Here is a 70,692-nt window from a genome sequence, read left to right on the forward strand (position 1 = left end):
GAAGCTGACTATCCAGAACTTCATGCGGCCCCCATACAACCCATATGGAGGTCATATGGAGGCCATATGCAGTCTATATGCAGCCCGTATGCACACCCGCATTAAGTGAAAATCTAGGTTTTGAGTGCCATATGACCCCCATACGGCCCGTATGCTGTGAAGGGTATAAATGCAGATTTCTAGGGCATAAAAGGGGGAGACTTTTTGGACAAATTTTGAGAGTGCTTCTTGGAGACTTCTTGGGAGACTTCTTGGGAGACCTTGAGTGACCTTGGGAAGAAGAAGAAGGGCAAGGAAACGAGGAGATCATCTAAAGGCAAGGTCAAAGGTTCCCAAGGCAAGAGGATATCATCATTCAAGGGGGAGATCGACAACCATCTGAAGGAAGGAGACCCGTGGCTAGAGGAAGCGTCATTCGGCACATTTTCTACCTCCACCTTCACCATTTCATCTAGGGAGTATCATTTATGATTTTTTTTTGTGTTTTACTTGATTTTATTGCTTGTTGTAGTATGATGACACACTAGAACCCAAAGGCCACCGGATGTCGGTGAACCTTTGGGGGTTTTATCATGTATTTTGGATGATTGCTTGTTAATTCAATGCTTGAGTGATTTGAGATTTAATGCATTGTTTTCCATGCTAAGAGCTACACTAAGGAGAAATCTGTATTTCTTTTTATGAGTTATGCATGTAGATGTGACCTAGTCGCATGTATTAGATCGTGAATGGATTCGAAGGGGTTACATGTATCAACACATCGAGAAATTGGGTGTTGGTAGCCCTCCGTGTTCTAGGGGTGAACTTAGGATGAGATTATCCTTATTTTGAGATTTCCTTGTACTTAATGCAATCGTAGGAATGGGGATTTGGAAAGAAATTTCTATCAACATTCGTATGGGATTAGGGTTCAATCGCCGAGAAATTGGGGTTGTTCTAATCTTGAAATCTCTGTCCAAATTACCCTTGCAACTTTTGTTCTTCATCCATGTGTCATGATGACCCCTCAAGGGTATCCACATCCATAGGCCTTTGCATTACATTGTTAATCTTGCTTGCTCATTGCTTGTTCTCTCTAATTTGTTGGTAATCTTGTATTTAGTTTTAATTGCATCTAGTAGAGTAAATTCCATCACTTAAGATTGTAGGCTAGATAATAGGTCGAGAAGGAGTAATAGGAGAGCCTTAGCCCTGTGGAAATACGATCCTCGCGTCTTTACACAAGGTATTACTTGGCGATCACATACACTTACGGGGAAGCAATCAATTATCATAGTTGGAGTAAAATTTATCCTATAGAGTAGTTCTATTGAGAAACCCAAGTGAAAAGCTTAAGAAGCTAAGTATGAAAGTTTATAGAAGATTTTGGGTTCACAAATAATAAAAGGATTTGATATGAAATATTTCCAGAGACCAAGGACCGAGACGTAAGTTGGTAGCGGCCTTTTGAAATACTATTTTATAATTCAGGGATCATTGGTGACTTTTCAGGGACTTTTTTTTGTAAGAAATTTAATTTTTAGGGGCTGAAAGAGAATTTCAGTAAGTATAAATTAAGTTAAAGAGAAGGAGAAATGTTGGACTTAGTTGAAGCTTTCATCCTCCATTAATGGTCTTCCAAACCAAAAAAGAAAAAAGAAAAAAGAAAAGAAAATGAGAGCCTTGAAGAGTTGGGCTTGGATATCGTCGGAGGAAGCTCGCCGGAGGGATGACTTGGCTTGGTAAGAATTTTCTTGGTGTTGTATTTGTCATGGATGTGTGTATGTATGTGTGGGTGGCTTGTTGAAGAAGAAGATGAAATTTGAAGAAGTATTGATGAAGATGATGATGTAATGGTTATTAGATGATTGTTGCTTTTGGGAAAAACACATGTATTTGAGTTGGATCTCACAATGGCGGAGGATTCCTTGGATTTACTATGTCATTACTGTAGCAATCGTAATTAGGGTTTGTTTTGGTTAATTAAGTTGATGATGATGAAGATGATAATTAAGATGGTGATGATAATGATTGGAAATGTGTTAGTTGAGTTTAATTTATTTGGTTGCGATAGGCTTGATCAAATCAAGTGAAGTGGATTTGATTTGGTTTAGTCAAGTTCATTAAAATGGATTGGAGTTGGGTTTGGATAAGAGTTGATGTGGTTGGGTTCAATTGAATTGATTTGGTGTAGGTTTGACCAAATCAAGTTGAGTTGTGGTTGGGCTTGAATTGTTTTGACTATGTTAAGTTGGTTGAACCAATTCAAGGAGAATTGGGTTTAGTTGAACCAAGTTGGTTCAAGAGATTTTCTATAAGAATTAGAATTGGTTCAAGGCTGGTTGGTTAAATTGAACTTGGCTCAGTGAAATTGAGGTTGGTCCAGATTGGTTTAGGAGGGTTTAGCCCAAATTGAGTTAGATTTAAGTGCAAGTTGGATGCTAGTTTGATTATGCAAGGTCAGGGTTGAACCGGTTGGAGTGAGTGAGTCCAATTAGAGAGTCAATTAGTATTTCTTGTATTTTTTTAGTTCATTTTGGTCGGTAGTCTATTTTTATTGATTTATCCCATTCTCTTGTTAGGTGGGATTTAGATTTGAGAGGGAGTTCTAAGTCTAGCAAGAAACCCAAGAAAGACCAAGTGAGTTGGTAGTGGCTACTATTTTGAAAATAATTAATTAATGACTACTATTTGGAAATAATTGTTTAATTATTTCATTATATTATGTTTAATATTTTATATTGTTAAATGATATTTTTATTCATTTGTAGTTTGCTATGCCATAGAAATTATATTAGTTTACATTCGGTTTATATAATTATACATAGGTTCAACTATGGAAAAATATATGTATATATGATTTAATTATTCATTTCAAGTATTTATTTTAATGGATTACATATGCCTTGATTTTGAAAATGATTTGTGAAATCGTGTGTGTTTATTGATGTGCTTTTGCCATCAATACTTGTGGAATTGGTTTTCATTCCTGGTATAGGGATGGTGTCCTGAATATGGACTTTACGGGTATTATGCATATTTTGTATTATTGCGCTTCCAGAGGTTTTAATGGTGACTACTTACTTTAGTCTGACACTGAGTGGGAGTGTTCCACGGTCTGACTTGATGGGAGGTGGCGTGGTCAACCCTGAATTTAACCTTGGTTAAGAAGTGTGTAGAGCCATTGACAGGGTTTAGTTATGTTGAGAAACCTAGGGTCACCAAATGGGGATCTCAATGCCAACGTCAAGGTTATGAAGACCTTGACGGCTCTCAACCTTGTCATAATGGTGGCTAAATCGGAGAGTATTTTTAGGCCATTGATTTGAGATCGATTTTACATTTTAGTCGTGCAAAACATGTTATTTTGGATTATGATGAGGGGGGATGCTCAGCTGTCACTCTTAGAAGGGTAATGTCTAACAAAAATTATATTCCTTTGACAATTTGAATTGATGACGGCTCACGACGAGTTTTATGCTTTAATGCTTTTAAAACTTGTATTTTTCCGAATTCTTATATTTGTAAAAGTTGGAAAGTTTATTTGAGAAATTGATCTTTTTACATTGCATATATCTTATATTTAATTATTTAAAATTATTGAGCCACTATCAGCCAACTGAAGTGTGTCACGGTTATAAGAGCATGACCCTAATAGCGCCTGTGCGAGTATAAAGCCAGTTAGAGTTGAGTCCAAGATTGCAGTGGGTCCCCTCTCTTTTTATTTGTTGGTGTTGTGATCTTATAGCGGTTGTACCCGCATATTTGAATATTTAGGTTTCTTGTATACGTGTATTTGAACTTGTTGTTTGTGTAAAAGTTGTCAGTTGTGTATTGTAACTCAGATTTTGTCTTTCAGGAGGTGTCAATTTTTTTAGTTAAAACAGGTTTTTAACTAATGGGTGTCACATTTACCTCCGTATAAAGGGTTGGGTGTGACACATGAAATCTCCAAAGGTTCATTATTAGTAAGATAAACTTTTTAATATTTTCTTGCAGCATAATTATGTAACAATTCTTTACAGGGTGTTGAGTGAAACAATGCACTTGAGTCTAGAATACACAACTCAATGGGACTGTCAACGCAGCAAATAAGAGCATCCTCAACATCTTCACTAGCTGAATTTGCAGAATCATCATCTTTTGATTGATTGTTCTTATTCTTCTTTGGTGCCTTGCACTGATTACTTAAGTGACAATTCTTATCGCAGTTCCAGCAGACAATATCTTTGTAACCCTTTTTCTGACCCTTTCCCTTGGACTTGGATCTTCCATGATTTTGATTCTTACTCTTTTGTTGGCTTCTTTCTCTGCTTTGTGTGCTCAAAGTTGATCCCGATAATTCTCCTAATTCTTTTCAATGGATATTCTCACTCAAAATCAAATCTCGGATATCATCCATCTTTAATTTCATACTTCCTAACAAACTGCTCATCATAATTTCTGTCACAGACCAACTCTTCTATAGGGATGATAGCAAAATCAATGCCTTTACCTCATCCTCAAACATGATCTCCACTAAACTCAATTGAGTTGTGATCACATTAAATTAATTGATGTGATCTATAATAGATGCACCTTCTACCATCTTCAAATTAAATAAACAATGCATCAAATATACTTTGTTCGAGGCAGATGGTTTCTCATGCATATTTGATAGTGCCTTCATCAGATTCGTGGTTGTCTTCTCTTTGATGATGTTGAAAGCCACATTCCTCGTTAGTATTGGACAAACCACTCCAAGCACATGGTGATCAAGTAGATGCTAATCCATCTTCTCCACCTTCTCTGGCTTCTTCCCTGATAGTGGTTCGTGCAACTTCTTATGGTAGAAATAGTCCTCTATCTGCATCTTCCAGAATACGAAGTCCTTGCTATAGAATTTCTCAATTCAAACCTTGCCTTCTTCAGCCATTGCTCCCATTCTTCTTCTCGAGCCAGGCTCTGGTACCAATTGTTGGGAATCAGATTCAATCAGAAGAAGATAAGATATATGTGGTTCGGCTAGATTGCCTATATCCACGGCCGCACTAAGGTTTTCTTTTCAATATCATAATAATACATCTTACAAGAAACTGCCTATATATAGAAAGAATTCAGGGCACTATAATTACATGAATACCCCTACTCTCCTAATCAAGGTCTTAGGTGGTGTCATGCAATCAAGGGGTGTCAAGAAATTAGGGCTCCACATACCCAACAACCCCGTCCCACTTGCATCCCTATGTTGGATTCTTTGTTCATTTAACAATTGATGATTCATTTTAATTAATACAAACTATGTTTAACATCAATTAAATTGAAATAACATTATTAAAAATATTTCCACTATATCATCCATCAAATGAACACAAAGTTAAATTTCATTAATAACAACCAATAAATTTATAACAAACAATCTGGAAAGAAAAGTAAACTATAATAAAATGAAGTAACTAACTTCATGGATTTCTATACAAAATTGATCCAAAAAGTATGTACTAAAAAAATAAATTATGAAAGCACTTAAAATATCTGAACTCCTCCAAAATCTTGAGTTTTTGCATGAGATTGTGCTCCTGGCCTCTAGCTAGTACTTCGGAAGAGGTTTTCATCGGGGAAGAATATGAGGGATGGCTAGCGTTCTCTAGGGAAAAGTAAAAGGGAAAGAAGGGGAAGAAAGGGGTGACCCTAACTCCTGGGGCCTTCTCGACCAATCGACCTTTATGATGGAGTCCCTTAACAGGGGCAAGGGATGACTAGTATAGCCAGTGATCTTAACTTTGGGGGATGGTTGGTGTTCTCTAGGGCAAAGCAAAGGGGAAAGAAAGGGGAGAAAGGGGTGATTAGATGAGGGAGAGGGTTTAAGAAGGCAACCTGACATGGTATCCAACATGGCAAAGAGAGACGCTATGCCGATAAGTCATCCAACTAGCATAGCCACATGTGCAGCCGATGTGGAAAAATACCATCCACGCAAGCATTCCGGTTCACATATTAGCAATCTCTCACCGGAATTATCTCAGTGGCCTCTCATTGAAAAGAAATCAAAGCAAGGTGCTCAAATTGATACAAATCAAAATTAAGTGCTCAAAATGAAATAAATATATACTTAGGTACCCACAAAAGAAAATTACCCATGAGCTAGCACTAAATACAAGGGTATTAAAATATGAGACACTAGTGAATCCATTTTCTATTACAACGCAACCATGAGAATACGACAAACATACATTAAAACTTGGGATAAAAGGGTGAATAATGATTTGTCAAGCACCCCATTTTGTAGAGCCACAACTAAACACTAAAGCCTAGAAAGAGAGTAAATTGGTAAGTAACAAAAATTGATCAGTTAGTGAATTAGCATAATTCTAAGAGGACATAAAACCCCATTGTTAAGTTTAAATAAAATAAACCTTTACAAGCATAATATATATAGTAGGAATACATTTATAAATATATATAGGAAGGGATAGAAAAAATTGAATAGACCTGTAGTTTTAGACCTAATCCTCCCCGAACTAGGTGAGGCGGGGTGGTTTCAGTTTTGCCTTGCACCGCCCCACCACTCCCTGTTAAAAAAATTGTATATATGGCCCTATATGTTAATATACACATAATTTTAAAATTTCTCAATTTTAAATCAAAATAAATAAGATTATATTCACTTAATTTTGATAGTTGTGCATTTTGATTAAGCTTATGTATTAATGGTTTAATTACAAAAATACAATACTTCAAAAATATAATTTGCTATAACTTTGACTTATTAATAAATAGTATATATATTAAAAAGGGGGTTTATAAAAAATTCCCTTAGTTAAAACTACAACTTGACTACTGAAAAATGAAGCACTCTCTCAGCTATTGGATCATTTTCTCCAAAATCATTTCCATCGTCAATTCTCTTAGTCACTTGCCATTCATTCTTCTCTCTTTCTCCCAACCCTAATTATCGAAGATCCGAAGGATCCTTGCCATATCTCCACCGTTGTATCCTCTCTTCGTATCCTCACCGGGTAAGAAAGAATCCTTTGAATAAATATTTCTATTTGATAGGATGGCAGTTATCACGCCATACAATAAGCCCATTAATCAAACAATTGAGATCCCCATTCGACGTGCCCTCCTTCCCACTGCCATCCTCGCTAGCTCCGCCACCTCCTCGCCGAAACCCATCAACCTCTTCACATCCAACAATTCAAATCATGATCCAAGCATTTCATAGTATCCATATACATGGCGAAAATCCGTACTACATGAATGAAAACCTTTTTCATAGCCATAGAGTATCAAAAACATGGTTATATTAATAGGTATGTTTCACAACCATCAAAGTCTATGAGTACATGTATAATCATGGTTATACTCATTCATAAGTATATGAATCTCATATATAAGTTAATAGCATAGTAAGCCAAACCAACAAAACATCGATTTAAATATGATGAAGCCATAAAACAAATCCATCAAGTGATTACTATTAGAATTATGCAATATAACATAATCCACTCACAAACTTGGGAGACAAGTTTCCCCAATGGCACTACTTTTTTGCCGGTTTCTTACCTCGAGTTGAGTTTTCACCACCTAAAACCAACCACACACGCACCACAAGAACTAAACCATCAAGAAAATAAGCAACAAGAAAATATGGAAGAAATGCATAGAAGAAAACCATAAGTATATGCAATGAAATTCTATTAGAAGCTTAGGTTGACTCAAACTTGAGTCCAAAGGATCCTAAAGAATTCCCATGGAGATCAATTTCCATTCAAATCTAGGAAAAAAAGAGAAAGTGGGAGGATTTCTCTGTGCTAAGAAAGATGGAGGTGAGCCAAGGATGAGCTCTTCTCAATTAAGGGAAAACCATGAGGATGGGAGAAAGAAAGGAGAAAGAGAAGAGAAGGGCTTAGAGACATAAAAATTACAAAAACCCCTAAGCCCCTTGGCCTAAATGATACAAAAACCCAAGCAAACCACGTGCTCCTCTCCCTTGTGTGCTGGTGCATAGTTAGGCCACACACCTCTTTGGCTAGTCCATGCGGTCGGCTGTGGGAGTGCAAGATAAGCCACACAACTTGCTAGTTGTGCCGCATGGGCAAGTGTGCCGGTGCACGGTTGTCTACATGAGCCTAGAACAACAGTCACCTGACTCTTTTACTTTCAAAAGCATTCGGTAACCCTGCTAAGATGTTTATAAAGGGGACTTGATCAAAGCTTCTAGTCAGGGCACATGAAAAGGCCAAATATCACAGTAAACTTATCTTATACTTATATATATATGATATATACGTGATGGTACCCCCTACTTTTCTCTCCCTTTGTGATTCTTTTATTTGACGCTCAACTACCCTCTACTTTAAAAAAATGTCACTTAGTCCTCTGCTGAAAATGTCTAGTCCCCGATTTTTTTGAAAAGGGGTTAGTTGGGAAGAAACTAAGTAAAATGGGCTAAGTGCATTTTCAGAGTAAAACATTTTTTTTATAGAGGGGCTAAAGATAAGAGAAAAAAAAGTAGAGGGATCAATTAGGGTATTATACTTATATATGATACATGATATTTATAACATGATATATTAAAGTAATTAATTAATTTATGTTAATTTGTAAATAATTTATTTATTAGATTAATCTTTTTAGTACCTCTCTAAAATTTTCATCAATAAATGTATCTCCATTAATGTACATAATAAAATATTAAAATATTTATAACTTTAATATATTACAATAAGTTATCCCGTTGTAAAACTAGTTTAATTTCTGTCAACCCATTAGTGATTTATTGTTTCAATATTATTTTAATTTCTGAAATTAATATTTTTTTAAAAGTAAATTTGCATAATATGAAGATAAGTTCATTTTATAATATATTAAGGGGACATTGCGGTAATGATATATTATTGTGTAATGAAATTACTTAGGTAATAAAAATTAAGAATGTTGTGGTAATAAAAATTAAAAATATTGTAGTAATTTGATAGAACGTTTGGTTGGAATTTCATATTAGAATATTTCATTGCTAAATTTAGCTGATTGTAGTAATCAATTTGATAAAGTGCCAAAATTCTCAAAATACCCTCCAACTATTAAAAAAAAAAGTCAACTAATCTAAATCACACACCCATAGCACATTACAAAAATTCTCAAAATACCCTCCAACTATAAAAAAAAGTCAACTAATCTAAATCACACACCCATAGGACATTACACATGTACATATTTAAATGCATTGAACAAAACTCTTCTAATATATTTAAAATAAAAAAAATCAACCAAAATTGATTCAATGAAGTCACACATTTGATTCAATGAATTCAGTATTGACCACATCCGGTGGTGACCAACATTAGTATTTAATTAAAATAAAGAAATGGAAAATGAAAGAAGAAAAAATTACAAGCGATGTTTAAAGAGCTCTTGAGTGGCTGGCATTAATAATTTCTTTAAGCATTTTGCATTGATTTTCTATACATAGCCAACAAGAAAGTACTTCTATATAGGCTTTCCTGTTGGAATTTAAGGAAAAGAAAAGGACTGAATAACAATATAGGAAAAAACTTTTATTATCTGAATACCCCCATTGCATATATCAAAACATCACCCATTATACTAAAACAAACTTATAAGACTTCACTATTTGTTGAACTAAATAAAAAATAATGATAAGGTTATTTGATTGGGTGATTCTCCCACATGAGCATGTAGAAGACGTTACATCAGCTTTGAATTATTTCAACACCTGCCCTTAATTCAAAGTTGTAAAATTTTCAAAGAACTTCAAAAACTTCAAAGCTTTTATGGAGCACTTCTCATTTGAATTATATAAACCATTACAGTTTTATTTTTTATCTGATTTAGGACTATTATCTCACACAATCATTTCAACATTTCGAAAGGGTATATAGGTAAAATGTCTGCGGCGATTATGGTTGCTTTATTCTATCATATCAATCAAAAAATAATTTTGCAGGTCTTCAAGGGCATACATGTAAACTACAGTGTTTTTTAATTATTTTTTTCACTGTTTCATTATGGAAATGCTTCCACAGGTTTTAGGGGAATATGTGTAAAATGCAGTGCTACTTTTCATTGAATTTCTCTACTGTTTTAACGGAAAAATGCATATATAGGGTCTTTTTTAAGCATATAACCAAAATTAGTGGCATTGATTTTTCTAGTGATTTTAATAGTAAGTTGTTTTTAGATTTATTAGGGATAAATATGTAAAAAGTGGGGATATTCTCCATTAAACATTAGTCAAAACTGCAGAAGTAAATGAAATTCAAATTTATAACTGTATATAAGCCAACCCATAATAATCTTTCCCTCTTAAACTTTGGTGAGTCATCGTAAATCATAAATTAAATTTTGTAGGGGTATATAAATAAATTTAACAATAGTTTTTCTACTAAAACTCAGCTCACTAAATATATATTAAATATGATTTATAAGGATATATAACTAACTTACAATAAACTTTTCTCCATTCTCCAATTAAAAAGGAAAGAAGGGAATGTCAATGCAACATTCGCGTTGTCTCTGCTTATGTGGTCACCGCGTTGAGAAAGAGGAGGAAAGTTCCTTTTAACCTAGTAAAATCTAATCCCATTCAAATATATTAGTGTAATTTTTAATTTTAATCACGGGCAATATGATTTTTAAGTTATTCGGTATCTCGATAGGATTTTTGTACAAACAGTTTGGTGTAAAAAAAATTAGCCAATTGTACTGTAGTGTTGTTTCAAAGTCCCTTGTATCAAACAGACCCAAAAGTACATCAGCCAATGAGACCGTTTTATGGGTTATATTGGTAAATATGATTTTTATAATAATATTTAAGAAAATATCCACTATTTCAGGTCAGATATATATGCAAATTTTCCTTTTAAAAATTATGAGCTCGAATTTATTCTTTATATATTTTTAATTTTTAATTTTATTGTTTTTTTCTCCTCTGTGCCCATGAGAAGAAAAAGAAATTTCCACAGTAACTGAATTTTCAACTAAATCAACGCAGTGAATTATCGTTAACCCCACCCACCCCTTACCGAACTTTCATACTATGGCAGAAAAAGGAAAAAAATATGGCGGCTGTTCAACGATGACGAGCCACTGACCCTCTCTCCCTTCTAGTCTTTTTGAGATACCCAAGACTCCTTCTCCTCTTCCCCGTTCCTCCTACCATGGCTTGCTTCTCCTCTCCCTGACGGCAGATCTGTCTCATAAAAAATCCTCAGTTGGCGTCCAAATCCAGGTGACTTTCTCTCTTGTCTTCCTGAATTTTCTCACATTAATTATCTGCGTGTTAATTTCTGTGGATTTTGACTCCGTGTATCATCCTTCTAATTTAATTGCTTGAATATTTTGTCCTTTTGATTATTCAAGTGCATCACAGCAACTGATTTATGATTTTTTAAGTTTTCAGCGAGTTACTGGTGAATTTTGGTGAATTGTTCTATTTTAAAAATGAATTTTTTTTTTCCGGTTGATGAATTGGCTTATTTTTGAGATCTGTGTCTTTGGAACAGGGTTCTGCTATTGCAATGAACCTTTGATGTTGCTTCCTCGCAAGCAGAGGAGAATGGTTTCTCTGATATTGCGTCTACTTCAGGTATTGACGAGGAATTTCGTGAAATTCTTCAGCAAACATCCCTCAAGCTTGTTGATGATCACCTTGTTGAGTTCTCTGAAGCTTTGAGAAGTAAGATGGTGGTTTCTTATTTAATTTTGTAGCTTAGTGAGTAATTTTGACCCCTTTCTGAGCAAAACAAATTTAATATTTTAGTGTCATGCAATCATTTTTAAATCCACTTGTTTCATCCTTTTTACTCTTCAACAGTTTTATAAATCTACATGTATGAACATTTGGTTCAGTTCAGGTGCCAACTTCTCTTTGGTTATTTAGAATCAAGTGTGTATTAGAGGTCATTTGGATTGTTTTGTTGATGAAAATAATTTTTTATGTTTAAATTTTTATTTCCTGGTTACCTTTGAAGTTCTTTATTCTGAATGCATAAACTTCGAGCTACATCACTGACACCCTTTTCCATGGTTTTATATTTCATCACATCTTACTTTTCATTAGAACTGGGTGTTGATGATAAGGTCTTGTAGGAAAATGGATGGCACTGTATTTTTTCAATTACTCAAGAAAGGTTTCTAGATTGTATTAATGTTGATTTCCGCTTTGTATGCAATACAATATCTTTGCTTGAAAATTAGCATATGGTGTTTTCATTAAATTCTGTATTTATATTGATACCTTATTTACCTTGTAGCTGTTGCAAAGGCTTTAAGGCGAGTTGCAGAAGGAAAGGCAGTCGCTAAAGCTGAAGCTGCTGAATGGAAGCGTAAATATGAATTGGAGAGAGCGCATAACTTGCAACATAAAAGTAAAGGTGGATAAATGTATTCATTCTATGTGTAAAGCCTCTGCTACTAATTTCTGCTTGTGAATGCCTTCAGAAATATTTGCCTCAGATTGGATGCACATTTGCCCTTATTAACTTATAAATCATGTTTTTGTGCAATATGTTTTTTTATTTGATATACTGCTAATCTATATAAGCCTTCTTTAAGTCCTGTTGGAAATTGCGGAAATAGTGAGCTTGGGCATGATGCTCTTTTGGTTTCTATAGTTGTGTTTGAGCATTAGGTTCTTGCTGTTGAACACAAGTGGGTATTGTACATTACATGTGCATGGACCAAAAGCATGTATGAGGTTTAGATAGAGAATGATTTGCTAGTGGTTCCATCTGGCTGAAACTGGTCCAATCTGTGAAATATTGTGGATATAGCCAAGTTTAAATATGCGAAGGTTGTCTCCTAGGGAGTGAAGCAATTTCTCTTGTAATTTGATAAATAAATGACAAACTCATCCTGATTTGTCATCTGTAGTCTGGAAAAGGTTCCTGAGCTGACTTATTTCGGTGGATTTACATGCATGCCAAGTCAAGATTTGTAGATGTAGAATTGTTTCGTTTTTCCTTTCTTATAGTTATTTCTAATGCTTGGTTTTGCATTGAAGTGTTAGTAGCCTATTGAGATTCCAGTTGGTTATGATAATGAACTATTGTGCCACTTTACTTCTAAATGTAACATTTTCTTGCAACTGAAATTTGTCAAAAAGTTCAGACGATAGCACGGACTGATGTACAATATATATTCAAGTATTTAAATTGTTAAACTGCCTAACTTAATCATATCTTTTCTTATCGATTGAAATTACGATCTTTAAAGTATTGCTGATCCATTTGCCCTTTAATTGGGGGGTTCTTGTTGACAATGAGGGGTTTTCTTGACTTTAGCTCAATCTGAAGATGCTCATTATAATCCTATGGATGAGAAGCTACAAAATTCTCCCAACCAACCTGTGATGAATGGCCCTTATATTGAACAAACTGAGAAATGTTGTGGAAAGCATGGAATTTGTTCACATGAGATTCTTTGGGATGAAGCACCGCGATCAAATACCAAACTCGCTCAAGAAATGGCAGAAGCAAAGAAGGTAATATTGATGACAATTCTTTCTTGTTCTCTTTTCTCTTCCTCTACTTTAGTATTTATTTAATCTTTGGTTACATGAAACTTTTGTTGTTTGACACCATTAGTTTCTAATAGTTCTTATATTTCAAGCCTAAATTGAGACACCATTTATTTAATATTTTTTATTATTTTATTTTCAGGTCATTTTGGTTGTAGTTCTTTTTGCAGAATTTTACAATTCTTCTTTATATGATAATGTGGGAATAAAGTTAGCCAGTTTACATGGAAGAAGAAATTGGTTGTCTCATTTTTTTTTTCTCCAATCCTTAATGCTATTTTGGCTAACTTAGAGCTGTTTTACAGATGTCAAGAATTTTTTATATTTGGAGCATGATTAAAAAAAAATTTAGTGATAATATGTTCTTTTTATGTATAGATAAGAAAGTGTGTGCCCTTGAATCATTATAGCTAGGGCAATTCTCCCTTTGCCTTATTTTCATATATAGGATAGTGTTGGAAATATAGTACCACATCGGTTGTGTGAAAGAAGTGTAATGAGTTTATATATAGGTATAGGGGTTGAGCTACTAAGTCTTGAGACTTTTGGTGTAAGACCCTTAACCCCATATAGAGCCCATATAGGGCCCACTAGTACTAAAATATAAAATCTAACATGGTATCAGAGAAATATAGTGGAGCCCAATATATATTTACACAAGTGGTGTACAAGTCTATGTGTGTAGGACCTCTGAGATACAAGTAGTGTACAAGTCCATGTGTGTAGGACCTCCATGTGTGTAGGACCTCCATGTGTATAGGACCTCTGAGACACAAAGTAGTGTACAAGTCCTGATAAACAGACCTCTGGTGTACAAGTCTGAGCAAGTTCGACCGAGTTGAACTTGAGGGAGGGTGTTGGAAATATAATACCACATCGGTTGTGTGATAGAAGTATAATGGGTTTATATATAGGTATAAGGGTTGAGCTACTAAGCCTTGAGACTTTTTGGTGTAAGACCCCTAAACCCATATAGAGCTCATATAGGGCCCACTAATACCAAAATATATAATCTAATAGATAGAAAAAGGTTCCTAAAATAAATAATTTATTAATTGCATTTATGGTGTGGCTTTTAGAAATAAGTAAAAAAAACAAAGAGCAAAATATTTGAGGTAGAATTATTGCATTACAGGAATCTGTAGATCTTTCTTCGAACTTGTCAGTTTGTTTCAGCTTTGTGTAGCACTGTAGTTGCTGGCTTGTAGCTTCTTAGAGAGCATGAAGAGGCATGAAGAAAAGACATATCATACATGAAAGGTTGAAATGAATGTCTTAATAGGAGACATGACTTGATCACTTGTTTGAAAAGGCAAATGTCGCACAACTCTTCTTATTAGCTCTTGTGAACTAGCCTTTTCTCATGGGAATAGAACTAACATTTTCGTTTTTTCATTTGAAGGCTGATAAATTTTTTTCATTGTGGCTATAAGCCAAAAGTTAAGGCTTTGAAATAGATGAATGCTAGGTCTATCAGTATACATGCTTTCATTGCCTAAAGTTTTGAATCTGATTTATTCTGAGCCTCATATTTAGATTGCATTCATGACGCTGCCTTTGTATGTTCTAAAATGGTATAATGCTTGATTGTTACTCATGTCAATATTTTGCCCTGTATTCATTGTATTTTTAATGTATTCATTCGATATGCATGTAAATCTATCTATTTATGTTTGTTTCTTTGTATACATGTGCATACATAAGTATCACATGTATGCATGTACAAACAAATACATTGAACTATAAGTGGGTTTGGCTTGGGTTGTAGTCATGCCATATCCCTTTTTTAAAAATATATAAGACAATTCATGTTAAGTCAACAAGATGATGAGGAAGAATGATTTATTCATTGTCCAATCATCATTGCTTACAAGAGTTGTATATATATACCCAAGAGTAGTGAATAGTAATGGGCCAATTCAATCTCAAGGTGGATTTGGAGGATCTGAGACACAAAGTTTGAGAAGATGGAACCAATGTTGTTCACGAGTTTGGGCCTTGGTGAAGAAGTCAGGCCAAAACATTGGACGGAGCAGGAATGGATAACTGAGGATCATGAGGAACTTTAGGCCGACGATGATAGTGAAAAGGATAAGTGTCAGAAGATGAGGGTGGAGGTATAACGGAAGATGGAGTCAGAGGGATAGATGAAGATGAGGATGGAAGTGAAGTTGGAGGTGAAGGAACAACTGAAGACTTTATGATAAGGGGATAGTTCCAAAAGAGGAATATGAGGAAGACAAAGAAACGAAATGGACTTTGTGAAAGAGGGAGGTCAAGTAGCTGTAGAATAGAAATGAGGATGACTCTCGTCAAAAGTGACATTATGAGATATGCGAATGCGACGTGCAGTAGGATCATAGGAACAATAGCCCTTATGTTCAAGACTATAACCAAGAAAAACACACTTAGTCGATTGAGCTATCAACTTGGTACATTCATGAGGTGCAAGTAAGATGTAGCACACAACCAAAAAAATTCGAAGATGATCATAACGAGGAGAAAAGCTAAACAAGATTTCTCCAGGATATTTTCCCTGAAGTGAAGAGGATGGCTGCATGTTGATAAGATAAATCGCTGTGGAAACTGCCTCAGCCCAGAAATGAGTAGGTACAAAAGACGAAATCAGAAGAGTTTGAGCAGTCTCAATCTTGTGATAGTGCTTGCGCTCAGCAATCCCATTCTACTGATGAGCACCAGGACAAGAAAAGTTGAGGACGAGTGCCCTCAGATGAGAGAAACTGACAAAAAACAATGGACAGATATTCCCCTTGGAATCAGAACGAAGAATACGGATAGCAGTAGAGAACTGAGTATGAACCATGCTAGCAAACGACTGATATATAGATAACTGAGATCGATGTTTCATGAAATAGACCCATGTATTATCAATGAAATTGACATATTATTTGTGATCACCCTTGTAAGCAAAAGGAGTGGGACCCCAAACATCAGAATGGACTAAATCAAAGGGGCGACTAGACTTAGAAGGGCTTGAAGGATATGGGAGTTGTAGCTGCTTGCCAAGCTTACAACTAGAACAATGAAAACCAACATTAATAGACATATGCCCCAAAATACCCTAATGAACTAAAGAAGACAACCGTGAGCCATATAGATGACCCAGGTGATGATGCCACTGTGGAAAAGTAGCTGAAACAGAAAAAGCGGGAATAGGTAGCGTAGAAGCAAAAACAATAGAGAGCGTGGACACAGTGGAAGAAGATGAAAGACAAAGATGATCAAGCATGTATATTCCGTGAGAACCATTACGGCGATGGCCGATACCAATCGCAGCTTTGGTCCGACGGTCCTGGACATGGCAAGAAGAATTATCAAACCCAACAAAACAGTGGAGATTGGTGAGTTGACCAACAAACATAAGGTTCATAGACAGTTGAGGAACAAGGGACACATTAAGAACAATAAACTGAGAAGTGGCAAGAATGTCCGATGTGTGATTAAACAAGAAGTGTCATCAGCTGTCTGAATATACGTACTATTAGGAGCATGTCTACAGGATGAAAGCTGAGAGCTATCGGAGGTCATATGAAATGAGGCCCCCGAGTCTACAACCCAAGAGGAAGTAGTAGTACCTGATGCAAACATTGAGGGACGGATCTAGAAACATGGACAAGAGGATCAGAAGCTTTGGCAGAAGAGGCACCAATAGCAACTCCGTGATGAGATCCAGTGGAGCGCTTGACCAGAACTCAGCAAGCTGCTCAGGATGCAACTTGAAGCAGTTTAGAGCACGATGACCTAACTCTCTTGCAGTGGGTGCAGACGATGACCTGCTAAATTGGGTTCGCCATTTATATATATATATATATATATATTTTGTCACTGTAGATAGTGCGCCGTCACTGTGCTTGTCACCTTGAGTAGTTTGTCTCCATGTGGTTGTCTCTTTGTGCATGTCACCTTGTGCTTGTCTCCTTGTGGTTGTCTCTTTGTGCTTGTAAAAGTTTTTCAAACCTTGGATTCCTGGGAGTTGATTGAAGCTCAGAAAAGGAGTTGTCGGCGGTGTTGTTGGCGGCAGTGACTTAGGGAGGCCGACGCAGGCGAATCCGGTGCAGGCGCAGGCGGAGATCTGGTGCTTTTTTTTTTAAACAAAAGAGGCAGCTGGATAGGAGATATGATCGGAGAATATCAAATCTGGCTGGAGAAGATGATCGGAGTAGATGATCGGAGAATTTTTGTGATCTGTAAATGATATGGAATATGTTTAAGATGGCCGAGAGGATGGAGATAATTGGAGAAGATATAGATCTGGCCAGAAAGGAGATCAATTGAAGAAAATGGAGATCTTGACATATCTAGCCAAGCTAATTGGAGAAGATGGAGATCTGGCTGAAAAAGATGGCCGGTGGCGGCGACTTTAGTTAGGTTTTTCAGCCCTCTCTGATACCATGTTAAGATAACAAGATGATGAGGAAGAATGATTTATTCATTGTCCAATCATCATTGCTTACAAGAGTTGTATATTTATACACTAGAGTAGTGAATAGTAATGGGCTTTATGTTTAACAATACACACCATATTAGTGTTTTGACTTTGGGACACTGTTGTTTTACTTACTGACTTTCTGTAGTTGCACTTCAAGCATTACATACATTCTGTTATTTCTGTTTTATATACCGACTTGAATATAATATTAAACATAGAGCACATACTTATAATGAATTTTTGTAGTCAACTTTGAGTTTGAATTCTTGATAAAAAAATATTATTCGAGAAGGACAAACGTTAGCTTCCAGACATTTTCTCTTTTGAGAATGTTGATCAAGGAAATAATCTTTTTTTCTCATGTCAGGTTGAGTTTGGGCTATCGATAGTTTTATGTGCAACTTTGAAAACAAACCCTTTAAGTAAGTTACTTAATATCCTAGTGAATCGAGAAATTAATGTGAACATCCACATCTTAAGCCAGTTTCCTAATTTTGGCTCACTCCGAAGATATGAAAATACATACCTATGCATATATGCTTTATCTTTTGGTCCATAGATAGAAATTAGCATCCAAATCGGCTTATACCCATTTACATGCATTTGCATTATATCAGTGTGGTTAGCATGTTACTGTTGAATTGTCAAACATTTGCCCACTTTCCAAAGTATATGGAAGGCAAATAGTGGTTCCCAGAAAGCATACTAGTTATATATGACACTATTTCAATGAATAAACCAGAACTTTATCCAAATAACAAATAAATCTTAATGTAACAACTAGCCAGTAGGTTTCAATTTGTAACAAACAACATAGGGTGATTCTATTTGAACAGTGAATGAACAATACTGGAATGTACTAGTATGGCTGTACACAAGTAACAAGCTAATTTTTTGTCTTGTCATTGCTATCAACGGTGTTTAGGTTTAGCTATTGTAGTATACAAGGACGGTCTTTTTAAGCATATTTTTAGTCTGAAGCGGTTAAGATAGACCTAGATAATTATGGCATTGTTTAGTATTATGACTTGAAGGTTTTTGATAGTGGTACTATCAAGAACTTACCATTTAGATTTTTTTTGCTAAGAACTGTTATTTTAAGGCATATGAGGTGAAAAAAAAATGAGTTTCCAACAGTTAGGTAGATGCTATGGAGCAGTTGGATTGAAGGTTTTTAATATTGTCATCAAATTGTGCAGTTGACATAACTTGTTTATAATTAGGTGTTTAGAATTTGAAAGACATTCTTGTTTTATTGAACTTTTTAAGTAGGAATGCGAGATACTTAGTAAGTAGCGGAGGCATATGCCAACCCAAGTTAGGTTCACACGCATCCTTTTGCTTATGATACATTTGGGTTTCTCTTGTACAGGCATCATTTAAGCTTTGCTGGGGTTGCAATGGGGAAAAAAGTGGGCAACACAAGCATGAAATTGTCTCCTTTGAAAGAGGAAACATAACTACTGCTGAGCGCAGCAGCAAACAGGTACAGTTATTAAAATTTGCCTTCCACTCATATACTACACATACAATGTTCTACTATATGAGCTTTATGCTAATTGTTTTCATTTTTCTATGCTTTGTAGTGAAGTTATACAATGTTATATTTAATATTTTTGTTGCACAGTTAACTATCCTCTGTGTAGCTATTGAAATTTTCGTCTTCTTCAGATATTATTGAAATGGGAATCTCCACCACAAACTGTGCTTATATTGACAAAACCAAACTCAATCTCTGTCCGTACTCTATGTGCTGAAATGGTCAGGTGTGTTTGCTTATACAGGATCTATCATTGTTTACGTAGTTTGGAAAGTATATATATCATTATATGTTGGTATACTGTACTAAGGGAATAGATAGGTGCTGATGGGTTTTTTTAGGATTCTATTTTTGTTTGAAGTTGAACTGCTTTTCTTGTCATATTTTGTATAAATTCAAAATTTTTCTTCTGCCTGTGTGTGGTGTGTTTGCGGAAAATGGAGGAGGTTTGTATATACTTATATGATATTTCAACAATTTTCCATTAATAACATTTAATAAATCAATAGTTGGCATTATGAAATTTAATAATCATTAGGTTCTATTGGTGATTTTCAAATTGTGCGTAACCCAACTGTTTTGTCTGTTAACGAAATGCTTTCAACCAGCCAATTTGGTTTCAGTCTGAATCATTTTGCAAAGGGTTGATTTCATCTATAAAGGGATGAAGGAGTGGAAAGGAGGGCAATTAGTAGTTGAATTTTGCAAAATTGAAGTTTAGGGTGGCCATAAAAAATGGAGATGAAAAGCATTGGTGGGCTGAGAACCATAGTGAAGTAGAGGCCAGGCAAGTCTTTGAAAAGCAGCCTCTCTTTGAAGAAAGGAATAGTCAATGGGGCCTAGGTCCCCATCTTTTGGTTGGAGGGCCAGGCACTTAGTTTTGAAGTGGATACATCACCTGTTTGTTGCCCCACAGTTTTAAATTTTTATGCTTAGAAAATGAATTGAAGTTTGGAAGTGAAACCATGACCTGAGAGCAAAACAACCAGAACCAGGACAATTTCAGAACAGATTGAAAGCTGAGACCAACACCAAATTTTAATGGTTCTACCCTTGCATAAATGTGCATGGTTATGGAAACATGAGCTCTTTTTCATATCAAAGTCGATGGTAAGAAGATGAGTTTCACAATAGAAATTTTAGCATTCCTTTGATAAATTTGGTTTCACATGAATCAAATAATTTCATTCATTTAATCTGATCATAAATTTGTATAAGGTCAATATAAATCCCACTAATTTGGATAGTCCTAAAAGACCTAGTGCATTTACTTGCATATCCCAGATTTGTAACAATTATATAAATTAACCTCATGAATCTATTGCTAACATAATTCTCATTGTGGTTGCTTAAGAAAAGCTTAAAAAGGGATGTCAATGAGCAATATACTCTCCTCCTTATATTAGCTCAAAATTCTTTTACATGAGCTGCATGTGTTTAAAATGTTACAAGGAGAAAGTGTAAACTTATGATAGAACCAATAGACTTGGAAAGAAAACAAGTCAGTTAACAATTAAACATCTATGGTAAAGCTGTGAGTATGTATAGTATGTAAATGAGAATGTAATTTCATGTGATCATCCAAAAGTGAATTTAATTATAAAGATTTCTAATTCTCATATATAAGCTACCAAAGGCTTAGAAATTAGAAGCCCAATTTGGAAAATTTTTGTTGATTAATATGACATTCTGAAAGAACTAGAGATTAATTTATTCAGATTTTATGATAGAGAGCAATTATTTTGTCAAACTTGGTACTATGTTGTCTTCATTTACACAATGCTTATTACCACAAGCAACAAATTTTCTTTGTAGCTATAATTAGATTTTGGTGCGATATTTCAATAATAAGTTATTGTTGTGTCTGGGCTAAATGAACTTCGCAAATAGTTTTCTACACTAGTTGCTTCATCCTGCATTTCTATTATTGCAGATGGTTGAAAGAATGTAAGAAGATAATTGTTTTTGTAGAGCCTCGAGTGAGGACTGAACTTTTGAGAGAGTCTCCATATTTTAACTTTGTTCGGACGTGGAAAGATGGTAAGATTTTCTTCAGTGCATGCATAGTTATGCTACGCAGCTTGCTAATTAAATCATTGATTACAAGAACATCTCCTTTGAACTTTTTTAAGTTTAAATCTATATGAAAAATTCAATGAATAACAAGGTGTTTCTGTTTTAAGAGAAATGCTGTTTACAAACCGATACATGTTAGAAACTGGTGTCTGTTTGTTGTTTTGCTGCTGGGAGTGAAATAAGAAGGTTTAATTAGCAGAAAACTTTGATAGATGGGCCTAGGTGCTCAAGATCAGAACTGAAAGTTAAATATCATAGTGAAAGCCCTATATCTTGCTATCTGTCTGCTGATGGAGAATTATCCACATCTGAACAAAAATGTGATTTGCTGGAATTACATGAATATTCAGAAACACTAGTGCAAATTTCACCTTATTTTGTGGAACTTATGGACCATATAAATGCAATTGCTTAGTTTGAAGGTGATGAATATGTGCCTTTGTCATATGTTCCTAAAAAAACATTGTTTGCCTTTGCCATGTGTTCATAAATACATCAGGTAACGGAAACTGCATATTTGCAGTATGTCTTTATTACTACATTTCAAACATACTAATTTCTAGGATCTTATTTGGTCTCGACGTGGATTATTAGATGGTGTTTGCAATTAATTAATCTGTCTTTTTTTAATGAAAATAAAAATTGAAAGCTAGATAATTGATGAAAGTAATATAGAATAAAATCACCCCACTTAAATTTTGCAAATAATTTAGTGAATTCTGCATCTAGAACCTATGCATGCTATGTTAAACTTAGCGTACAGTTTATGTTTAACTTTGGACAATATTCATCTTTCTTTAATAAGTTCTATCCTTAACCATATTGCTGATTTAGTGTTCTGTTTGGAGAACAGTTGTTTTCTGATTGTCTAATTTGTTTTTATTGGGTTAACTGTTCATATTGATTTAGTTAACATTTCATACAGATGGAGAGAAAAAGCTTCTCCACACAAAGATAGACCTCATTATTACTCTTGGTGGCGATGGGACCGTTCTTTGGGTACAAATTTTCCGTTCTACCATAGTCTAAGTTTCACCAACTATTATTTTACTGCTACGCAATTGAACTAAATCTTCTCAGTCCACTTTGATTTTCATGTGCAGGCAGCATCAATGTTCAGAGGACCTGTTCCTCCTCTTGTGTCTTTTTCTCTAGGATCATTAGGCTTCATGACTCCATTTCGTATCCTTCCTGCTATTGAATCTAATTATTTTTTGCTTGTGACTTATGCTTGAATATCGACCTTGTTTAGTTTTGTTGCTTTGAAGACCTTAATGTTTGTTGTCACGAAATTATTTTGCAAAGCCAGTTTGTGAGAATGATGAAATATGCATCAACCATTGAAAAGCTCTTCCATGAGCTGCTTCATTCTCAGTTGGATCTTAGAGGTCTTAAGAGTACAGTGAAACATTAAAAGTGTTCTCATGCTAGAAGTACTTGTAAGCTAATATTCATCCATCTCAATTAGATCTTAGACCTCCTCGGAGTATGTTGAAATATAAGAAATGGTCTTTTACTAAGTCCTAGTAAGCTGCCAGCAGCTTGGCTAGCTTCGTTCAATATGGAATAACCATCCAGCGCTGAAAATCTGAAGTACCATCAAATGCCATATCGAAGTAGTTACTTCCTGAAACAAATACATTGGTATCCTGCTGATCCTACCCTTGGTCAGATCTCTACATGCAGCCAGCTGGTAGTTAGAAATAAGCAAAATATGCAGCATCTTAGTTTAGCCATAAATAATTGTTAGGTGCGCTTCTAAAGCTTGGGTCTTTTAACCCCAATTGTTGGCTGAGTCTCATTGTAGGACTATTACATTAGAATCTTTGAACTAAATGAAGGCCGTCTCAATTTTGTTGTAAACATTGACTCCTTGTTTTATGAACTTTTACCATATTTATTAGGCAATTTTACATTTATGTACTAGTTGCTCTGGATCTTCTTTCTGTTATCTACATTAGTCCATCAGAAAAGTGTCATTGAAAACCTAAAATAAATGATCTGAACAAGCTACTGATCATGATCAATTGGATCCCCTAAATCTTGCTCATTCATGGCTTATAATAGTGGACATACCAAAATCCACAGAACAATTTTTGCCATCTTTGTTATTTTGTATTTCCTGTTGACATAGACAAGAACTTGTCAATTTTCATTACCCCAGAAACACATTTCAGCGTGAATAAGTACTTATTTTATGGGCTTACAAATTCTAACTTTTTCGATATGTGTCAGTATGAAATGGATCGGTTGACTAATATTTTGACAGATTTGAGTTCAAAATTCTATGGCTGGGACAAGATTCAACCCATCCTTAAAGCAATAATGATAAAATAGACGGGTTGACAAACTTTTGTTATATTTTGATGAAAATAAACATTTTATAGGATTGCTTTTGAAGTTGTGACTCAATAAATAAAAAGGTAGTTATAATCTTCCAAACTCTAAGCATCTTTAGCTTCACTTTTGTTATATAAGTTTCTGTATTGCCCTCATAATGACTTTCTATTAATCTCTTTGTTATTTTTAACGGTCATTAGAAAGCGAACAGTACAGGGATTACCTTGATACAATACTGAAGGGCCCCAATTAGCATCACGCTGCGGCACCAGTTGCAATGCCATGTCATCCGTGAAGCAGCAAAAGATGAATTGGATACTGAGGAGCCTATTCTTGTTCTAAATGAAGTTACAATCGACAGGGGAATATCATCTTTTCTAACTTTTCTAGAATGCTACTGTGACAACTCCTTCGTGACATGTGTTCAAGGGGATGGATTGATTTTATCAACAACATCTGGGAGCACAGCGTATTCCTTAGCTGCTGGAGGATCAATGGTTCATCCTCAGGTAACCTTGGCGCTCCTTTTCTTATCTTATGTTCACTAAGTTTTTTGCATTATCTGTTACTCCATCATCTTGGGGGAAATTCTAAAATGGCTAAGTTAAGAATAAGTTTTTAAATGATCATTGTTTGAATGAATTCTTCAAAATGGCATGCTAAATCAGCTGGGCGATTGATATTGCATTGTTTTATACCAGCTTATAGTCTGCCATTTTAGTAGGCTAAATGCGTAATAAGTTGCTTTTTCTAAAACCATTTGAAGGCCAACTCGCAGTTTGGCTGGGCTGTCATCCACCTCTGAAAAGTGGTGCTGCAGTGGGAGTTGAGCATCTATCAAAAAATGATGATGTATTAATGCTACATATTTAACCCATCCAGAAGAAAGCTTTATGACACTAGTTACCCTGCTGATTGAGCAGACAATTGTCAAATGAAGGTTATTTTTAATAGTGTGCGTATTAAGTGGGCCAAAAGTTAACAAAAGCGAAATAATAGGTTTCAAATATTTAGGAACTGAACTATCTGGTTTCTCCTGTCAGAATTAGAAAACCAAACTTCAATTCATGAGAGAAATAAATGTCAATGTATGATTATAATTTTTAACTCCATTTAACTTCACATATCAATTAATTGTTATCTATCACATCCCAATTATATCATTAATAAAATATGAACTTCGAACATATAAGTGTTGTTTGAGATGAGTTCTTGGTCTTTGTTTAATATGAAAAGTATATCTTTTGACATAAGTGAGTTCTTTTTTTTGTTGGTGAAATTTATGAAATTTGTACGTGACCAACATAACCACATTGAATAATAATGGAATGGAGCCAGCTGAAATAAATTTTTAAACCAGAAAACAAACCAAACTGTCTGATTTAGCTGGGTTTGGTTGATTATTTCAGTTTAAACTGTTTAGTGCACAACCATGATTCTGATTACAATTTGTGTAGATCCATTTAAAATACTATTATAGTAAATCAAGCAAAAACAGGAGAAGGGAAAGAGAATTCTGAATTCTTCACTGCATATGAATTGATACTAGACAATATTATATAGTAATTTACAAGGAAAAGTCACGAAACTAAATCACTTGTAAACCTGGAAAATTTATGTTGGAAATATAGTACCACATCGGTTGTGTGATAGAAGTGTAATGGGTATATATATAGGTATAGGAGTTGAGCCACTAAGTCTTGAGACTTTTTGGTGTAAGATCCCTAAACCCATATAGAGCCCATATAGGGCCCACTAGTACCAAAATATAAAATCTTAATATGATATCAGAGAAATATAGTGGCGCCCATATATATATATATATATAAAGGACCTCTGAGACACAAGTGTACAAGTTCATGTGAGTAGGACCTCTGAGACACAAGTAGTATACAAGTCTATGTGTGTAGGACCTCCGAAACACAAAGTAGTGTACAAGTCCTGGTAAACAGACCTCTGGTGTACAAGTCTGAGCAAGTTGAACCAAGTTGAACTTGAGGGAGGGTGTTGGAAATAAAATACCACATTGGTTGTGTGATAGAAGTGTAATGAGTTTATATATAGGTATAGAGGTTGAGCCACTTAGTCTTGAGATTTTTTAGTGTAAGACCCCTAAGCCCATATAGAGCCCATATAGGTCCCACTAGTACCAAAATATAAAATCTTAACAATTTCGAAACTGAATTTCTCCAATTAGGTGTTGGTTCTATTTCTTTATTTAAGGAAGGGATTTCAAACCAATCTTCCTAACCTATTTAGCCCATTTTCCTAATAGATTTACAACTCATTCACACCTCGACACTCTTTCTCAAGCTGCGGAATATATGTCTTCAATTCTTTGCTTTAATATAGTTGTTGGAAAATATAGTACCACATCGGTTGTGTAACAGAAGTGTAATGGGTTTATATATAGGTATAGAGGTTGAGCCACTAAGTCTTGAGACTTTTTGGTGTAAGGCCCCTAAACCCATATAGAGCCCATATAGGGCCCACTAGTATCAAAAATATAAAATCTAACATGGTATCAGAGCAATATAGTGGAGCCACCGATGTGGTACAAGTCCATGTGTGTATGACCTCCATGTGTGTAGGACCTCTGAGACAAGTAGTGCACAAGCCCATGTAAACAGATCTCCGGTGTTCAAGTCTGTGCAAGTTCGACCGAGTTGAACTTGAGGGAGGGTGTTGGAAATATAGTAGTACCACATCGGTTGTGTAATAAAAGTGTAATGGGTTTATATATAGGTATAGAGGTTGAGCCACTAAGTCTTGAGACTTTTTGGTGTAAGGCCCCTAAGCCCATATAGAGCCCATATAGGGCCCACTAGTACCAAAAATATAAAATCTAACAACAATATCATGGAAACTTGAACTATTCGATCATTTTGTTGGAGCATCACCTCATTGAGGTAATCTGCTTTACCTTTTTTAGTTATATAGGATTATGAGCAATATTGATAGCTAACTTATTGTCAAAATAGAGCTTTATATGATTTTCCCACTTGAGGAAATCAAGTCATCTAGGATTATCTTCAGCTATAGTAGCTCACACAATCTTTGGCAATAACCCTAAATTCTGATTCTACAGATGACTTTGCCACCACACATTCTACTTTTTGCTCATCCAAATTACCAGATTACCTTTAAAAGAAGTACATTACTCTATCCACTATGGAACCTACATAGTTGGTGACTCAATATCAGTGTAAGCTTGTAGAGTAAGACTATTGTTTCCCTTAAACAAGTTCTTTTTTCAGCATTGTCTTTTAAGTGATGTAACATCCTGTAAGCTGCTTGAAGCTAAGGTTCTTTTGGATCATACATATTACATAAATTGACTAATCACGCTCACTAAGTATGCTATGTCTGGTCAAATATGAGCAAGGTTTATCAGTCTACTGACTAACCTCTAGTACATTCTTTTATCAATTGTGGGCTCTTCTTTATCTTCTCTTAATTTTCAGTTGGATCCATTGGGGTAGACACTAGCTGCCACTCAATTTTCCATGTTTCTGTCAATAAATCAGTCACATACTTTTCCAATGATATATGAAGACCCATATACCACCTCCATATCAAGTAAGTACTTCACTTTCCTAATTCTTTTATCTCAAAACTCTTTTCCTAATCTCTGTTTTAATTCATGCTTCTCTTTTATCATTATTGGTCACTATGATGCCGTCTACTTAGACTAAAAGGGCAACCACTTCCTGTGTAGTCGAATGCTTAATGCAAAAATGTAGCCACTTTGGCTTTTTTTATGTCCAAAATTGTTCATAACTTCTGCAAATCATCCAAATCACACTCTAAGAGATTGTTTTAACCCATAAAGGCCTATTTTAGCTTGAACACCTTGTGACTGTGTCCTTAAATCCTGGTGGGATGTTCAAGTAGATTTCTTCATCTAAGTTACTATGGAGAGATGCATTCTTATCTTCATACGGGTTAGAGTGGTCATTTAGTTCACTCTTTGCTATCTTTTCTAATAGCAATGGGAAGATCTAGATCATTTGTTAGATTAATAAACGTTTCGGTGAAGTATGCATGTAAAGATGAGTCGGATCTTACCATGATCTCATTCCTAGTGTTTGAGATGGATTTTTGGACTTGTGTTAGTCCTGGAACAACCTTAGTCTTGGAATAACCTTCCTCGAATACACATGAGAGAACCTTGGAACATTATGAAAGGCACTGGCTAGATAGGAGATGACTTGGGTTTAGTAGAAGGATTAAGTGACTCAGATGTGATGAGCTTAGAAAGCTTGGGTTTATGAGAACGAACTAGAACATGAGGAAGGTCAAAGGTTCTTAGTGGTTCAAAGGACTAAACAAGTACCACTTTCCATCATTGAATCCTGCCTTGAAGATGGGACTTGGATAAAAAAGGCATATTTTCAGCGAAGGTGCATCTGTAGAGACGAAAAATTTTCAGAATGAAAAGTGGTTGACACTTCTATCCTTTTTAATTGGATGAGTAACCAAGAAAAACACTTTTGTTGGTTCAGAGGTCTAGCTTGCCTCTATGTTAGTTATGGATATGAATAAGGCAGAGCACCTAAGTGCCCTATGTGTGAGCCGATTAGAGGTTCTAAAGTAAGGGGAAAAAAAACTAGGATCTCTACAAGACTCTTGTTGTCTAATATACATGAGGGAAGTCTATTTATCATGTATGTGACAGTAAAGGCAACCTTTCCCTAATAGTACTTAAGAATATTTCCTTGAAAGAGTAAAGCCCTAGTAGTATTGAGTAGATGCTTATTTTTCTTTTTAGCTGCCCCGTTTTGTTGTTGGTTAATACATAATAAATCATGGATAATGCCCTATGATTGGAAGTAGGGTGACAATTTGGTTTAAGTAGTCTCCAGCATTATCTGTCCAAAAGCCTTTCATTTTATCCAGAAATTTGCTTTGAACCACTAAGTTGAAATTAAGTATACCAATGCTAACGTCAGATTTTTGTTTTGAGAATGAAGAACCATGTAATCTGAGTGCAATCGTCAATCAAGAATGCAAATTAAGCCCTAGAAACATTAGGTGCAATGGAAGGATTTTATATGTTAGTATGATTAAATGAAAAGGATGTGGATTTCTTTTATTACTACCAGGGGAAGACATATGAGTATGTTTTGGCAATTCACAAATATCACAATGAAACTACGAAATATCTAAACTTTGGAATAAATGGGGAAACATTTTTTCTTAAAACCTCAAAAGATATATGATGTAGGGGTAGGTGATGCAACCAAATGGTGTTTTCATTTGTGGAACTTAGGAAAGATAGAGAGAAAATGCTCATACTTTTCTTAGATGATCCAAGGCAATAAAAGCTGCTTCTTTCTTTAGCAAGTCCAATCCTCTTCTCAGATCCTGAAGAACACAGTATGAATGGAAAAACTAACCTGACATTTAAGATCATGGGTGAGCTTGTGAATGGAAACAAGGCTATCTGACAATTTTGGTATATGGAGTATATTTTTAATGATAAGAGTAGGTGAATTAAAGAATTTGGATACACTTTGTCTAAAGCATTCATGCAAAGAGGAAATGGTAGTTAAAAAATTATTGGCCAGTCCAATCCTCTTATATATCTCCAAACCCTGTAGTAGTAGTTAAAGAATCCCTAGGCTCGATAATTTTTCTATCATTCAGGCATGGTACATAAGTGTTGAAGTGTTAAGATGCTAGAGTCATATGTTCTATGGCACTAGAGTCTATTATCCAAGAATTTGCTTGCATTTTGTCTAAGGCATTCATGCAAAGAGGAAATGAAAGTTTACTTGAAAGAGTGAAAGCACAAGTTCAAAAATGCTTTTCAAGAGACCCTTATCAAGCTTCTTGACTTCATAGTTGAGCCCCTATTTTGCGGAATTTTTCTCAGTTTTGGGCTGCTCTACCATGTGTGCTTAAGGCCTCTACTTTCCCCCATGGTTTCCCCATGAAAACTAAAACAAAATGAAGAAAAGAAGATTATTTTTTTGGTCTCTCAAAAACTTTATTAACCATAAGGTACAAGGCTTTTGTTTATAGGGCTTCACATTCCTAATTTACCTGCCTAATATAGGAGTAGTATAAATTAAAACAACTATACAAATTAATCAATGATTTGCAAATCAATCAATGACAATTACACAAATCAATAAATGATAGCTAATCTAAATCTTTCCATATTTCTACACCCCCTCAAGTTGGTGCATAGATGTTGATCATACCCAACTTGTCGATGAAAGATTCAAACTTTGATCTAAAATGGCCTTTGGTAAGAACATCAGCTATTTGTTGTTCAGAAGTAACAAACGGCATACAAATAACTCCATTTTCCAACTTTTCATTAAGGGGTTGTTTGGTTTGATGTAATTAGGTGTGATATAAAATATTTTACATGTAAAAGTTCCTTTTTGATGTTTGGTTTGCTGCAAAACCATCACTTACAAGTAAAACAATTCACATGAAGACCCCATTTTACAGCATTTCAACTAACAGCCAGAGTGATTGTAAGTTGAAATCCTGTAAAACTTTTTCCTTACTCTCACTCTCTCTTCAATGTATGCAATACCTTCAATTCCTAATCCCTCCACCAAGCTCCGACAAGACATCATCTCCTCGCCCCTCCACTGAGCTCTGACAAGCCATCACTCCTCGTCGACGGCATCGCCGGAGACGAGAACTCCGTCCCAGAGCTGTGTTTTTTTTCTTGCGGTTCTGTTATCGAGAGATCGAGATGGCGACGAAGCTCCTGACGATGATGATGGCGTTGGTGTTGATGGCATCGGTGGTTCCCGGACGATCCCTTCGCTTCAACCCTCAGTCAACGAGCACGAAGTGCACATCTCGAAGGACATCAAGATTGACGCCATGGCCATCGGCAAGTAATTCATTAGATCCAGTTAACTGAAGAGGGTGGCTTCGGATTCATCTCCCGTGACGGAGAGAGAAATGAAACAGAAGTATGATGCCGGAATTAGAGATGTAGATGAACAAGAACACGGCGTTGAAGATGGGCAAGATCAGGATCAATTAGGATAAGATGATTTTTTTAAACAATTTTAAAAATATTTATTTTTTGAAAATATTTGTAATAATAATTAAAAAATAATTAAAATAACTAATAATTAAGAGATAATTGAACTTATAATTTTTAAAAAATTATGCTAATATATCTCGTAATTTATATTTAGGTTTAAAAACTTTAATTTAGTTTTATCATATATTTAAAATATGTTATTGTAAATTGGTAACCTCAAAAACATTATATTGGCTTTTAAATAAATAAAATATATTAACTTAAATCCATTTAAATAAATAAAATAGATTTTAAATGAAATATTGAAGAAAATTATAAAATATAATTTTTATTTGAAAAAAGGGGTAATCTCACCACTTACATCACATGGTGATTTTAACCTACAATTTACATCAAACCAAACACTGAAAAAGTAAATACAGTATTTTTATTTACATGTAACCAAACAACCATAATGTAAGTGAGAATACAGTAATTTCAATTACATGTAATTTGACTTACAATGTAATTTGAAATACAGGCAACCAAACAACCCCTAATGGCATACCTATCAATCTCAATATGCTTCGTACGATCATGTTGAACTGGATTGGTTGCAATGCTTATAGCTGATTTGTTATCACAAAACAGTCTCATAGGTGCTTCAACATCAAATCTTAGTTCTTCAATAATTCTTTTAATCCATAATACCTGGCAAACTCCATATGCCATAGCCCTATACTCCACTTTAGTACTGCTCCTCGTAACAAAACTTTGCTTTTTACTTCGCCAACTAACCAGATTTCCCCATAAGAATGTATAGTATCCAGAGGTTGATCTTTTATCAAGAACTGAGCCTACCTAATCTGCATCAGTGAAGACTTCTACACTTTTTTAATCACTTTTCTTAATGAACATCCCCTTCTAGGTGTACCTTTTAGATACTTGAGAATCTTATATACTACCTCCAAATGTTCTTCATAAGGTGAATGCATGTATTGGCTCACAACACTAACAGCAAAGGCGATATCAGGTCTTGTATGAGACAAACAATTGAGTTTTTCTACAAGATGTTGATACATACCTTTATGAATCAGAACTCCGTTAGAAACTTCTCCCAATTTTTGATTAGGATCCATGGGTGTATCGCTTGGTCTACAACTAGTCATTCCTGTCGCTTTAAGTTAAGAATATATTTCCTTTGTGACATAGAAGGTTCCATCTTTGATCTTGTAATCTTCATCCCTTAAAATAGCGTACAAGCCCCAAGTCTTTAATTTCAAATTCGGAAGCTAGATGTTTCCTCAACGTGTTGATCTCATCATCATCACTCCCGAGTAAGTACTATATTATTCACGTACATAATTAGGACAACCATCTTTCCATCAATTGTGTGTTAAACAAACTTTATATGATCAGATTGTCCTTGATTATACCCCTCTTTCTTAACAAATTTGGTAAATCTGTTGAACCAAGCATGAGGAGATTGCTTTAGTCCATAGATTGATTTCTTCAACTTACAAACGTTTCCTCCAAACTTCTTTGGGGCCCATATGGGCTCTATGGGTTTAGGGGTCTTACACCAAAAAAGTTTCAAGACTTAGTGGCTCAACCCCTATATCTATATATAAACCCATTACACTTCTATCACACAACCGATATGGTATTATATTTCCAACACCCTCCCTCAAATTTAACTCGGTCGAACTTGCTCAGACTTGTACAACAGTGGTCTATTTACTAGGTCTTGTACACTACTTTGTGTCTTAGAGATCCTACATACATGGACTTGTACATTACTTGTGTCTCAGAGGTCCTACTCACATGGACTTGCACACCACTTGTGTCTCAGAGGTCCTTTTTTTTAATATATATATATATATATTAGTCGCCACTATATTTCTCTGATATCATGTTAAGATTTTATATTTTGGTACTAGTGGGTCCTATATGGGCTCTATATGGGCTTAGGGGTCTTACACTAATAAGTCTCAAGACTTAGTGGCTCAACCCCTATACCTATTTATAAACCCATTACAATTCTATCGCACAACCGATGTGGTACTATATTTCCAACAAAACGCATTTTTAACATTCAGTTGGAACAATGACCATTCTAAATTCACAACCATGGAGTAGTACTCAGATAGTATTTAGTTTGGTGACAGGAGCAAATGTCTCATGATAATCAGCTCCATAGGTTTGTGTAAATCCCTTTGCAACTAGCCTTGTTTTATAGCGTTCTAATGATCCATCGGAGTGAATTTCACAGTGAAAACCCACTTACAACCAACAATCAATTTCCCTTCAGGCAACCGAGTCATCTCCCACGTACCATTTTTCTCCAAAGCCTCCATGTCTTTATGGACAACCTTCTTCCATTCAGGAATCTTTAACACTTCCTGTTTAACCTAGGAATATGCACACTTGACAATTGTGCGAATGATGATGACAGGTTGTCATAAGACATAATTTGAAAAAGGATGTTAAGTACATGACCTAGTTCCTTTCCTAAGAGCAATAGGAAGGTCTATAGGATTAGAAGGCACTGATTGAATGAATACAGACTCTAACTCTATGGACTCAAAAGTTGTACCAGGATTTTTCAAATTCTGGTGCTGGATTAGACTCTTGGCATTGAGAAGGTATTGAGGCATCTTTCTCACTTTGAATATGTTTTCCTCTATTGCATGTTTTCCCGAACAATCTTACATCATTGAAGCGTGCTTTGTTTATTGTCATAGTGTATGGTTTATGTTCAAGCTCTAAAGTAGGCCTTATGCTTTGCTTATTCAAAGAATCAAGATTGAAAGTTGTTTTAATATTGGTGTTGCATGTTACACAATTGCAAGCATATGATTTTTGCTAAGTAGTAAATATAGTAAATAAGTTATCGATCCCACGAAGACTAAGTGTGAATATTAATCTATTGCAACAATAGGCTATCTAGACAATTAAAAGGTGTAAAGATGGAAGACTAAAAATAGCAAGTAAGAGAAACTACAAAATGGGTATGCAAAAATGCAGGGCTGTGGACTGAAGATCAGGTTTTGGTAGGCCTAGGTTAGGGAACTCGCCACAAAGAGTAATGAAGATGTGTTTGAATCTCAACTAGATTTAGGTAGATCGATTGAAAGGGTAATAATCCTTAATTACTTGTCACTCTCTTCCAAGAGATAACAAGTTGATTTAGATCAAGCCACCCCCTACTTTCATGGTAGATGAACTCTCTCAAAACCCTATTAAACTCGATGATTAAACAACAAACCCTCAAGAGATACCTTTCAGTAATTTCACGACTGACTTAGGAATTTCCGAGATCTAGAATATTCTTTCAGTTATTCTTGATCCCTAAGATAGAGCAAGCAAGGCTTTCATACTCACAAGCTATGCAACACAAATCTTAAGTCAAATCAAAATAATCTACCATTAAATAATCTACCATTAAAAGAAACAGACACATCATTCATCATTACTTTGGGCTAATCCCAAGCCTAGAGAAAAGTTCTACACTTTCATGTCTTGATTACAAAAGAAAACAGGGAAAGTAAAAGTCATGTAAAATCACAACACATCAGGACTTGGAAAACCCCCTTTTCTATCCACAAAAGCTTGATCACCAGGTTTTCAGCTTTTATTTTCCCTTTTTCGGCCTTCTTTAAGAGCCTTTAGAACTCCTTCTTCTTTCTCCAGCAGCCAGTCCCCTCTGCTTGTCTTCCTTCTCCTCGGAAACCCTATCTTGATGCCCTTTATACCCTATGTCAGGAACTTTTACAGACCACATGTGCGTTGTGTATCCTAGAAAAGCTCACCCACCTGGCAAGTGTTGTCATTGTCCTCTGTGCCTTTGGAACATCCTCAATTCATCAAAGTTTTTGGTTAGCTCCAGCTTCCTACATGCAAAGTAATTGAAAGAAGTAGTTTGTGCACAAAGGGTGAATAATTCATTATAAAAGCTAGGAAAATGCATGCTTGATAAAGAATAAACAGCTGAATGCATAACAATGATTATGCAGTTTTTATACACAACATTACCATAAGAATTATCAATCACAAACACCGAGTCTTCATATCCTTTTTCCTCCTTAAGAGGAGAAATGAAAAAACTTTTAGACTCAACAAAAGTAACATCCATTGTGACAAAAAAGGTTTTTTTTGTTAGAATCAAAATATTTATACCCTTTTTTTGCCAGAGAATATCCTAGAAAAACACATTTGTTGCCCTGAGATCTAACTTATCTTGATTGTGGTTGTGTATATTGTGAGAATAGGAAAAATAATTTGGATATCAATTAAGAAAAAAAAGTACAAAGGGTATATATAGAGAAATATTAGGGTTTTGTGGTATGGGCCCAATATGGCCCATTAACCAATCTAAACTCTAATACTCCCCCTCAAGCTGGAGCATATATGTTGAACATGCCCAGCTTGTTACATAGATTACTAAAGGCTTTGACACTTACACCTTTGGTGAAGATATCCGCCAGTTGTTCAGATGACTGAGTGTATGGCGTAGAGATGACTCTCTTTAATACCATATCACGAACATAGTGACAATGAACCTCCACATGCTTGGTATGCTTATGAAATGTTGGATTATTTGCAATGAATATGACGGTTTGATTATCACACAACATTTGCATAGGTATTGTGACTGGGAATCCTAACTAAGATAGAAGAGACTGCACCCAAACCCATTTCACAAGCTATCTGTGCTATTGATCTGTACTCTGCTTCGGCACTCGATCTTGAAACCACATTCTGTTTTTTGTTTCGCCTAGTAACCAAGTTTCCACAACATGCATACAGAAATCCGACGTAGACTTTCTGTCTCCTCTATCGGCAGCATAACCCGAGTCAGAATAGGCTGCAATGTCTAGGTGACCATGATTCTTATAGAGAAGACATTTGCCGGGAGCTCCTTTAATATATATAAGCACCCTGCCAGTGAACTTCTCGTGGCTCATAGATAAACTGATTCAAGAGTCCAATTGCGTAACTGTTAGATAAATGAGCTTGCCAATCAAACGTTTGCATTGACCTGGATCTTTGAGAGATGGGGAAGATGTCTCCCAGAAGGGTGGTGACTGCTCAATAGGTGTACTTTGGTTTACAACCTAATAAACCAGTCTCCCCAAGTAAGTCCAACACATACTTCCACTGTGAGAGTGTCATCTATCCTTTGGCATATGCAAACTCAATACCAAGGAAGTATCTGGGTCGTCCCATGTCTCATGTAACGAAATGCTTCATTAAATGCTCCTTAGTTCTCTGAATGCCCTGATGATTGCTACCTGTAAACAAGATGTCATCGACATATACCGCAAGTACAACACATCTAGATGAAGTATTCTTATAGAACACAGAGTGATTCACATTGCACCTGCGAAAATCATCTGCAATTGTAATTACACTAAACTTTTCAAACCATGCACGAGGACTCTATTTCAGACCATAGATCGCTTTTTTGAGCTAGCAAACTAGATTCTTCCCCTGAGTAACATACCTCGAAGGTTGCTCCATAAACACTGTCTCAACTAAGTCTTTATAGAGAAAGGCATTCTTTACATCGAGTTGACAGAGTGCCCATGATCGATTCATAGCTACCGACAATAGAATGTGAATGGAATTCAGACAAACAACCGGTGAAAAAGTCTCAGCATAATCAACACTATAAGTCTAAGTAAAACCACGGGCCACCAACCGGGCTTTGTGATGATCAACTGTACCATCAGCTTTGTGCTTGACAGAGAAGACCCATGGGCAAGTGACGACGCCGACATCAGCAGGGTGAGGCACGAGCTCCCGATGTACCACGAGATCTCAAGGCTTTCCATTTCCTCATCCATTGCCTTCTGCCATTGTGGAAGCATACGTCCATCCTGGTAGTTCCTGGGGATCGACTCAGCAGACAAGGAAAGAACAAAGGTGCTGAAGGATGGGTGAAGATTATCATAAGAAACAAAAAGTGAGATGGGATGTTTGGTACAAAAATGTATACCTTTGCTAAAGGCAATAGGAAGATCAAGAGACGGGTTTGCATCATCCGGGGAGACAATCGGAGGGGGCAGATCTGGCGGTGGTACATGTTGGCGGCGATGATAAACCTGTCTAAAACGGCTATCATTTGGATCTACTGGAGGAGGCGTCACACTAGGCACAGGCAGAGTGACCAAAACAGGAATAGGGAGAACAATATCAGATGACGTAGCCAACAAATCCTAAGAACCCGAGTCAAAAAAAGATTGAGACTCAAAAAAACATGGCAGCCATAGACACATAGTACTTCCGACTAGTCGGGTAGTACAAACAATATCCACTCCACATTGGGTGTGGGAATATCCGACAAAGACACATTTAAGCGCACGCGGGCACAACTTATCCAAACTAGGAGTTAAATCCTGTACAAAACCAACATAACCGAAAGCATGAGAAGACAAGCGAAATAACTCAGTATCAAGTAGAAGACGACGTAGAGGGACCTCCCCCCTAAGGGGTACAAAAGGCAGTTAAGATAGCATTAGACCACAAATACCTAGGGACATTACGCTCCACTAAGAGAGTGCGTGCAACATCTAAGATGTGACGATGCTTTCTTTTAGCAACCCTATTCTGCTGAGAAGTGTGTGGACAGGTGGTTTGATGAATAATCGCAGAGGACGTACACAAAGAATTTACAATAGAAGATACAAATTCTAAAGCATTATCAGTACGAAGACATTTGAGAACAGTGGAAAACTGATTTTGTACTTCCAAAATAAATGTTTTAAGGACATCAACAATAGATTGACGGTCTTTTAACAAATATACCCATGACACTCGGGAAAAATCATCAACAAACACAATATAGTAATGATGACCAGAAATAGACGCGACTCTAGAAGGTCCTCAAACATCACAATGAACTAGATCAAATGATGACCAACTAGATACTAGAGTAGAACGTTTAAAGGTAGCACGATGATGCTTACCCAACTGACACGACTCACATTGAGATGACTCGACCCTAATCCAAGGTAACGCCTGCTGAAGACAACTAAGAGAAAAATGACCCAATCTATAGTGCCATATGAGTGATGACTCTGTCTCCGAAATAGAAGCTGCCAAACCACAAGGAATATCATCACGCATCAACGTATACACGCCGTCACCACAATTACACCCTAAACCAATCTTCTTCCGCGTTTGCAAATCCTGAAAAGTGCAGTGAAAAGGGAAAAAGATAACACTACAATTCAACTGTTTAGTGATCGCAGAAACAGGTAGCAAGTTGACAGGAAATTCAGGTACAAAAAGAACATCATTTAATTTAAGCTGAGATTAAGCCTGCACAACTCCATACACTAAGCAAGATCGTCCATCGGCAATTGCCACAGAACAAAAAACAGATGGAGAAAGATTTTAAAAAAAAAGATTTTGTATTTGTCATGTGAGAGGAGGCCCCTGAGTTAATAATCCTGGAACTGTCCCTGGAAGCAAGAGAGGTATTACCTGAGGAAATAGGAGAAGAGACTATGGCATGAGAAACTATGCCCTGTAGTTGTTGGAACCACGCAAAATCAGCCTGAGATATAGTAATTAACTGTTCAGCACCAGAAGTAGGTGATGGATCGGCTAACTCTGTATTAGTATTGACCATTACCGAATGACCATGCTTATCCGAACAACGATTCTCAATGCGGCCCATCCGTCAACAAAAGGTGCACACAAACCTACCCGAGAATCACCACAGCCGGATCCTTGACCACCACGAGAGGAGCTTTTACCACACCCACGAGACGAAGACATGACGACGAAGAGACAAATCCTTCAGCAACGAGACAAGGAAATCACTGGTGTGGGCTGAGGAACATCACTTGGTGCCTGTAGAATAACGGGAACGGCGAGAGATGAGCGGCGGCTAGTGGTAGAGGTGGCAGCGGCGGGTTGAAGGCTAGGGTTTGGAGTGGCGGTGGCTGCGGCGGCGGCTAGGGTTTTGGGTGGCCGCTAGGGTCTAACCCAGTGCTCTGGTACCATGTGAGAATATGAAAAATAATTTGGATATCAATCAGGAAAAGAGTTACAAGGGTATATATTAAGAAATATTAGGGTTCTGTGGTATGAGTCCAATATGGCCCATGAACCAATCTAAACTCTAACATATATGAAGAAAGGCAACACATCCAAAGACTCTTAAAGGTAAATCTGAAGTCAGTCAAACATTAGAAAGAATTTTTTGAAAACTGTCAGAGTCTAAAATTTCAGAACCCTTGATGGCATCCTGTTGATAAGATATGTAGTGGTAAGAATTGCATTGGCCCACAAGTACTTAGGAACTTTAGTGGTAAACATCAAGGACTTAGCTACTTCTAGAAGGTGCCTTTTTTTTTTTCTCTCTGCTCCATTTTGTTGAGTGTCATTGTAAGAGCTATGATGAACAATTCCTTTTTAAAAATGACCCTAAATTTTGATTAAAATATTCCTTTCCATTGTCACTTCGAAACACTTGAATTTTTGTTTGAAATTGGGTTTCGATCATATTATAACAATTTTAAAAACATTTTCAACTTCAGATTTTTCTTTGAGTAGATAGATCCAACTTAGGTGAGTATGATCATCAATAAATGTTATAAACCAATTTTTTCCAAAATTGGTTAATGTCCTAGAAGGACTCTAAACATCACTATGAACAAGAGAAAAAGGCATAGATGGTCCATATGGTTGAGTAGGAAAAGATGCACGATGGTGTTTTGCTAATTGACAAGTGTCACACTGAAATGATGATAAACTTTTATTACAAAACATTTTTGGAAAGAGATGTTTTATATATTGAAAGCTAGGATGACCTAACCTACAATGTTGTAACATTATTTCATCATCAATAGTACTAAGCATGCACCAAGATTTGAGGATTGCGGTTGCTGACATAGAGTTTTCGTCATCAAAGTAATAGAGACCTCCATACTCTCTAGTACTAGCAATCATCATCCTTGTATCCAGTTCCTGAAATTCCCAGTAATTTGGGAGAAATTTAGCGTAATACTTCAAGTTACAGGGTTATCATACTGACAGACAAAAGGTTAGAAGAAGGATTTGGAACATGAAGGACATCATGAAGAATAAGAGTGTTGGAGATGACAATTGATTTCCCAACAATTGTTGAGAGAGAACCATTAACAATCTTAATTTTTTGATTGCATGCACAAGGGATATAGGAAGAAAACAATTTAGAACAACCTGTCATGTGATCAGTGGCACCTGAATCTATTATCCATGGACATTGAGATATAATTAACACATTAAAGACAATAGATTGAAGGTAGTTACCTTTCTCGGCTAAGGAACAAGAAGAGGAAGCTGGATTAGAGAATTGTGTGGATTGAAAAAGTCTATGAAGTTGTTCTAATTGCTGAATGAAGGTGTCCCTAGAGCAGTTTCAATGCTTTTATTCTTCTCTATGGTTGAGTGAAAAGCCTTCGGGTCACAATTGGGTTGCATGGGAATTCGTGGCTTCCAATTGGGAGGTTTCCCGTGTAAATCTCAACAAATCTCCCTATTGTGGCTTGGTTTGTGGAAGTGATCACACTACACTTTCACCTTTCTTATTAGCCCGTGCTAGAAACAGAGAATTACTATGATTGTTTCTACTTATTAGGGCTGAAACTTCTATAGCATATGAGTTTTTTTCACCTAACATCACCATGCGTCGACCTTCTTCTTGTCGCATCTCTACAAACACTTCCTGAATTGATGGTAGAAGGGTTCTACCAAGGATCTGGCCTTTAATATCATTAAGACTCTTACTTAATCCTTCCAAAAATTCAAACACGGTCATTTTCCATTTTTTTTTAAATAAGGAACTCTATCTGTGGTACAAGCCCAATTATCTTCATAGCATAGATTAAACTCCTGCCATAATGTCTTCATCTTGTTAGAATATTGAGCAACCTTATGATCTCCTTGCTTTGTTTGCCATTGTCTTTAACTCAAAAATCTGCGAAGAATTTTCGAAATCTGAGCATGTCGCCTGGACCGCATCCCACACATCCTTTGCGGTGGGAAGAAACAAATATGTTTTGCCGATTTAAGCCTCCATAGAATTGATCAACCAAGCTGTGACGGGAGAATTTTCCGATTTCCAATTCGGCCATGTTGGATTTGCTTGTTCTGGCTTCTGTCTCGCCAGTGAGATAGCCGAGTTTACCTTTGCCGTCGACCACCTTAATAGATGGGGCCCACTCCAAATAATTTTTACCATTTAACTTGTGAACAGTTAACTGGATATGAAATTCTCCGGTCTGGTGAGGTTTACGGACCCCGACGGTACGTCCCTATGCTTACTCCAGAAGATGTTGCAGTAGAGCAGATGTCGGCAGTCTTCGCTACCCCAAACATGGCTGTTTGCGCCATTATAACAGAGAAAAGAATGGAAATGGAGAAAAATCTGGCTAATTAACCTTGCTATGATAGTATGAAAACTGAAACTAAATGGAGACAAGAAGATTGTTTTTTTAGTTTCTCAAAAACTTTATTAAACACAAGGTACAAAGCTTCTGTTTATAGGGTTGTATCTAATTTCAGGAGTAATACAAAATAAAGACAACTATACAAAATAATCAATGATATATGCAAATCAATCAATGACAATTACACAAATCAATCAATGATAGCTAATCAATTATCTAAATCTTTCCATATTTTCTACACCCCGCTCTCGACTTGGTGGGTTACTATTGAGCTTCCAACAATTTAGTGTGCCTTGGTCTGAGTCTTCCTTTGCCTTTGAGATATGTGTGAATAAATTGAGAACGTTTGAGATAGTTTTTCCCATGGTGAAAGAAGAAAATTTGCATTAATTAGGGCTGGAACACGGAAGAAGCAATACTTAGAGAAGGAATGAATTGGCAGCAATTAAGGCTGGAACATGCAAGAAACAGTACTTAGAGAAAGAATGAAGTTCATAACAATCAAGGCTGAAACATGCAAGAAACAGTACTCAGAGTAAGGCACAAACAGGCATCAACGGAAGTTTCTTAGATAAGAGAACCCAGAAAAAATCCTGAAGCTCTGATAATTTATAGTAAAATGAAGCAAAATTAGCAGATGGGAAAGAGAGTTCTGATAAATGTATATATATATATATATACATATATTCTTCACTTCATATGAGTGATGCTACAAAAGTATTACAAGAGGACAAATAGGAAACAAAATCGCTCCTAAACAAGAAAACTTTCCAACCGAATCCCTCCAATTAAAGAATTGGTTCTATCCCTCCATTTAGAAGATTATAAACCATCTTTCTAATCTACTTAGCCCATTTTCCTAATCTATTTATAGCTCATTCACACCTCGACAACTATATTTTTTTGTTTTTTGTTTTGGAAACATGTTCTATTTTCTGTAACTTAGTTAGATTTGTCATGCAAAAAGGTCGGTCATTTGTAACCTATCATTAGTGTTGGGGATGGGAATGATGTAGGGAGTGGCATTTGTCTACCTTACTATTGAGAATCTATTTAGAATTTTGAAATAATTGATATTTAGGACATTCTTGAGGTCCTCCTAACAATGAAAGATCGAGTATTACAGAGATGGTGAGATTGGTGGAGTATATTCTAGTTAATAAAAGCTTTGAACCTTCTCGAATCTTAATGACTTTTGTTCCCATAAGACAAGGTTGTTGATAGTTGATTGGCACTGGGGTGGTCTTGATAATTTAATTTTTGGAAGTTCTCTAAGCATCAAACTTTCTCTGGATCATTTGTCAGATATTATTTGCATTTGGTTGTTAATAGCTGCTTGGAAATTAGAACTTGAAATTATCTTTCTGATCTTACTTCACATTTAGTATTAATTTTCCAATAGATTTTTCTGTGACTTAATCCTACTAATCACTAGTTTTTTGAGATTTTTCCTCCAATTCATACATTTGAGAACGTGGGATCAGAGGAATGCTATTTTTACCAAACAGTTTTACCAAAAATTGACTTCCCAGATAAATGATAACCATCCAAATCACCTTGGGATGCGTTATCCCAACCAAAATAGTATCAATTCAGTAAAGCTATTTTGTACAAATAGTCAAAGAACATTGAAATATTATAAAGCACTCTCATGTTATTGAATATTTTTTTGGTTTGTATCTAATATTTCAGAATGCAGGTTCCAGGCATACTTTTCACACCAATATGCCCACACTCTTTATCCTTTCGGCCCTTGATACTACCGGAGTATGTGACGCTCCGTGTGCAAGTACCTTTCAATAGTAGAGGCCATGCATGGGCTTCATTTGATGGCAAGGACAGAAAACAATTGGCCGCCGGCGATGCTCTCATATGCAGCATGGCACCTTGGCCTGTGCCTACTGCTTGCCAAGTCGACTCCACTAATGACTTCCTCCGTAGTATCCACGAAGGTCTCCACTGGAATTTGCGGAAGAGTCAATCCTTCGATGGACCTCATGATTCATAAACAACTCGTATTTTTTATTTATTGAGATCATCGTATATATTTCATGGCTCCCAAGTCTGCATGAATTTGAAGATGTTCAAAATTTATGACTGACAGCCCTTTTAGACCTGTATGCTCTGCTGCAGTGAAACTAATGGTGATTTTTAACTTATATGAAAGAGAAAAATGTAATGTCTGGTTTTCGTCTTTCAGTGAAGTCACGGGCGAGACCTGTTTGTTGTATCAGAATGCTATTTTTTTTTTTTAATATATAATCGATACTTACCTTAGTAAGATGATGAATTTTTGTGGGCTGCATTGATGGACGATGAGGTTTTTGTTTGTTGAAATTTGAAGATGAAAGTGTTTCCATAGGATGCATCTATTTTGACAAGCATGCATTTTGTTCATAGTAAGCTTCAATCCTTAAACCGATTTATAGTAAAACACATCTATGACCACCATCAAAGAATTTAGTTCTGCAGAACAATACTTTAATTAACAAAATTGACTTTTGGTAAAAAGTGAATAAAACCAAATAAATGTATAGTACATGTGGTCGGTGTTAAAAGCGAAAAAACTCAATACATGATTTATACTGATTTCGAACTATAGTTTAAAGCTATTTTTATCCATGTATTTATTTTCCCCCCTTTTGAATAACGTGGAGAAGCCCATGGATTCCAACCATGTTTTATTTGTCATTTGGCTTGATTTTTATTTTTATTTAGTTATTTTTGAATAATATATACTTATTTTTAGGGTTGTTTGGTTTACAGTAATGTTTCTGTTTGGTTCACAGTAATATAAAAACATTACCATAAGTTACCCTGTAATATGAAAATATTACCTCGCTTGGGACTATAGTATTAGTGATAGTGATAGTGATAGTGATGGCAATTTAAATTTATCAACAGTGAAATATTATCAAAAGTAATTACATTAAAACCTAAAACATGTGTCTATCTTAGATTACCTAGTTGTGGTAATCTAAGCTAAAATTTTTAGACAAATTTGCCCGTTGTCCTTAAAATGTAGTTTTTAACAAAAATAGGGTTAGAAGTGACTAGAAGTGATTATTATAATTTTAAAACAGACAATTTTGCTATTATCCTTACATTTGCCCTTACCTTTATAATTCTTTTACAATAATGCCCTCGACAGTAGAAGTTACCCATGCACCATACTTTTGTTTTATGCATCTAGGTTCATTTTTGTATTAAATTTTTTCTTGGATATACTTGGCAATGGATGGATGGGTACGTTTTATTACTTATTTTATTCATATTTAATAACTGTATACTGACTATGTTATAGTTTGATATATATTAATTTGTTTTGTATTTTTATTTATTTTTCACCTAAAAATTATATTATATTTTTATTTTAAGTTTATTGAAAACTTTAAGTTCATGGGTATTTTGGGAATTTTGATACTATATTACTATGATTAACCAAATATAGTAATGAAATATTGCCAATAATTTGAGTTATCAACTAAACATGATTAAATCAAATTAATGCAACATTTGCAGGCATATAACATACCCATTTCATTAGTCAGTTACCATGATAATCGCATTACGTGATAATATGTCATTACAGCGAACCAAATGGCTATTAAAGTTGTCCCCTAAAATCTCTCCTTCTAAGCTTATTTTTGAGGGGGCATTTGTCCATCCCTATTTGTTGGTTTTTTAAAACTAAATGTTTACTCTAAATTTGTTTTGTTTCTTCAATGAGGACGTTAACCCTAGCTGCCACCATCTTCATCTCACCTCCTTCCTCATCTTCACCTGAGGCTTCCTCTCCACTACCGGATTGGCCTCCGGATGAATCTATGCCGATGAGTTTTGATGCTTTGATATCTCTCTCTCTCTCTCTCTCTCTCTGATGGGTGGCAAGTAGAATGGAAATTTACGAAAGGAAAATAGAATAATAAGAAGAAAGGATTTAAGATGAAACACAAGAAGTAGAGAGAAGATAATTCAATTTCTCACATAATCCCCATCATCTCTTTACATGGCATACTTATAGACTTCATGAAATCCTAACAAAATAAGTAAAAAGATAATGATAAATAACAATTATTAAAGCAGGTATAGCTGACTCCCACTACCAAACGTGCCTTATCAATACCCTTCCCATCTAATTTCCTTGTCCACAAGGAAAATTCTAAAAGCAGGCTTGGATCTCCTCGGCGCATTCTCACATAGCTTTTGATGGTGACATGTCTTTTTAGTTAATGAACCATTGGGTAGTAGCCCAATTGTGTCTCTTAGCCATTCTCCTGTCAATTATTGTTAAAGGTTGAGGCTCAAACAGTTAGAAGTAACAAAGCATGGGTGTGAAAATAAGTTCGGAGTGATTGAATCAAAGTTGAGAGAAACATGGAACACATTATGGATTTGAATTTCATGCGGTAACCTAATCTTGTAGGCAACTTGGCCAACTTTAACCTCCACAACAAATGGGCCATAGTTATGAGCTTGTATCTTCCAGATTGCCTTGATTGCCAATGGTCTTCTTATATGCTTAAAGCTTGAGTAAAACTTGGCCCCCAATATTTAAACTGCTCTCAGATATTTTCCTATAAGCCATCTACTTTATTCTATGTTGGGCTTCGATCAAACATTTTTTAAGGAGTTGATTAATTGATTAAATGTAATAACTGATCCATTATTGTGTTCCTAGAATCTCTCGAGAAATAAGATAACTGCGATGGGGATGGATAGCCATACAATGCTTCAAAAAGGCTTATCTTGATGTAGCTATGAAAAGTGGTACTGTGCCAGAACTTTGTTAATGACAACCATTTCATCCATTGCTAAGGCAGGTCTCCCAGTCATACACCTCAAGTTATTCTCCAGATAATTGCAAGCCCACTCACTTAAACTTGAGTGATTCTCGCCAAAACCTACTAACAAAAATGGGATCACGGTTAGAAGTAATGGTATTAAAAAACCATGAAATTTGTAGACAAAATCTAACAAAACTTGAGCAACCAAATGGGTTGAATAAGGATGTGAAAGCCCAATGAAGTAACTGCATTCGATGAAGTGATCCATTACTATCATAATAACAGTCTTGCCTTGAGAACTCAGAAGGTCTTCCACAAAATACATAGTAATATTTGTGAAAACTCATTCTGGAATAAGCAATGGTTGTAATAAGTGTTGGACTTTTGCTGAGGAGAATAGAGAATTCAGAGAAGAAGACAAGTGAGTAGAAGATGTAGAGAATAGAGAGAAGTTTAAAGATAACAATACTTCACTTGCTTGACTGAATTCAAAGAAGGATTACAACTTAAATAGAGCCCAAAAGTTGGCACATAGTTTCATGCAAAAAAAAGTCATAATAAAAGCAAAAACATACAAGTTAAACTAAAACCAAATATAAAGTGATACTTGATAAAAGCCTTTCATGTTCGTACACATCAAAGGTTGACTACTCTTTTCCACTACCTGTATTCCCATTCGTTTAGCCCACAAACAGCAGCAGGTCTACAGTAGCATGCATTTGTCAATCAAATCCCTTCCTTGCACTCCATTGGCCAAGCATCATTACACCCACTAGCTTCTTTATTACTTAGTTTCAGATCACACTCAACACCCTCCTGTGATTTGAAACATTGCATTCCTAACTCCATGCGCAAACTCAGATGCTTTTGAATAGACAGTGCTTTTGTACATATATCTGCTAGCTGCTCATTTGTGGGACAGAACTCCAAAGTAATAAAACCACTTGTAACCAACTCCCTTAAGTAATGATACTTAATATCCATATGCTTTGTCCTACCATGCATGCCCGGATTTTTTTAGCAATAAAAATTGCAGATTGATTGTCACATTTCAAGATCATTGTACCAATTGAAGTAATGCCAAAGTCTTGAATTAATCTCCCAAAGCCAGGCGCTTGACATGCCGCGGTTGCAGCCGCAACATACTCTGCCTCAGTTGAAGATAAGGCAGTGCTCTCTTGCTTCTTTGATGCCCATGTAATTACACATGAACCAAGCTTGAAGATGTTACCAGATGTGCTCCTCCGATCATCTGTTGACCCTGCCCAATCACTGTCAGTAAATCCAACCAAGTTGAAACTTTCAGACTGAGCATAAAACACTCCTAGTGCTTGTGTGCCTGCAATATATCTTAGTATGCGCTTTACTGCACCATGGTGTTGTATCGACGGCTTGCTCAAGAACCTGGATACCATGCTAGCTGCACACATAATATCAGGTCGAGTATGTGTGAGATACATGAGCCCTCCGACCATGCTTCTATACTGAAATTCATCACAACTTGGTGAGCCATCATTCAACTTTAGTTTCTCATTTGAATTCATAGGTGTTGGAGCTGGGTTGCAGTTGCTCATTCCAATTTTTTTAAGCAAGTCTCCAGCATACTTGTTCTGTGAAATGTGAATACCCTTCATGCCTTGATTGATCTCAAGGCCAAGAAAATAGTGCAGCAAACCAAGGTCTGACATTTCAAACCTCTGCATCATGATTTCCTTGAACTTTCTCGACAATTGCATTGAGGTTCCCATGTAGATAATGTCATCTACGTACAAACATACCAGCAACACCTCTGAACCTCCCACCAGCTTCTTGTACAAAGTTGGTTCATTGATACTCCTTTCAAAGCCCTGTGAACATAAAAACTCGTCAATTTTACTATACCAAGCTCGAGGAGCTTGACGTAGCCCATACAAGGCCTTGTTAAGCCTGTAGACAAGTTGCTCTTTGCCTTGCACAATGAAACCTTCGGGTTGTTGAACGTACACCTCTTCATTCAGTTCGCCATTTAGAAAAGCCGACTTCACGTCGAGTTGGAAGACCGGCCATTGTCGTTGAGCAGCGACACAAAAGAAACACCCTGAACGGTTTCCATTCTCACAACAGGTGCGAAGGTCTCCTCAAAAATCTATGCCTTGTGTTTGTGCATAGCCTTTAACAACAAGCCTTGCCTTCCTTTTGACAATCGTGCCATCAGAGTGCAGCTTTGTTCTATAAACCCACTTCAAACCGATAGCTTTCTTCCCCTCAGGTAGCTTAGTGAGATACCAAGTTGAATTTCTTTCAATTGCTTTCATTTCGGACTCCATTGCTTCTTGCCATTCAACCTCCTTTGCAGCCTCTGAATATGTTTCTGGATCTGCTACTTTTAATACAAAAGAGCATGAATCATAAATATCTCTCATAGACTTATACCTCAATGGAGTAGATGAGCCTTCATTTTTCATTGTTTGCATGTGAGTTTTTGAATTGATGTTGCTGGCCCACCACCAATTTGTGTTGGTTCTCCTTCATGTGAGCTTTGAATTGATGTTGCTGGCCCACCACCAATTTGTGTTGGTTCTCCTTCATGTGTTACGGTCCCACCACCAATTTGTGTTGGTTCTCTTTCTTTCGTAGAGACATGAGTCTCCTCTTCTAAGCCTTGAAAAATTTGTCTTTGTTCTCCTTGGATTGGAATCTCCCAAGACCACCTTGCATCTTCATCAAACTTTACATTCCTGCTCACAAACATTTTTTTAGTTATAGGATTAAACAACCTATAAGACTTAGATACTGTGCAGTAGCCAATAAATACAAGTTTCTCCGATTTGGCATCTAGCTTCCTAATATTTTTTGAATTAATCATCATGTAGGCCAAACAACCAAAGATTCTCAGATGCTTTACTGAAGGTCTCATGCCAGTGAGTGCTTGATAGGGAGTTTCTCCTTGTATTGCTTTTGTTGGAGACCTATTGATCAAATAGACAGCTGTGGACACAGCCTCAGCCCAAAGGAAATTTGGAACTTGATTCTCCTTCATCATGCTTCGGGCCATCTCCATTACAGTCCTATTCTTTCTTTCAACTATACCATTTAACTCAGGTGTGTATGGAGGTGTGAGTTCCCTTTGAACACCTTCTTCTTCACAATATTTGGTGAATTCTTTTGATGTAAATTCCCCTCCATTGTCTGTTCTAAGGCACCTCAACTTCTTTCCCAACTGATTTTCTACAAGTTTTTTGAACTTCAGAAACTCTTCAAAAGCTTGTGCCTTTCGCCTGAGAAAATATACCCAATTGTACCTGGTATGATCATCCACGAATAGGAGAAAGTATAGGTTTCCTCCAAGTGATTCTTCCTGCATTGGGCCACATATATCAGCGTGCAAGAGCTCAAGTGCTGCCTTGGAATGGTTCACTCCATTGCTGGAAAATGAATGCCTAGCTTGCTTGCCAATGATGCACCCTTCACAAACTCCTGTGAACTCTATGCTTGGAAGTCCACTCACAAAGCTTCCTTTATGCAAGCTCTGCAATCCCTGAAAGTTCAAGTGTCCATACCTCTTATGCCAGAGTATAGAGGTTATGTGGTTGCTTGTTGCGATGCTTACTCGCCCAACTTGATCAAGTTCGAGAGGGAACATATGGTGCTTGGTCATCGGCACTGCAGCAACTTGCACTCCTGTATTTTTGTCTTTGATGAAACATCTTTCTTCATCAAATGTGACTATGTAGCCAGACCTCATCAGTTGGCCTACACTCAATAGGTTATGTGCGAGATGAGGAACATATTGAGCGTCATTTAGAACCTTCATCTCTCCCGAGCTTGCTTTTGATTATTCTTGCTCCCTTGCCGACCACCTGCGACTCTTTATCATCTCCAAGCTTCCGCAGTTGGTTTCTTGTTTCTACTAGATCATGAAACAAGTTTTCGATTGCGGGACATGTGGTTTTGAACAACCCAGCGTCCACAATCAAATACAACCATCACCAAAGTTAGCATAATTCTTCACCATAAACACATTACTAACCTCTGTATGTTCGAGCCATGTTAGTCTCCTTGTTTATGAACCGAGCATTGGGCTTTCTTATGCCCATATCTCTTCTGATTATAGCATTGCACTTGCCTTCTATTTGGCATGCTTCCTTCTTGGACTCCTCTCAAGTCGAGCACCTCTACCTCTACCTCTACTGCACCTCTTCCCCGGAAATGATCCTCTACCTCGACCTCCTGCAGGTGGGTTTTAGTGACTCTGCTTTTGGCCTCCATCCCGAAGATAGTAATGCGAGCCTTTGCTCTTGGACCTTCTATCCTAGCTTGGAGTACACTTTCTTCACTCCCCGTGCTTGCATGAATCATTCTATCTTCGTGTGATTGTAAAGACCCGCTCAACACATCAATGGTGAGGCTCTTCAAGATCATTTGACTCCTCGATAGCTGCAACAACATGCTCAAACTTAGGGTGATAGAGTTCTCAATACCTTGGCAGCAATAACATTTTTCAGTTACTTCTCCTCCATAGTCTCTCGGTTGGTTGACAACATCCATCACTCTTGCTACATACTCTTGGATGGTTTCATGAGTTTTTCATTCGATTGGTTTCGAATTGATGCACAACCTCTGTTTTCTCCAGACAACAATTTTTGGCGGATCCTTGGAACTCATTCTTCAAAAAGGTCCAAGCTCCATGTGCGGTTGTAGAGTTTTTTTCACCCTTGAGAACACTTTCCTATCCGATTGATTGAAGGATGAGAAAGAGAGCCTTGGAGTCTTTCTTCTTATTCTCCCTCAATCTTGCTTCAACCTCATCTTTGTCATCAAAACCATCTTCAACAATCTCCCATACCTCACGGGATTTAAACAAAGCCCGCATCAAAATACTCCGAGTGATCATACGCCTCTCCGGTGAAGATTGGAACTCCGGTTGTGAGACATTCACCCCATTGCGACTACTTGCCATACCCTAAGTCTCCGATACCATCTGTTGAACTTTTTCTGAGGAGAATAGAGAATTCGAGAGAAGAAGACAAGTGAGTAGAAGATGTAGAGAATAGAGGAAGTTTAAAGATAACAATACTTCACTTGCTTGCTGAATTCAAAGAAGGATTACAACTTAAATAGAGCCCAAAAGTTGGCACATAGTTTCATGCAAAAAAAAGTCATAATAAAAGCAAAAACATACAAGTTAAACTAAAACCAAATATAAAGTGATACTTGATAAAAGCCTTTCATGTTCGTACACATCAAGGTTGACTACTCTTTTTCCACTACCTGTATTCCCATTCGTTTAGCCCACAAAGCAATGACGGGTCTACAGTAGCATGCATTTGTCAATCAAATCCCTTCCTTGCACTCCATTGGCCAAGCATCATTACACCCACTAGCTTCTTTATTACTTAGTTTCAGATCACACTCAACAATAAGTTGGGTGTAGTAATATATTATGGCTTGTAGAGTTGTTAGGTGCTACACTTCCGAATATACTCCCGCACATCTTTCGGATCCCTTTCCTATAAACAACTCCAGCGAGCTTCTGTGTGGTCGCTAGAATTCTAGAATGACCTCTAATGATTGAACCATAGAACTGTTGAAGCAGCTATTGTTTGGTGTCAGTAACATTTCCTAGCATCAATTTCCTATTTCATCGTAAGTCCGCATCATGCAGATATATTCAGGAAATAACTGAAGGTCCTACTCTTTGGCTTCAAAGATCTACTTTGATTTTGCATACTCTTTCTATGTCTACTTGATTTCCTCATAAGGAAAAGGGAAGCACCTTGGTAGTGATTGTGTGTCAAGAAATAATAGGTTTCCCACACAAAGCATCTTTCACAATATTTTTTGTTTCTCTTGTTTGAATTGTATCTCATAATCAAATTGCATTAGCTTAACAACCAAGGCTTGCAGAGATGGGATAATAAATCTTTGTTCGAGCAAGTGCTTCAAGCTTTGATGGTTTGTTTTAATAATGAAGTGTGTGTTTGCTAGATAAGCCTTCCACTTCTTTATAGCAAACAAGATGGCCAACATCATTTTTTTCATGAATTAATAAGAATTGATTGTTTGGAGATAATGCTTTGCTGAGAAAAGCTAACGGGTGGTCTCGTTACATGCGGACTGCTCCAATGCCTTCACTTCAAGCATCAATTTCCACAATAAAAACCTTATTAAAAATAGGAAGGCCTAATACCAGAGTAGTAACCATGGTTTCTTTAAATGATCGAAGGATTCATGGCTTGCAGTAGTCTAGGTGAATGCCTATTTCTTCAACAAATTAGTCAAGGGTGGAGTTGATTGCCCATAACATCATAAATCACCTATAATATCCCACGAGCCTAAAAAAGCCTCAAAGTTGCTTAAAAGTCTGGGGAGTTGATCAATTTTGAATAGCTTCAATCTTACTGTTGATCGGTTTGTACTCCGTTCTCATTGATGAGATGGCCCAAGTACTCAATTTGTGAACACCTGAACTCACATTTCTTTATCTTAGCAAAGAGTTAATGTTTCTGAAACACTTCGATACCCCCATCAAGTGTTGTATATGCTCTTCCCTTGACTTGCTATATGTAAGTATATCATCAAAGAACACAAGAATGAGTTTACGTAAATAAGCTTGAAATACAACATTCATGAGATGTTGGAATGTTGATTGATTGCTTGTGAGGCCACAAGGCATCACAAAGAATTTAGAGTGGCCCTCATGAGTATGCAATGTGGTTTTATGAATATCAAGTGATCCATACAAATTAGCCAATACCTTGACCGAAGATCAATTTTTTGAAAAAATGCTAGAGCCGCCTAATTCATCCAATGGTTCGTCAATGTTTGGTATGGGAAATTTATTTTTGATAGTTACCTAGATGAGGGCCCTATAATCCACACATATCCACCATGACCCTTCTTTCTTCTTTACCAAGACAACAAGGACTTGTAAAAAGACTGACTCCGTCGAATGATGCTTGTATCAAGCATTTCTTGAGTTATTTTCTCAATCTCATCTTTTTGCAATTCAACTTATAAGTAGGCCTGATATTGATGGGATTAGTTCCTCTCTATAATTCAATTCAGTAATTATATCTTCTATGGGCAAGAAGTGATATTTTGTCATGGGAGAAATCATCGAGTAAGTGTTGCAACTTAGGCTATGAGTCATCAGGATATTAATTAGTCCCAACAACTGTATACAATTCAAGAGTTACTAATAGATGATTGGAAACTATTTCTGATGTATGGGAAAGTAGCTTCTTAAGGCGGTGGTTGGTAATGAACTGTAGAAGGTGTTCTTGTTTCCCTTCCAACAAATGTTGGTGATCATTGGAGAAGAAAATCATCTTGAGATCATTGAAATTCCACAAGATATACCCTAAAGAAGAAAACCATTGACCCCAAGGGTGGGATCATAAGAATCGAGTGGTAGAAGGAAAACATGGGTTGTAATTTCTTGGCCCTACACTCGCCATATAAAATTCAGACAGACTGACTTGCAATATAAGGACTAACCGTTAGATATATATATATACCTCAATATTCCTTGTTGGTTCCACATCACATTTAGGTGTTGTTTGGATCAGCTTATAGCTGACCCAAAAGCACTTATTTTATAAGTTAAGTGCTTATGAGGTTTTATATTGTGTTTGGATGGGCTTTTCTAATAAGCTCAAGCTGTGAAATAAGCTCAAATACAGCTTATTTTATAAGCTGCTAAACACTAGCTTATGGAAATAAGCTATTTCTGATAAGCCATTTGGTTAAGTGCATTTACTAAAATGCCCTCAGTCAATCCAATAAAAGGGTATTTTAGTAATTTTTTGTTGTAAAAGTAATTTTTAAATAAACATACAAACATTTTCACAACTACAGAAGTGTTTCTGAAACTAATACATCCAAACGAAAAAATATGCATAAGCACTTAACTTATTCTAAAAGTACTTTTTTTGAAAGTGCTTCTACAAAATTAAAAAAAAAGCACTTTTTTTAAAAGCCAATCCAAACAACCCCTTAAACCTTTGAGCTATCATGGAACTTAAGAAGTTGTGGGTGTTTCCTGAATCAACCGAATATAGATTTGTGTCTACCCTATGTTCATTCCTATCTTATGGTCTTGGCACATTTATTCCCACATAAGGCATGAAGAGATAGTTGTACAATATCATCTGTAGGACTTCCTTCTCAAATTCTCTGTCATCAGTGTCCACCGGCAACTGCAACATAAAAATTTGTATCTTCTTGCATTTTTCACCAGGTATGAATTTTTTATTGCACCAAAAACAAGGTTCCTTGGCTTACTTCTAATTAAGTGTTTTGGATGTCATTAATTTAAGGTCTTTTGGGGATGGAATATAGGGTTTGGATGTTTCAAAGGGTGTCGGGGTAGAGGGTGTAGGAAGAAGTCCAGTATATGGTGGAGTTGCTTTAGATGAAGATAGGCTGGTGAGGCTAGGGTTAGCAAGCGTAGTTTTGGTATTAGTTTTAGGAAATAATAGGGTAGGAATTTGGATTGTAGGGCTCCACAAAGCCTTAATGGTTAATTCTTGTAAACAAGCCTGGGAGTAAGCCTCAACTAGAGTTATTGATTTAAACATTCAAATAGGCAATTGGAAGGCAACCATCATACCAGATTGAAAAAAACTTATAGCTTGGTGCTCTTATATCTCCGCTTGTGGTTAGCACGTCAAAGGCATCACTATATTCTTAGATCTAACAAAGCATAATCATGAATAGGTGCACCAAAAAGTGATCCCATGTTTTGTTTATATAGTTTCCAATCATCATAGGTAACTAGTTTACGAGTTCAAACATGTTATTGTAGAGCCCTCCCTCACAGTTGAGAGGCTACAATCTTACCTTTCAACCTTTGTGGAGTTTCTTCAACTTACACTCAGTTTGCATCACCCAACTGAGGAAATCATCTATGACAAACTTCGGGAATACTAATTTATGAGAAGACCCTACGCAAATGCTTGGCCCTTGTTGCTCCACAGTTTTCCTATAGCCACCATTTCATGATATTGGATACTTAGGCCACCAATCAAACTTTTGAGTTATTTCATAAATTGACTCATTCTCTCTCTCTCTCTCTCTCTCTCTCTCTCTCTCTCTCTCCTCTCTCTCTCTCTCTCCTCTCTCTCCTAGGGAGTTTCTTAAAAGAATATGTATATTTTTCACTATCATAATATATTGGTTTTCGCTACCTCCCCGAAAGCCTTCTCTCTCATCTTGATTTGATATGTCAAATTTTGCTTGCTTTTTGTCTGTGAGTGTGTGCTCCTTTTTGTGTTTTTGTGTTTTTCTTTTTGCTTTACTTATTCTGATCGTAGTCATGGCTTAAGCCGGAGAAGCCAGGAAGATGGTGGCATCGATGGTAGATGAGCAACCAAAAAAGATGCTGAGGCCCACTACTACATAAATGCACATATGCAGCAGTTACTTTGAGGAAATTATAAAATCTCTATAATAGGTTATCTACTGTAGCGGTTTTGTAGCGACTTCAAACTGTTGTAGGCAATTTTTCAAATAAGTATTACATTTGACTCAATCTGTTATAAAATTGCTGCATAATAAGATAGATATGCATCGGTTTATACGATCGCTGTAAATGTTAAAAATAACAGTTCATAATCACTGCATATGGATTATAATGCAGTGTTTTTCAATAACCTCTGCATATGGGTTATAATATGCAGTAGTTTTTTGTAACCGATGCATATGTGTTATGATATGTAGCGGTTTTAAAAGAACCGCTGCATATGCGAAAAAATGCATAATTTTCATAAAATTAATACTTACAAATGACAAAATCAATAAATCTAATAAATAAGTAAAAAATTGATTTGTTTAAAATAAATGATAGAAATAAATAAATTAGAAAGAGTATTTTTACTTGGGTGAGTATATGATTAAAATTGGGCACAACTTTTGATTAAAATTACAAATATGCCCCTATCTAATGCACGAGGTGGCAACTTTACAAAAAGCTTCTTTTTTAATTTGTCAATTTGTGCTCAACTAATGAAATTACCCCTCAAGTTAATATTATCGGTAAGTTTATGTTTACTGCAAATGAATATAAGCAAACAATTTGTTCAAAATTGATAAATTTATTTTTCTTTGTTGAGGTGTTCATTGTTCGGCATTGTTGCCAATTTTTGTTTCTATTTTTTATTTTTAATTTAACATGAAAAGAAAACATATATAAATATATTAGTTTCAAATAGTATAAATTTTATGAGATATTTTTTATCTATAAAATATCAGTCTAATGTCATTAATTTTATTTAATAATACAATCAAGTTACTAATATAAAGAATATTTTTTTGTAAAAATATAAAAAATATGAATTTTAAAAAAATAATAATAAAAGTGACTTTAATTCAACATGTCTTGTGTTATCAGTTTTTTTAGTATATCCAAAAATATTTTGTTTTTAAAAAAGTGACATCAAAACGTAACAAGTAAAAATAAAAAACAAAACAAAAACAAAAATAAAAAATAAAAATTGATACACCCTAAATGATTCATTATTGGATATTTATAATTTTTTTAAGCATTTGTAAAACAAGCAAAAAAATATATTATTATATTTGTATTTTCAGTAGGATATTTGGCACCGTATTAATAAATTATTATATTTATATTTTTGCACAGTATTAATATATTGTATTTGTATTTTTGGCGTGGTATTAATATATTATTATATTTGTGTTTTTGACACAACATTTGGCACTATATTTATATTCTATAATATTTGTATTTTTGGCAGTGCATTTGGCACTGTGTTAATATATTATTGTATTTGCGTTTTTGACATGGTTGGTATGGTGTTAATAAATTTTTTTTTAAATGTTTGGCTATATTTGGCACTGTCTTATAAAATTATTAAATTTATATATTTCGCACGGTATTTGGCATGGAATTAAAAAATATTTTTTTAAAAAAAAATTATATATTTGACACTGTATGTTAGTTCCATGTTAAATGTTGTGACAAATTTTTCACGATTTTTTTTCCATGCCAATTTCCATGCCAATATAGGATTTTTCCGTAGTGTCTACTGTGTGTGGGTGAATTTGGAACTACTCCCAAATTGGACATAATTCCAAATGCTAAATTTGACTGGATTTGTCAATTCTTCATATGAGGCTTTCTTTAAGGGTAACTACATCCTCATCACCTCTTTACCCATTTTCAACCCCTTCTCCTCTTTTTACTCTTTGAATCTCAAATCTCCATTCTTGTGCTTCATTGACCTCCGACATCCAATGCTTTATCGGCCTCTTTTCTTTTTCACCTTTTTGTTGTGCGCACCAGGTAACGGATGATGCTCTTTTTCAGCTTTTGCCATTGTTTTGTTCAATTGCTGCTGATTTTGGATTTATTTATTTCTTTATTTCTAATTGAATGCATGATGCTAGATTGAAAGATAAGGTAATTCTTTTAACACATAGACCAGATTTAGGTCTTTTTAAAAATAAAATATGGAATTGGTTTAAATCAACAAGTAAAAGTAATGTTAGGTATGGTTGATAATGGTCTTTGTGGTTCCTTGTTTAATTGATGGTTTGTTGTAGAAATTATTTTTTTAGATAGTTTGAAATTTGTTGAAGAAACCATGTCTTCTTTGATCCAATACACAAAATGAGGGTTTTTTTCTATATTCTAATAAGTGTTCTAGGACAGTAAAGACAGAATATTGGCATTTTTAATCATATGTAGCTTGCTAATAATGGTTGCCTTGATAGCCCATTACTATTGTGATGGATGTAGTTCATGACATGGTACTTTTGTGAATCAGGATTCACTTCTTATCTAGCCTCTGTTTGGAGCATTTCTTTTTGGTGGCATTATTTTGATGCCATTATTTTGGTTTGTCAGATTCATGATATTAATTCAGTCGAGTTATGCCTTCTAGGTTTAGCTATATGCACAAGCATTATTAAAATAATAACAAGAAAACGTTAATCCCTCTACAAGTTCATTGTTTATTATTATTGTTGTCGTCGTCGGTCGTCGTCGTCGTCGTCGTCGTCGTCGTCGTCGTCGTTGTTGTTGTTGTTGTTGTTGTTGTTTGATTTATTATTTTGGCAAGCTAAAGCACCATTTGTTTGTATGCCACATGTCATTGTCTTATTGTATAATGACTTTGCCATGTATAATGATTCAGTAAACACATTCACTCCTTAGCGTTGTTGTTGTTGTTGTTGTTGTTGTTTGATTTATTATTTTGGTTGATTTTTTCATGTTCTTAAAATTTTTGTTTTCTTAGATGGACCACCATGAAGATGATGATGAAGTATACTTATTGCAAGTGACAATTTTAGCTGTGGCCTATGCCATGTTACTATGGTTGCGGAAGAAAAGACGTAAAATTTGTATAGAACCATCAGGTGAAAGATTGGAAAAAAAGAAAATTTATTTAGCGAGGTTGATAGATGGGAATGACACCACTAGCATCAATATGGTTCGTATGAACAAGTTCACTTTTTTTAACCTATGTTGCATATTATGTCAAAAAAGATTTTTGTGTGATACATTGCACATGAGCGTGGAGGAGCAATTGTTAATGTTTTGGCACACCATAGGACATAACCAACGCAATCACCTTATTGCACACAATTTCTTAAGGTCTAGGGAGATTGTTAGTAGGTACTTCAATCATGTATTATAGGCAATCGGTGAATTGCGGCATGAATACGTGCGGCACTAAGTACACAAACCCAACCATATATAGCGGCAAGGAGTAAGCTATATCCTTCCTTCAAGGTCGTGTTATATAAGACATCAAAAAAATATATCCCATTAGGATTAATTCTAACATATAGTATTTACTGTTAGGATTGTATTGTGGCCTCGGATAGGACACATATTCATGCTTTTGTCCCATTATCTGATGTAGCTACTTTTTTGCGGAAGAAAACCCTACCCAACACAAAATGTCCATCCAGCCATTGATCTAGACTTGCATTTTACTTATGTTCTAGCTGGTTGGGAGGGATCAACACATGATTCTTTAGTTCTTCTTGATTCACTCGAAATGACCTAATGGATCAAAAGTCCCCAAAGGTATCTAACTTTTTTTATTTTATAAATATAAGGCTATGGAATAAATTTAATGAAATGATTCAACTTATGTTAGTTATTTTATCTCTTGTAATTAGGGAAGTATTACTTGGTTGAAGCCGGATATGCTACAAGACCAAGTTTTATACCCCCTTATAGAGGCGTTAGGTATCACCTAAAAGAGTTTGTCTCATAGACACCTGTAAACCCTAAGGAACTTTTTAACTTACGACATTCATCGGCACGTACTTCTATCGAGCATACATTTGTTTCTTTCAAGCATCGCTTCAAAGTCCTTTCATCTAGGCCTTTTTTCCAATTTGAGACACAAGCAGAACTTGTGTTAGCATGTTGTGTTTTGCACAATTATATCCTTACGGGGGGTCAAGATGGTCTTATTCCATTTGAGGATGATTGGATACCACAACGAGCTTCACAAACTACCATTAGAGAGCAATGGGAAGAAGCACAAGAGTGGGCCATTTGCTGTGATCAAATTGCAGTAGAAATGTGGGCCTATAAATAGTTATATATATATATATACCTAAATGTGACAAACTTCTATGAATAATATTGTATAATGACTTTTCCATGCTTATTATCCTATGTCAAATTGTTTAGTATTTATGTAGAAACATTGAAGTACATTTTGCTATTGGTTTTCAATATTACAATATTTTTAGTACTTGTTCAACTTAAATAATATTATCATTGTAGATGCATTAAGTACATATTATCATAGTTTATGTGGAAACATTAAGCATTTATTTCCTGTTTACATTAAACAATGTTATAGAATGGAAGGGTATGATGCATTTGAGGGCAGCCAAGTATCATCGGCTATGAGGACCACAATATTAACATCGGGTTACAAGAAGTGGACACCATCTAAAAGTCGTTATTCATATGATTCATGCCTAGACAAGTTGAAGAAGAAATGAAAGTATACAAGGGATTCAAACCACAAGCAATTCATGCAGCTAATCAACCATGAAAGAAGCATTTGGTGTCGTAGTTATAGAAGCTAATGTGAGCAACCATCTCAGGACAATAAGAATAAGATTGGCAAGGATAAAAAAAATCGAAAGAATTGAGTGGCATGGGTTGGTATAATAACCTTAAAATGATTGTAATAGTCAAGGCAGAGTACAGAGACTATGTTATGGTAGTTGTTACTATTTTTTTAATGTAAAGATTTCAATTAATGTTTTTGAAATTTATTTGTTGAAATACATTTTCACCTTTAAGATGAGCCATACTTGAACAAAACAATTGAAGATCATAATCTTTTGGAGGCCATATGTGAATGAGCCTTGCTCCATGCTTTTTTAAGTCTCCATCAACAATCAACTTTGTTCAAAATATCCACTTCCGTTGTTGAAATCAACAAACATACATATATGGTTTTTTTAATTATTATACTCCTTTGGTAGCATGCTTCCAATCTAATTTTTGATTGACTCTTCAAAACACGTAGGTTCTATTATTAGAAGAGGAAAAATTTCAAGAACTATAGATATCTTGGGAAGTCCTCACCTTCTTACTGGACTATCACTTGAAGAACTAGATTCAAGAAAAGCATTTGGCTTCTCACTTGATGATGCATGAGGACTATGTTATGGAGAGCTTAGAAGTGTTTGTGATTGCTCCATGTTGGATTGCTGACATGCCCCTATAACAATTTGATTTCTTTCATGTACATCCTTGTTCCAATTCCGACATAATTTTTGTCAAAAATAATGTCATTAATAACATACAACTTCTTAATGACCGGAGAATCATAAAAACAATATTGACTTTTTTTCCATCATTGTACCTGATAAATATTCATTTGACATTTTTCTTATCCAACTTTTGTCGAATTTCATAGTTACCATAAGCATATGCAATGCAACAAAACACTTTTAAACCACGTATATTTGTGATGCTAGATAGTCTTGGAAATCAACCTAGGTTTCTAGTCAATTACACCTAGAAAATGTAAACAATCACATGGCATTAAGGGGGTGTTTGGTTCTAGGATTGGGAATGGGGAGTAGTTAAATAGGAATGAAAATGAAGGGGAGTGAAGAAGGAATGAGAATAAAGAATGGGTTTGGTTGGTAAGGCATGAGAGGGTAATTCATTAGGAATGGTAAAAGTAAAAGAAGAAAATGTGGTAAAAATGACTTTTATAACCTTAATGCAAGCAAATAAGAAAAAGAATGTTAGGTTAAATAATAACTATTTTTTAATTATAAAATATTTTGAGCATTGTTATTTCCATTGAATTAAATATTTCACTTTAATTATTATTATTATTAAAATTTTATTTTTATTTAGTTATTATTTGAATTAAATTATTATTTTAACTATTAAATAAGAGGGGCAAATTTGATATTTCACCCTAAGGAGTCGGTAAGGAATGAGCACTCCCATAGTTACCTGAAAGGTGGTACAGCTTTTGAGTCGTGAGACGGGTACACAAATGAGAAAAGATACTTGTATTGTATTTGATATGGTTGGAGGTAGGCTTAGTTGGTACGATTAGTTCGAGTAAAGATGTGATTTAAAATTTCATCCAAGTCGGTTATATAAAATACATACAACATTATAAAACTTTAATGCTAATTAAAAAGAAAAAGATGTTCTTAGATTACCAAATGGATCCAAAAATACAGATGTTTGCCTACATAACACATAAAAAAGCGGATACATTAAAGTAATTAAGTAACTAAATATATTATTATTCATCAACACAGCAGTCTTGGCAAATTCAATACATCTTCCTCCAACAAGATCCACGTCATGTCAACAAGTTTCATAGTAGAATCTTCCAAATTTTGTATCATATGGATTGATGTCCCATTTCCTATAAAGTTCATGTTTGTAGCTTTCACTAAAATGTGCTTGGAGATGAATATTTGAGTGGATAAAGACAAACTTATCAGCCTTTGTACAATTTAGCTTGGTTCTCTTGACATTGTGAATATAAGAGTAAGTACTCCAATTTCTTTTAGCTGAAAAAGCTACTGATTGGCTGGGATAAAATATTCTTTGCAACCGCTGCTAGCTCTGGAGTTTCTGACCCATATGTTGACCACCAATTAATTGAATCCATTGAAAATGCATTTGTTTAAGCTGCTTCCATGCTAAACACCCTTCCTCATGTGAAAAATTGCAAACTGTTCACGTAAAAGCTTCATCTCTTCATCATTTTCTAATATTTTATCAAAAGCTATTAGAACACCTATGATAACCTCCCTATCCAAGTTTGGAGCCTTCCTTGTAGTCCCTCTAGGAGTTGGTATAGCAAGAAAATGAGGGTCATAAAATCATGGGAGTTAGTGCAAACCCAAGGCAGTGCATCGGAACGTTCATTTTCTACCACCTAGTTATTGTGATTTCCTCCATTGTAGGATATTATGATTTCCTCCATTGTAGGATAATGTGCATTTTGCTTGTTGCAGCTTTTTATATCTCTTAGCTCTTCCAACATGTTGTCCATCCTTTCATAAATCTCCTCCGCCATTTTGGCACCCTCTCCATCAGCAAATTTGACTAACAAATAAATGACATTGGTGATCTTGATTACATTTTCAAATTCATCCTAAAACTCTTCACTAGCTATTGTTTCAATTACTAAAGCCCACACCTTTCTATTATTCTCAACCCTCTATTTCACCCATTCTTTCCATGTCTTAAGAATAGTGATCATGGAAAGAGCTTCTCTACAATCAAGTAATCATTTCAACAGAATATAATGAGAAGCAAATATGGGTTTGGCCACATTTTAACAACTCTAGATTTGAATGAGCTCTAAAAATTGCTAAAGAATGTGTGTGGTTGAGCATATATTTCACAATATTTCCCCCTTTTATATGTGCTACTCAACTACTCAAAACTTATTGCAAAATCTTTGAATATCAAATTTAGAGTATGCACAACACAAGGAGTCCAAAAAAATATGCTTGTGTATCTTTTCTATTTCCTTCCCAGCAAGTTTGCAATTAGCAGCATTGTCAGCTACAATTTGTCGAACATTTAATGCACCAATTTCTTCAACAGGATTTAGCAAAAATTCTACAATGGTAGCCCCTATTTTTTCAATTCTTGAGAAGTCTTCAACATACATGAACATTGCTCAATGATTGTTTGCTATAATGACATTGATTTATGGCATGTTCTTAACATTTGTCCACCCATCTGTTACAATTGAAACCCCTTGAGTGTACCAAGTTTCTATGATTAGTTTTAAGTCCTTTTCAACACTTCTTTTGCATTCACCAAGTAAAGTAGTTCTTGCTTTTTCAAATGAAGAAGCTTTATCACCTTTTGGACCCTTATTGATTGCCGCCATCATCTCATTAAACTGAAGATTTCTCAAAACATTGAATGGAATTCCATTAGCTGTTAGTCCTATGATCACTTTCAAGTCAACATCATTTTTTTCCATAGTACCAAAAGCATCTTCAATAGGTTTCATCATATGTACTTGGCTGAATCTTTTGGTGACGGTGGAACTTTTTAAAGAAGATGACACCCTTGCTTCTCTACTTCTTGGACTCTTTTTTCATAATTTTTCCATCTCCTTCCTATCTTCTAGCAAAAATGGGAAGCATTGGATTTGACATATTTTTCCAAGCTCTGGACCAAAGAAGTGAGCATGAATTCTAGTGTATGAACTAGTGAAGACTTGTTTGAAATGTTTACAAGTCCAACATTTTGAATCTGCTGAACTTGTTTTTTGTGCTATAGATGCGCTTGTGATAGAGACCTCATTGAGTAGTGGCTTTTGTTTTGAATCTACTATTGAAGATGTTTGACTCTTTTCCCATTGTATATCATTGAAGTAACATCAACTTCATCAATCTCATCACATGAATCTTCTTGCACATTAGTCCCCTAATAGTGTTGTGAATCTTGTGATTTTTGCAAAAACACATGGTTTCTTTTGCCAAACACCATGTTTAATAACTTGAAACACCTAATTACAAAAAGAAAAAATTGAGACTTAAATGACTAGAAAAATGAACAAAAAATATTAAGAATTGAGACTATGAGAAAATCTATGACGAATGAGTTGAAATGTCGATTGTAGACTTGGTGGAGACTTGGAGACAAACTTTGGACTGTTGGTCTGATTTTGGAGACATTACTTAAAAGAGTTCCTTTTATGTTTTATGATGAACTCCCCACAAGTGCATGGATCTTTACCAGTAATGAAGTGGTATCCCATAAGGGAGTAGGGTTGTCGAACCACAGGGACTGGACTTCTAGTATAAATTGATCCTCTAATGTCTAGTCAAACCGAAATGGGGTGATAAAGAAGTTATCTACTAGTCAAGACTAAAGAACAAAAGTGTGGAAGAACCAAGTAGACTAGGGTTGAGTTTCGATTACAAGAGAGCAATGCCCGAGATGATTTCTATACGCTCAAGATACTGACTTGAGTCTAATGCCTACCAAGGTACATTCTAAGATCCTTGTTGGGTGCTCAAAAGCTTTGTTGCATCTATGGTTATCAAATACATCAAATTCTGCAAGTATAACTACGAGCTTCATACATGCCAAGTTTTGCAACTACACTAGGTAATCACAACTACGATAATCCATACACATCAAGTTTTACACAAGCATCTACACAATTCAAGCACACCAAGTTATGCAACACATGAATTAACACAAGAAAACAATATAACTCCATAGGACATTAGAACTCAAATAGCCAAAGTATAAGAGACAACATGGTTCACAATCCCGGGCACCACGGAATGGTTAGCCCCTCATGAATTCATATAAATGAGAGAAGAAGATAAACATAAGGTAGAGAGACATCTATACTTTCCCTTTTCCACAAGATCTCTTCAAATGTACTTGAAGAACTCCATGGAATGGGTAACTCCACTTCTTTGGCGTCTCTAACTCACCCTTGATCTCTTTAGCTCCTATGGTGACAGCTGATCATCATTCTCTTGAGAGCTCCCCGTTGGAGAAGAAGACTCCCGAACAAAAGATGGTAAGAAACCCTAAATCTGGGAGTTAAAAAGGAACTTTCTTGCTAGACAAGGTCTGAGCATGGTCATGTTTAGACCGTGCTCTTCTTGGGAGCTTATGAGTGGAAAAGAGCTAAGTGTCATCCAGAGATAATCACGGGGAGAGCACGGTCATGCTCCACCCATGCTTAGCTTGAGCACACCCATGAAAGGAGCATGTAGACCGTGCTTCCCCTGAAAGCATAAGCCACTCCTATCCCGCTGATCATCACAGGGAGATAGCACCCCCGTGCTTCCACTGAAGAGCAAGGGAGTCACCATCCAGAGAAACCATGGGGAGATGGCACTCCCATGCTCAGCCCGTGCTTGCATTGGACACTTAGAGAAATTGTCTTCTTTAGTTGGTTTTGTGCCTGATTTCACTTCTTATGTGTTATGAACCCTGAAAGCCTACAACAGAGACAAACATACCCAGAATAGCATCATTCATAAACTGTGGAAAACTATTCAAGATCAGATTTATGTACAGAGAATCACTGGTTTTCAGGGAACTACTACCTGTTTTTCAGGAATTATGTTGGCTGATTTCATGAATGAAACAACTATGAGTTGTGCCTGATTTTCTAGGTTAGATTGACAGCTATATATATTATATAGATGTGACATCTTTTAATAGTCAGAAGTTATTTCTTCACTTGTGTGTGTCTATAAAAGAATGTATATTTCCTTCTTCTATGTATACAATTGAAAAAAATAAAATTATCCTTTTCTTCTCCTAAAGAATTTCAAAGCATGGTATCGAGAGGGATTCTTAAACCCTAGATCTATTCACTATGTCAATCGACACTCGCAGAGCACGTATGCTCTTGAAGTGGCATCCAACCATGAAAAATCCCATTCTTGAAACTCTAGTTGCTAGTCATGGCTCTCGTAAAATTCACCCTCATCCCATACGGGCATAAAACTGAATGGGAACAATTATCTCCAATGGTCTCAATCGGCCATGATGTATATTTATGGCAAAGGAAAAGATAAGTACTGACCGGGTGAGATAGCTTCTCCACAACTCAAGATTCTAGGTTCGTAACCTGGAAAAAATACAGAATAATATGGTGATGTCTTGGTTGATTAGTTCTATGACTAATGAAAATTGGAGAAAAACTTTCTCCTTTATAGCACGGCTCATGAGATATGGGGAGGCAGCCTAAGGGAATTCTATTCCAAAGAAAGAGAACACTTCGAAATTTTTGAGTTGGAAACAACTCTTCATGATCTTAGGCAAGGAGATTTTTCGGTCACATAAAGATATACAACCAACTCTCACGCCAATGGCAAAGGTTGGATGTATTTGAAGAACAACATTAGAAGTGTCCTGAAGATGCAAAAATCTTCAGGGAATTTGTTGAGAAGAAGAGAATATTTAAATTTCCGATGGGTCTCAATAAGAACCTTGATGAAGTTCGGGGAAGAATTTTAGCAACAAAAACCCTTGTTAGGGTTTACGGAAGCTTTTTCAGAGGTACGAAGGGAAGAAAGCAGGAAGAAAGTGATGCTCGGAGAACTGTCTACTATAACAGTTTCCCAAACCTCTGCACTAATGGCATGCCTTCATCATGAGGAACTTATTTCACCAATGAAAACCGCCAAAGAAAAAGGGAAATTATGGTGTGATCACTGCAAAAAATCTGGTCATTCTCGTGAGACATGTTGGAAAATCCATGGGAAACCTATAGATTGGAAGCCATCCAGATTTGTTGGGGATAAAGACACTAAAGGGAATCATGCAACTATCGAAGGAAAGTCCAATGTTGATTCAAACCCATTCACCAAGGAGCAGTCTTTGAAGTGCCGCAGAAATTCTTTACAAATCAGAAAAATGCAGCCACAACTCCTACTACTGGTTCATTGGCTCATAAAGGTACTTACTTACATGCTCTAAGTGTTATTTCAAAAAGCTTAAACCCCTGGATTGTGGATTCCGGGGCATCTGATCATATGACAGGAAATGCTACATGTCTCCAAAATTACAAGCCATGTCAACAAAATTTTTATCGCTTAAAATAGCCGATGGATCCTTGTCTAAGGTATGGAATCAGGTTCAAATGGACTATTTCAAAAAGATCTAACCCTACACTCGCTTCTTTATGTCCCAAACCCTTAATCAGTAATTTACTTTAAGTTAGCAAGCTCACACAAAAATCTACAATGTGTTACAAACTTTTATCCCGATCTTGTGAATTTCAGTGATTTGAGTTCGGGAGGACGATTGGCAATGCTAAGGAACATGCAGTGTCTGCTTTTCTCATGGAAGTTGATTCCCACTCTGTTAAAGACAAATTCCATATCGCTTGCATTATCTCAGCACTTCATTGTTCAAAAAGATAAACTTATTTCTCCTAAAAATGATCCAATTATGTTATGGCACCATCGCCCTAGGGCCATCCTAATTTTTGTACCTACATAGGATGTTTCATCATTGTTAAAGAATAAAAAGCCCAAAGATCCTTTTTCAATGTGAAGTGTGTCAATTCTCAAAGCATACTCATAATTCTTTTTCTAGTCTCACATATAAATCCTCTTGTCCTTTTTCCATGATTCATAGTGATATCCTGGGGGCCACTCAAAAGATAAAAATGTTACCTGGGACTCGATGGTTTGTATCTTTTGTAGATGATCATACTAGAATCACTTGGTTATTCCTTATAGATCAGAAGTTGGAAATATCTTCAAACAATTCCACATCATGATACAAACCCAATTTCATACAAAAATTCAAGTACTTAAAACCGATAATGCCAAAGAGTACTTTGCATCTTCCCTAGGAAATTATTTAAATGAGCAAGGAATAGTTCATGTAAGTTCATGTGTTGATACACCCCAACAAAATGGGATAGTCTGAAAGGAAAAATAGACATCTTCTTGAAGTTGCTCGTTCTTTGATGTTCACCACTCATGTTAAATTTCTTTTGGGAAGCAATTCTAACCGCTGCCCACTTAATCAATAGAATGCCATCTAGAGTTCTCGAATTTCCAAACACCCTATGAACTTCTACTTAAATCATATCCTCATACTCACTTTATCACTACTTTTACTCCGCCAAAGTTTTTCAGCGTACGCCTTTGTCCACATTTCTCACAAAGCAAAAAGTAAACTTGATCCAAAAGCTCTCAAATGTATCTTTTATTGGTTATTCTCACATCAAAAAGGGTAAGTGTTATTCACCTATTAATCGAAAAATTCTATAACACCATGGATGTTACATTTTTGCAAGAACAACCCTACTACCACAACATTAATAGTCAAGGGGAGACACAAAGAAACTGAATATCGCCTTTGGGACATTGACACAATTAGAATCAACCCTATGCTCCCTACTATTGAACTTGTCGAACAAATTATCGAAACCACCATAAAACCAAATTAAAAGACCATCGAAAACAATCGAAAACTCATAGAACAACCCCATCTGAGACACACCATATTGCTACCTAATACTACAAAAATCCAAAATTTCTATCCAACTGCAGAACCTTCAAAACTTCCAAGTCTACACAAAGAGGAATAAACAACCAATGAGAGAAGACTTGCAAACAACTGAACAAGGCCTTGAGTCCAATCCTAACTCAAATTCCTCACATTCACCGTAATGATGCTTGTGATATGCTTGATGATAGACCTATTGCCTTAAGAAAAGGGAGAAGGACATGTACAAATCATCCCTATGCATAATTTTTCTTTCTTACAAAGGGTTGTCTCCCAATCATCATGCTTTTGTGAGTAACTTGGATAATATCCAGATACCAAGCTCCATAAGTGAAGCCCTTAAAGTTCCAGAATGGCGGACAACAGTGCAAGAAGAAATCCAAGCCTTAGAAAAAGAATCGAACATGGATAATGGCAGATCTACCGACAGAGATCCAGCTTGGGTGTAAATGGGGTCTTCATCAGCAAGCATAATGCGTATGGAGTGTTAATAGATTCAAAGCAAGATTGGTGGCAAAAAGGATTCGACCAATCATATGGAATTGATTATTTTGAAACATTTGCCCGGTGCAAGTTGATACTATCCTCGTAATCAGCTTTTCACTGTATCCAATCTAGACCGCCACTTTATCAATTGATGTGAAAAATGCCTTCCTCAACGGGACTTAGAAGAGGAAGTCTACATGGAGATACCACCCGGTTTGGAAACCCTCATCAACGATCAAGTGTGTAAGCTCAAGAAATCTTATATGGGTCAAAACAATCAAGGCATGGTTTGACAAATTTACTAAGGTTGTCAAGGCATTTGGGGTATACACAAATGTCGCATGCATCATACAATGTTTGTCAATTTTTCGCCTGCAGGTAAGCGGGCAATACTAATAGTCTATGTTGATGACATTATCTTATAGGGATGACTATGATGAAATCCAGAAGCTTAAAGATTTCTTGGCGAAAGAATTTGAAATCAAAGATCTAGGAAAACTCAAGTACTTCCTTGAATGGAAGTTGCAGATCACAGGAAAGGTATCTCAATCTCTCAAAGAAAATATGTATTAGACCTCCTCAAGGATACAGGAATGTTAGGATGCAAACCTGCCAATACTCCCATGGATCCTAATTCTAAGTCAAGCGAGAGAAGATTGTGCTTCCCGCTGATAAAGCAAAGATATCAACGATTGGTAGAAAACTTCATTTATTTATCCCACAAGATTCGATATATGTTTTTGTCACTAGTCCGCAAGTTGCGATTCATGAATAATCCCTACGAAAGAACACTTGGAGGCGCCTACGCAATTCTAAGGTACCTAAAAATGTCACCGTCAAGGATTGTTGTTATAGCAGTCAGAGCAGCTGCTTTTACCGATGCGATTGAGCTCGGGTCTATAATCGATAGAGATCTCACATCGGGATACTGCGACCTTTGTTTGGGGAATTTGGTCGCTTGGAGAAGTAAGAAATAGTCAGCGGCTTTCGAGTAGTGTGTCGTAACTTTTAGAGCCTGGCATTAGGATCCCATAGGGATGTGGCTAAAAAGAACAATATCTCGAAATGATTTCAAGATTTATAATCAATAAACACCTTGTGTGACAATCATACGCCTATTAGCATTGCTAAAACCCAAAGGGTAACATGACGAGTAACAAAAACATGTTGAAAATTGATCGACACTTTATTAAGGAGAAAAGATTGAACTGGGTTAATATCACTAAATTTTGTTCGCACAAGTCATCGGGGACGTGATATCTTAACTAAGGCGCTCCACCCGAAATTGTTTGATGAATCATCCAAGCTTGGTATGTAAGTTTGATATCTACAATCTAGCTTGAGGGGAGCGTGGAAAACTATTCAAGATCAGATTTACGACAGAGAATCACCTGGGTTTTCAGTGGAATCAAGCACTGCTTTTTCGAGAATTATGTCGTCATCTCATGAATCAAAACAATCATGAGTTGTGCCTCGATTTTTCAGTTAGATCGATACTTATATATATTATATAGATGTGACATCTTTAATAGTCAGTAGTTATTTCTTCACTTGTGTGTGTCTATAAAA

General features: G+C 36.0%; 1 protein-coding gene across 1 annotated transcript; it reads left to right on the top strand.

Annotated features, from left to right (window-relative positions):
* Window positions 1-11,508: 11,508 nt before the first annotated feature.
* Window positions 11,509-43,638, top strand: LOC120264873 (probable NAD kinase 1; the record flags this gene model as incomplete). The annotated part of the gene is given in 11 exon segments (XM_039272749.1): window positions 11,509-11,662; window positions 12,240-12,359; window positions 13,269-13,468; window positions 19,327-19,440; window positions 19,626-19,720; window positions 21,428-21,534; window positions 22,496-22,569; window positions 22,674-22,752; window positions 24,111-24,154; window positions 24,156-24,419; window positions 43,055-43,638. Coding segments are annotated over 11 exon segments (1,560 nt in total), but the record flags the coding sequence as incomplete, so codon positions are not given.
* Window positions 43,639-70,692: the final 27,054 nt, after the last annotated feature.

This window comes from Dioscorea cayenensis, chromosome 7, assembly GCF_009730915.1.
Source record: "Dioscorea cayenensis subsp. rotundata cultivar TDr96_F1 chromosome 7, TDr96_F1_v2_PseudoChromosome.rev07_lg8_w22 25.fasta, whole genome shotgun sequence".
NCBI lineage: Eukaryota > Viridiplantae > Streptophyta > Magnoliopsida > Dioscoreales > Dioscoreaceae > Dioscorea > Dioscorea cayenensis.